Genomic DNA, 72,089 nt, shown 5'->3' on the forward strand with positions numbered 1-72,089 from the left:
CCCATCATCAGAAATACTGAACTCCTCCCCCTGACCGTCCTGAACTCTGGCTATCACCTCCACTAACTCTAGATCATCTCTCTGAGCAGCTTTAATTTTCTCATATAACATGGGTTGTACAACCAAACTGGCCATAAATGCCTGAGGATCATCCTCCACTAACTCTACACCAAGTCTCTCTAAATCCATCTGAATCGGATGCTGAATTATTGCTGCTAACTGTGCTGTGTCTCCTGACTTACGACTCAGTGCATCAGCTACCACATTTACTTTACCTGGGTGGTAAATAATGGTGCAGTCGTAATCCTTGATGAGCTCCAACCACCTCCTCTGCCGCATATTCAATTCTTTCTGTGTAAAAATGTATTTCAGGCTTTTATGATCAGAAAATATCTCGCACCTCTCACCATAAAGGTAATGCCTCCAGATCTTCAATGCATATACCACCGCAGCCAATTCTAGATCGTGAGTAGGGTAGTTCTTCTCATATTCTTTCAGCTATCTAGACACATACGCCACCACCCTACCATGCTGCATCAACACACAACCAAGCCCTTTCAAGAACGCATCACTATAGATAACATAACCATCGCCACCCGATGGAATCGTAAGAACTGGTGCAGTGACGAGCCGCTGCTTTAATTCCTAGAAGCTCTGCTCACACTCTTCATCCCACACAAATCTGGAATTTTTCTTAGTTAACCACGTAAGAGGACCTAACAAGACTGAAAAACCCTCAACAAAATGACAGTAATAACCTGCCAGTCCTAAGAAACTCCTAACTTCCTGCACATTCCTAAGCCTAGCCCAATTTACCACTACGTCAATCTTGCTGGGATCCACTGCAATACAATCCCCTGAGATCACGTGGCCTAAAAATGCCACCTTTTCTAGACAGAATTCACACTTGCTAAACTTAGCATAAAACTTCTCCTCCTTGAGAGTCTGCAGCACTTGCCTCAAATGTACCTCATGATCCTCAATACTCCTCAAGTACACCAGTATATCATCAATGAAGACTACTACAAATTGATCTAGATACTGGTGAAAAACTCTGTTCATCAAGTCCATGAACACGACTGGGGCATTCATCAGCCCAAACGACATAACGAGGAACTCGTAGTGGCCATACCTGGTCCTGAAGGCCGTCTTCGCGACGTTCTCCGCTTTTACTCTCACTTGATGATACCCGGATCTGAGGTCAATCTTGGAATATACCCGTGTACCCTGGAGCTGATCAAACAAATCGTCTATTTGGTTGTCGAGGATATTTATTCTTGATTGTAACTTTGTTAATTTCCCTGTAATCAATGCACATCCTCATGGACCTGTCTTTCTTCTTTACGAACAGTACTGGAGCTCCCCATGGCGATACACTGGGTCGTATAAACCCCTTGTTCAACAAATCCTGCAACTACTCCTTTAATTCTCCCAATTCAACTAGAGCCATACGGTACGGAACCTTAGAGATCGGCGCAGTCCTTAGAGGTAAATCTATAGAAAAATCTACCTCGCGCACAGGAGGCAACCCTGGTAGCTCCTCTGGAAAAACATCTAGAAATTCCCATACCACTAGGGTGCTATCAAACATCTAGAAATTCCCATACCACTAGGGTGCTATCAATCTTCAATTTATTTTCAGATGCTTCTTTCACAAATGCTATAAATCCCTAACCTCCATCCAAGAGTAATCTGCCCACCTGCACGGCGGACACCAGTTGTGTTGGAGCACATACCCGTGAACCAACGAATCTGAATTCCTGCTCTCTAGGAGGTCTAAAAATTACTTCTTTCTAGATCCAATCAATGCTAGCATGATTGGCAGCCAACCAGTCCATAGAAAGTATTATATCGAACCCGCATATATCAAACACAACAAGATTTGCTGGTAATACTTTTCCCTGAATTTCTATCGGATAGCCTCTAAGTATCCTCTGACGTCTGATCATTGACCCTGATGGTGTAGCTACCGACAGTGCTATATCTAATGACTGGGTCTCACTCTTAGATAATTTAACATAAGATACAAAAATAAAAGAATGAGTAGCACCCGAGTCAAAGAGAACAATAATTGGATGTGATAAAACAGTAAATGTACCTATCACTACATCCGTAGCAGCCTCTGCATCACCTGGCATCAAGGCATAAACTCGCGTTGGAGCTACATTCCTCTGCTGGCCACCCCGGGGCGCCTGGTATCCTCCCCGAGCAGCCTGATGTCCTCCCTGATGGGGCCTAGGTGCTGGGATCTGGTCCTGCTGACCTGGGCAATCATGCATCACGTGACCTGGTCTCCCACAACGATAACATACACCCTTGCCTACCCAGCACTCTCCTAAATGATGTTTCTCACATGTCTGAAAAACTGGGTAAGTCTGCGCACCCTGGTTCCCATGAGGTCTTGCCATCTGCCTCTGATCACCCCTATCGCGACCTCCTCTCCATGGGCCCCTACTAGAGCTAGCCTGAAAACCCTGAGGTGCAGGCCTTTTCCTCTGACTCTAAGCTGCCACACCTCTCTGAATGCCACTCTCAATAATCGCAGCTCTGTCTACAACCTCTTTAAATGTCTAAGCCCTGAAGCCAATCACCTGCTCAAACAGATTCTATCTCAGTCCCTCTTCAAACTGCCTTGCCTTCTTCTCTTCATCGGGCGCTAGATGTGGAGCAAAATGCAACAACTCGACAAACCGAGCCGCGTACTGAGATACAGTTATCTGCCCCTGTATAAGATGCAGAAACTCTGCTGCCTTCACACTTCGAACGATAGCAGAGAAATATCACTCGAAGAACATATCCTTTAATCGGTCCCACATCACTGGAACTGGAACTGGCCTCTGCTCCTCTATCAGACGCGCTGCTCTCCACCAGCGCTTCGCCTCCCCTGTCAGTTTAAAAGTGGCAAATGCTACCTTCTACTCATCCGTACATGGAAGCACCGCCAACATCTCCTTGATATCCTAGACCCAATTCTCAGCTACAATCCGGTCATCTCCTCCAACAAAGGATGGGGGCTTCATACGCGTAAACTGCTCAATCGAACAACCATGCTCCCCAGAACTCCTGGCCATCTCAGCCATCACTTGCTGAGTGACACTGCGCAAAACAGCATCAGTATCTCCTCCACCTATGCTGGAAGGTCCTAGCCTGTCCTCCCCAGCATTCGTGCCGCTGCTTCCTAGATCCATCCTTAAAACAAGAAACACAATTAAACACTTTATCTCTTATACATACCTATCCTGTGCCAACTCAAAATTAACTACCTTCCTTAACCTTAACTCAATATCCAGTTCTGTCACCTAGACACACGACCCATTAATAGTTTACTATGGTTTTCCTGAAATCGTCACCCCAGGAAAAGTATAGAAACCACTATGGAAATCCTGTACCCAGACACAGAACAAACCTCAATTCCCTTTTCCTATACTCTGGTATTGCTTCTTCTGCACTCTAAAGTCTACAGAACCTAGCAAACCTAGGCTCTGATACCAAACTGTAACGACCTGCTTATTAAATTTATTTTTTTTTATAATAGCAAATAACATACTCTGATACCATAGTATTAATCTAAGCAACAGGAAGCAGAAATCATACAAACACAACCATAAACCATTATATACAATACCACATAATACCAGAGTACTACATGTTTCCAAAATATGTACATGCATTTGTTTCCCAAAAATACCCTCAGCTAGCTAGGGTTTACAAAAACGTTCCCAAAATGATACTCACTCTCTGACAGGGCACTATAGACGCCCCTCTATTTGCGAGCCTGGTCTGCTCGCCTACCTAGATCACCTGAAAAATATTTCAACACTGGGATGAGCCAACGCTCAGTAAGAAGAAATATGCTATTACTAGTGTGTGGCAAATGAGCTACTATATATATATATATCATGAAATCTGTTTCATATAAACATGAATAACTGAGTACAACAGTACAACACAAATAATAAAGTACACCACCCCTTTTTCCCTATTGCTTGACATATCTGTATTATGGTTATAATTCAAAATACTTCTAATGTATATAAGTAGGACCCCCGTTTTTGTAAATCAATACGTAAGTAATAGTAACTGAAACTGTTCCTTGTGGCTATTTGTGTCATGACATGCCTCTCATGACGAGGTTGTGCGGCCCATAGGCTGGATTTACCCTGGCTAGGCAACTAGGGATAAATCACTGAACTCCATCAGTCGACCTGCCCACCTCAATCCATATCTGGATGGGGAGCCTAACCTCTTCAAGGGCCTAAGTGGTCGACCTTACCACGTATTATCTGAATAGGTGGTTGCACTAAATAAGTAACATAGTATCTGTAGCAACGGTACCGTACTCTGTAGCTGCAAGTCCAACAGGGTCTGATATCATATAATATTTTTCTATACATATTTATCTGATTTACCATGATTCTGAAGTAATCATAATAACAGAAAGGGAAGAATCAAGCAAGAGGAAACAGAAGGAAGATCCGCCAACTTGCTACAATTGTAGAGAGGTTGGACACATCAAGCTTGAATGTCCTAAATTAATGAAACCCTCCAAGAAAAAGAAGAAGGCTCTAAAATTCGGATGGGACACGTACAACACAAGCAATTCAGACACTAAGTCCAGTGATGATCTGGTAGCTAGTCTGTTTCTAATGGCACATGATGACCTTGAGGTACAATCATCTTTCTATGCATCTTCTTATTATTCTAGTGATTCTGAAAACGAAAATAGCATGCTTTCTTATAATGAATTGCAACAAGAATATTTGCACACTCTTAAAATGCTTGGGAAGAAAACTAAGAAAATTTCTGATTTAAAATGTAAAGTAAAAGAACTCTCAAAGCTCATTGAAAAACAGAATGAGTCTCATGCCTTTGTGATAAAAGAAAAGGATTTAGAAATTGAGGAATTGGAAAGAAATTTGAAAGACAATTCTAAAATTATTCATAAATTCATAGAGGGCCAGAGTAACTTTGAAAGAATTCTTGGGGGCACAAAGAAATTCCCTAGATAAAGAAGGACTTGGTTTTAATGGAAAGGAAAATTTGAAATAAAAATATCTTTACATAGGTTATTTTGTAAGAGAATCAAAAGCTTATGTTCCATCAAAAGACTTTTATAAATATACCACATGCTTTAAATGTTAAAGGATGCGTCATATAAAATTTGATTGTCCTTTTAAGAACAAAGATGTCAAAATGAAAAAGATATAGAGAGTTAAAGGAAATTCAAGTACTAACCTCCATGGACCCAAGAAAAAATGGACACCAAAAATAGTTACTTAAATGTGTATTGCAAGTATGCTTGAGATCATCCACCTCAAAAGATAGATGATATATGGACAACAGATGTTTATGTCATATGACTGGAGATAAAGCCAAATTTGCATCCATCACACCAAAGGACAGAGGATTTGTCACTTTTGGGGACAATGCAAAAAGGAAGATCATAGGAGTAGGTAAAGTTGGTAACGATCCATCACTTATTATAGATGCTGTTTTACTAGTTGAGGGTTTAAAACATAACTTATTGAGTATAAGCTAACTATGTGATAAAGGTTATAAAGTAGCTTTTTCAAATATATGACAAGTGCATTGTTGAATACAAAACTGATAACAAAATTTTATTCACTATTGAGCGTCATGAAAATGTATATACCACTAGCTTTGATAACTTAACTTCTCAACGAGTGACATGTTTCTCTGCTGTAAATGAAATTAGTTGGTTTCGACATAGGAGACTAGGACACGCAAACATGAGCTTAATATCTAAACTAGTTAAGGGAGACTTAGTGGGATTGCCTAAAAAAAAATTCATGAAAGATAAAATCTGTGATGCATGTCAATTAGGAAAACAAGCAAGATATAGTTTTAAGAAGAAGAAGAAAGTAATCTCTACTACTAGGCCACTCCAAATGCTACACTTAGATTTATTTGGTCCAAACCCAATTCAGAGTTTAGAGGAAAATCATACACATTTGTTATCGTTTATGATTATTCTAGATTTACATGGATACTATTCTTAGGTCACAAAGATGAAGCGTGTGAACAATTTATTAAACTGTGCAAGAAAATTCAAAATGAAAAGGGATATACTATCACTAAAATCCAAAGTGATAGGAGTAGAGAATTTAAAAATCAAGGCATGGAAGAATACTATGATTCATTAAGAATATCTCATAACTTTTCAGCTCCTAAAACACCATAATAGAATGGTGTAGTAGAAAGAAAGAATAGGTCTATACAAGAAATGGCCAGAACTATACTTAACAAACATAAACTACCTAAGTACTTCTGGGCTGAGGTAGTAAACACCTCCTGCTATGTTCTAAATAGAGTCCTAATTGGACCATCTCTAAATAAGACTCCATATGAATTATAAAATGGGCATAGACCATACATCTCATATTTTCATGTTTTTGGCTGCAAATGCTTTGTACTTAGCGACAATGAACATTTAGGAAAGTTTGATGTGAAATCTGATGAATGCATTTTTCTAGGATATGCCTTAGATAATAAAGCCTACAAGGTATATAATAAACGAACATTAACCGTTGTAGAATCCATTCATGTTGTATTCGATGAATCCAATCCATTTGCTCAAAAGACTGATGAGAATGAAATTGAGATTAATAAGGAATTTCAAAAATTATCTATTAAAGATAATTCAGACAAGAGAAATGAAGTTAAAGACAAATCTTCTGAAGATAAGCAAGTAGAAAAAGAGGTTAATGAAATACCTAGAGAATGGAAGTACATAAAGAATCATCCTATAGATCAAATTATAGGAGAACCATCACGTGGAGTAACTACACGATCCTCACTTAGAAATATGGTTAGTTATTTTACTTTCTTATCACAAAAAGAACCTAAGAATGTGAGTGAAGCAATCGAGGATGAATCATGGGTAATATCTATGCAAGAAGAATTAAACCAGTTTGAGAGAAATAAAGTCTGGACATTAGTTCCTAGACTTGAGGATAAGATAGTTATTGGAACGAAATCGATATATAAGAACAAGAAAGATGAACATGGAATAGTTTTTAGAAATAAGGCAAGACTAGTAGCTCAGGGATATAACTAGGAGGAAGGAATATATTTTGAGGAAACCTTTGAACCTGTAGCTAGAATGGAAGCCATTCGAATGCTGTTAGCTTATGCTGCTTTTAAGAATTTCAAACTATATCAAATGGATGTTAAAAGCGCATTTTTAAATGGCTACATAAGTGAAGAAGTATATGTAGAAAAACCCCCAGGTTTTGAAAACCGTAAGTATCCAAATCATGTTTATATACTAACTAAAGCCTTGTATGGTTTAAAGCAATCTCCTAGAGCTTGGTATGAAAGACTATGTGGGTTTCTACTGGAAAATGGATTTACTAGAGGAAAGATTGACACGACACTCTTCATAAAAGCTAAAAATGAAAATTTGCTTCTAGTTCAAATATACGTAGATGATATCGTATTTGGAGCAAAAAATGAAGAGTTATGCGATGAGTTTGCAAAGTGTATACAAAATGAATTTGAGATGAGCATGATGGGAGAACTTAACTTCTTCCTAGGACTTCAGATTAAACAAACAAAACATGGAATCTTTATTAATCAATTGAAGTATATTAGAAACTTGCTCAAAAGGTTTAATATGGAAGATGGTAAAATTCTAGGAACACCTATGAGCTCTTCTTTAAAATTAGACAAAGATGAATAAGGTATACCAGTAGATGTTAAGCTCTATCGTGGGATGATTGGCATCTTACTATATCTGACTGCCAGCAAGCCTGACATAATATTTAGCGTATGTTTGTGTGCACGATTTCAAGCTGCACCTAAAGATTCCCATTTATTAGCTATCAAAAGAATACTTAGATGCCTGATTGGAACCATTGAACTTGGATTATGGTATCCTAAGTATACCTCCTTTGAGATTATCGGCTATTCGAATGTTGATTTTGCCGATAATAAAGTGGATAGAAAAAGTACGAGCGGTACATGTCACTTCTTAGGACATTCTTTAGTATCTTGGTTTTCAAAGAAGCAAAATTTAGTTACTCTTTCCACAGCCGAGGCAGAATATATAGTGGCTGGTAGTTGTTGTGCTCAAATGCTTTACATGAAACAACAACTTATGAATTTTGGATTACACTACGACATAGTTCCTATAAAATACGACAATACGAGTGCAATAAACATCTCAAAGAATCCTATATCACATTCACGAACTAAACACATTGAAATTAGACATGACCATGTGCAAAAAGGAGATGTGACAATTGAGTTTGTATGCATAGATGAACAATAGGCAGACATATTCACAAAACCACTTCCGGAGGATAGGTTTATCCAGATTAGGTGTGAATTAGGTTTGATGCATAGTATAGAAGTTGCCTAGTAGCATAATTAAGGGGGAACAACTTAAATTAAAATTCACACTTTTCTTTTTTTCTTATTTCCTCTTTATTTTCTGGTTTCGAGTTTCTACACGCAAATCCTGGCCTCTGTTCCTCCACTAGCCTTACTACTCTCCACCATCGTTTAGCCTCTCCTATTAATTTGAAAGTGGCGTACTAGACCCTCTGCTCATCCGTGCAATGTAAAAAAGCCAAAAGCTGCTCAATCTCTTGAACCCAATCCTCAGCCATGACCGGGCCCGTTCCTCCTGCAAATGTCGGCAGACTCATACGAGTGAACTACTCAATAGTGCAGCCTCGATCTACCTGCGGGTGATTCTGTCCTCTAGGGTCCCACTGAATTTCCTTCCTAACTTACTGGGCTAAACCTCGCAGCACCGTCGAGGTATCTACATCCTCCTCACTAGAAGTATCCACATTATTATTACCTCCGGCGTCTACGCCCTTATCCCTGGGATCCATCCTGAAAATAGAGCAAAGAATAGTTTCTTAGAATCCTATTGCTGGGACTCGACAAGTACAACAAATTAGCTAAAATTATAAAATTCCCTACATTCTCGTATTGAAATACTTAGACTTCCCTAATGCACTTTTATCACACAAATAAACACTTTGACCTCCAAACTCCCAATCTTAGGTTTTAATCTTATTGCTCAGAAACAGAACCATTAATGGCATGCCATAATTTTCCTGAAACCGTCACCTCAGGCAAATCACAGAAAACTATCACGAAATTCCAACCTCCAGATTGTAAGACAAAACCTAATACCCTTAACTCATTCCTATACTCTAGTAGCATACTCTACTCTAGTCTGCAGAACCTAGCACCTAGGCTCTGATACCACAACTATAACGCCCCCGAATTTAATCCACAAATAATCATAATAATGACATCATCAATGTTATTTTTGATACCACACACCATATCCTCGGACCCAATGGGGTCCAAGGTAATACCATCCCTTAATTAATTTTAAACAAACAAACAGCAGAAACAGAATATACTTTTACAACCATGCATACCAGAATGCTGCCTCTCAACCTTAATATCAAAATCTACCCAAAAAACATATTACAACTTCGAATAACCAAAACAACTAGATATAAATAAAATATTGTCCCAACACTACTCACTCACAGCTAACTCGTCTAGATCCTGCCCTGAAGCTCCTAGACTCGGTTTCTTGAAGGTCCTGAAAATTTTGTATATTTAATGTGGTGAGACACTTCTCAGTAAAACGGAATAAATTATTGTCAGTGTATGTTTAACATAAGTTCTTATGAATTTAAACACATTCTTCAATTTAATTTATTTATCAGATATGGTATTTGTACAACATAACTTACACGTATACAGTTGAAAATACACATTTCTTTCACAATATAAAACAGTTCGTTGAATAACCTCGTTTATATAAATTCACATATATGCATAGAAGAAACCCCCTTTTGGACATACAACATCATCATGTATAAACTCCCATGATCGGGTTGTGCGGTTTGAAGACTGGACCTAATCTTGGTTGGCCTACCTGGCTAAGTCAAATCTCATGTCTGAAAGTCCGATTTACCTACGCAGCTTGGTCTAGACTCCAGGGGCGGGGGTACACAACCCTTCTGTGGCAAAATCAACTTGTCAATGCCAATACTTTTATCCAGAATAGTGTGGTTGGACTATCTCAATCACTAGCTACGGTACCATGCTCTCATCATCTGGTTCTTGGGGTTCTTAAACCATATAATGCAATTTAAGTAATAAAAACTATTATTTAAACTCATTTTCTCATTCAATATAAAATCTTTCATATAAAAACCTAGCATTCAGCCGTCATATCAAAATTAGGTACTTGGCCGTCAAATCAATCTCGGCATACGGCCATCATATTCAAAGTTTCACAATTTCCCACATTTGCAATATTTTCATCAATCAGTATAAATCACATTTTTTTTCACGATAATACCACAAAAATACTCAAATTCAATTATGCAGTAAAATATAATTAAATCTCATGCCACACAATTTATTCAATAATTATAATTTCACCAATTGCTTGTAGAATTTTCAAAATACATAATTGGTAAATTTAATTATAACGCAGATATAATTAATTCCCCACTTTTAAATTTAATCTCCAATATATTTTAAAAACCCGAATATGATCAAATCCTCGCAATTTAATTTAACTCTAGAATATTCCCAAAAAAATCTGATTTAATCAAATACTACAATTTAATAATCAAATACTATAATTTAATAAGTTAATTTTGAAAATAACGATTATTATAAAATCCCTAGGCTCACAAACACCAATTTAATTAACTCATAATAATTGTTGATTAAGGTGTAATCCCAAGAGGGGGGGTGAATTGGGTATTTTTAAAATTCTTTAAAACATATTTACCAATCAATCCCTATTTCTAAGTTTAACTAATTAATGATAGGAACTTAAGTCTGAATTAAAGTTATTTTATCAATGAATTCCTTTTTACTCAATTAAGTACGTATAAAGTTATTTAACATACACAAGTAAGAAGGAAATTAAATGCGATGCTGAAAATAAATAGTGAAGGGAAGAGAGAAAGCAAACATAGTTTTACGAGGTTCAGCCTACTTTGCCTACGTCCTCGCCTTGAGCAACCACTCAAGGATTCACTAAAACCATGCTCCTTAAAGTGGGACGGAGCTTCCCTTACAATCCGCTGCTTACAAGAGGTACAACTTCCTCCTACTCCGCTGCTTACAAGAGATACAACTCTCTCCTCTCACACCGGTTCACACACTGAACCATGTATACAATAGAATCTAGAAAATACACTCAAAAATAATGCTTCTAACAAAAGCTGGTGAGTACAATTCAAATTCCTAAAATATTGACATATGATATAACTTGAAGCTCATGAATGAATGAAAACGATAAAATCGTTTTATGTATGATATGCCTCAACACACAAATCCCTTTTTAACCAAAACTTTCAAGTAAAGATAAATTCAAACTGTTTTGGAATAAACTAGGGTTCTTGGTTCACTTTGCAAAAATGCACACTTATATAATTGAAGTGAACTAGTTAGCAAAAACTTTGTCTTGAATATACACTCAATCAAAATCACAAAGTTTTATTTCATGTACTCAATTACAAAACTGAGTATATTAATTTGCAGAAAATATCCCTCAATTAAAATTATAGTTCTACGTACCAAGGATATAAAATCAAGCTCTAATGTATTTAAAGATAGATCCTTTTAGAAACCACACACTTGAATCAAACCTTTCATTCAATCGCACACCATAAATCAAATAATGATCTTGTTTAAAATAGTTTTGTTTATGTATGGGTACTTTCAAGATTACCCTTTTAATCAAAACTAGGTTTTTCAATAATAAGCTCTTTGAGAAAATATATGTATATTTATATTCTCTTGAATCAAAATTTAATCTACCAAGTTAGATAAACTTTCTTAAGTAATGATCTCTTAGAAAATTAATTTTTGTACGAATAGACACACTCAAGATCAATACTTTTCAATACTAGTCAAGAACAAGCAATGAATGAGATGTAAAGTTCACAAGATTAATAACTTGAAAGATCAAACCTCAATACTAGAATGAAGTACAGTAGAGTAAACAAGTTCCCTTTGAAAAACTGATTTGATTTGCCCAAGCTTGAAGATTTGAGATTGATGTATATGCAATCGAATAGCACTAAGAGTAAATAATCAACAATCTTGCAACAAGGTGTGTTCTTCTCTTTCTTGTTTGTCTAGCTTCTTTTTTTCTAGGGTTTAGATATTCATAATATATAACATATTACCCTTAGGATTGATCTCAGCCATTGGATCAATAAGATACTTCGCTTGTCTTTTTAATAAAGAACTGATTTTTAGGCTTTCCCGCAAGTTCAGGCAACCGAACTCGACTTCAGGCTCCTAAAGTGGCAACTTCAGGCGCCTGAGGTTTCAAGGTCAGGTGACCGAGGTACCTCTGTCAAGTTTTGTCTTTCTCCTTTAATTCTTCAGGCTACCGAAATTAATCTTCAGGCTACCAAAGAAATTCTTCAGGCGCCTGAGGATAACTTCAGGCTACCGAAGTCCCCTTTTTCACACATATTCATTTCCAGTTTAAAATTCTACTTTGATTATTTACTTGGGTCTTTTATAAAACAAGTTTTCATTATTTTAAAAACATTTCTAAGTCCATGTATGTACTCTAATGATCTACATGAAATGCATGAATCCTAAAATCATTCTAAATTGTATTGAGCCTCAGATAAATCATACGAAAATGTAAGTACATGAGTTCTAAATACCCATTCCCAAAACATTCTTGACCTTTGCTGCTTGCATCTTGATTCTCATACTCTTTAAGTTCCATGATGCTTTCTAAAATGTATAATCTTTACTTTATGGCGTCAATGACTCGTTATCTTTCCGTGCATGCTCAGTGTAAGTCTTGTTCACAAACTCAATGCACAGATCAAATATCAAGTGATTTGTCATTATTAAAAACCGGATTGGACTCATAGAGTCAACAACAACAACAACAACAACAACAACAATAATAATAATAATAATAATAATAATAATAATAATAATAATCCAAAATCTAATTTCCATATGCCAAAATATTCAGAAAAACGTATATATATAATTCCTCGTCTCATATTACAATTTAATCGGTTAAATTATAAAAATTCTTAACATAATTTATTTCCCTTACCTCACTCCAGGAGAAGTGCCTACGACGCTCCTACGATAAATTCACTCTGGTTAAAATATATGTAGCCGAGATAGGAACCCATTGGTATTTTTTATTTTTTAAATGGCGGACGTAGAGAAATTAAGAAGAGAGAGAGAGGGTTGAACGGAAAAAAGAGAAGGAGACGCGAGGAGAGATGAGAGAGGTTGGGCACAACTTTTGTTTCTCAAAAACATCTTGAAGCTTGTAAGTTTATATAAATATTATATTATTATATTATATTATATTATATTAATATATTATTATATTATATTATATTATTAAATTATTATTATTAATTATTAATTTATTATTTATTATTTTTTGAAATCACTACACTTCAAATTGCCCTGTTCATTGCTTAACATGTGACAACTTTCAAGATATGTAACATGCTCAAATTCATCATTCAATTAAATGAAAACAACTTAAATTTTTGAAAATTCATTAGGTTAGTGACCATTACAAAGGGCCAGTTGACTATTGTGGTGGCAACAAACTAAAAAAGGCAACTAGGGCAAGTTGACTATCAAATAAGTAGCCGATCGACCACCATATGCTGCAAACTTTCCAATTATATTTTTAGCCTAATCTTACATATATTCAGCTAGATTTTTTTTATTATATTGAGATAAAAAAAATATTATCGATAGACTTAATAGGAATAGTGTGTCATAAATCGTATAAATTATTGCGATATTCCATGTAATTTTTTCTCATATAACCAAGAAGTCTCTTCCCACATATCTCCATCATTCTTTTAACTAAACTAAAACTAGCATGATCTTGTGCATTATATTACGTACTTACTCAAATTTAGATATTATAACTTTTAATTAATTTTAAAATTATTTAATATGATATGTATAAAATTAAATCAAATTATGTTTATTTATAATAATTTAAAAGTATAAGTGTGCATACAAATTGTTTAAAAGGAATTTGAAATTCTTTTAAAAAAAAATTTAATTGGAAGAAATAAGATTAATAGAATCATTTCGATCTATAATCTTAACTAAAATTAGATATATTAATAAGATATCAATTTCTTAACAAGACTTCCTTCATATTAAATCCAAAATTATAAAGTTTTGATTTGAAAATTTATAGGTGTCAAAAATAGTTTTAACAATTGACATTTATGTGCCAGATATCTTCTCTCTGGACTTGCTATAGTACATGGTATCCTGTCAACATGCTTATGTGTGCACTACAAAAGTCCTCTTAGGCTCGCATATAGTACATACAAATACGGGACTTTTGTGTCGCTCTATTGATTTCTCCTTACTAATAGATCGAGCTTTTGATGTAGTGGTAGATATCATATCCTAATATCGGTATTAGAATAAGGATGTCAATTTGAGTGTGCCGAATGTCCTTGGGGGTGGTTGTTTACAAAAACACAACGAACACAATACAAATCTAAATTTTCCCTTTAAAATACCAAATTGAATTCATGTTCCAGCCAACGATGATGCTATAACCTTTTTAAAAAAAAAAATTAAATGTGATTAAATTTTACAAATATTGCAAATAACATAAAAATATTATTTTTTGAAGGATAATTATAAAAATAAAATAATTGTTTTTAAAAATAAAATTCTTTAAAAGTTACAAATAATTAACTGCCTAAACTTCGTAGGTCTTAACTTCTTTTAAGAAAATAATAAATTTATATATCAACCTTTCCTTTTGTTCAGGCCAAGGGCAGTCTTGGTGTTGGCATCTCACGATGTGTGGGCACGGATCGATTCTTGGTTGCTGCGCTGCACATCCGCGTTTACCTCCAGGAATGTGATGGGCTAGCTGCGTGGGATTAGTCGGGCTAAGCCCGGACTCCCGGCGTTATCCAAAAAACAAAAAAAAAAAAAAAATTTATTGTCAAATCAATAAAATTGCATGACATATTTATAAATATAGTTGAGAGTGTTGGGTTAGAGTGCTCTCTTTTTAGCACGTGCAATACGTACGTGTCAAAATATCAGTTTTATTATAGCCTTAATGTTTATTACACGTCTAAAAAGAGTCAATTAGTTGACTATGATATATTTTTAGGTCATATCATAACTAACAAAAAGGTGGTGAATTATTATACTATTATAATTATGACATGAAAAAGATGTTTTCCATGATTTGAGGTTATTTTTATTGTGTAGTTGTTATATACGGAAATATTTAGCTATAAAATTTTAGGGCTCATTTAGTTTTAAAAAATATTTTTCTTTTTTATTATTTTTTTTAAAGCATAAAAATTTAACTTATTTTTAATTTTTAAGATTCATATTTTAAAAAAGGAAAATAAAGAGTTTGTTTAAAAATATAAATGATCTTTCGTTTCTTATTTTTAATTTTTTAAAATAATAAAATAAAATATATTTTGCTTTTAATTTTTAAAGTTTTATATAAGGTACTTGTTGTTGCCAAAAAATTGAACAATCTTCGCAAATCGTTCCTCGATCATGACCACCTGAAAAAGATCAAGCAAAAATGACTTGGGGTACTCGAGGTGTACTCCGAGAGGTCACTCTAATGCTTAAATAAGAGGGTAATGAGAGACTTTGAACTGCAATAGTAGAAAGAAGTGGATTTGGTTGAAATTCTTACCTCTTCTCCAAGTCCCTTTTTATAGTGGTGGAGAATGACTCTCCAGTATTGATCGACATTATTTTGCTTGTGGGGTTACATAGGTTTTATGGGCATTTATTTATATGTGGATGTTTTAAATATAGTTTTGTAACCATTTTCTCTCATCAATGTGTGTAGATCAAGGTTTGCGTTGATTATGTAGAGAGGTTTAATAGTAGTTTTATAACCGTTCTTCCTTTTGAGTAAGGATATTTTGGTTATATCAGTTGCCCCCCCCCCCTCTCTAGTTTCGAATCTTTGAAACAAGTTTTTCAAGGTTAAAAGGTTTTAGAAACTGCCGAGCCCCTACTTATTTATTTATTTTTTCAACGTGAGCAGCTCTCGGCTCATCTGAGCCGTTTCTGATAATACTGAGTCGTATTTGGCTGATTCGAGCCATTCTCGGTTTGTCCAAGCCATCTTAGAAAATTATGAGCTGTCCTCGGCTCCGTGTCGCTTTCCATATTCCCGAGTCGTGCTCACGATCTGAGCCGCTATCGCCTTGCCGAGCTGTTTTGGCATAGGCCAAGCCATTTCTCAACTAAACTAGAACTACCCTTGGTTCTCTCTAAGCCACTTTTAGCATGTCCCGAGCCACTCTCGATTTGGTCTGGACAGAGTTGGCTCACTCCGAGCTGTCCATTTGGCTAAAAGGGTGATGCTCCTAGCTCATTCGAGCCTTGCTTGGTCTACTCTGAGCTATTAATTAGCTTAATCCAAGCTAAATTTTGGCTATCTTGGCTCATTGTAGGTCGATAATCTTGTTCATTAGGCTCAATCTGAGCCAAATATTTCATATTTTTGGCTCAGTCCAAGCTAATCTCATTACCGTTTTACTTGATCTGAGCTGAATGTTTTACAGCTCCGCTAAATTCGAGCTAGATGCTTCGTATATTTTGGATTAACCTCTGTCAGCCTCATAAGTTATGCTCATCAGTTAGGCCAATTTGGTGAGCAATGCTCACTTGTTTGCCACATAAGATGTGCTCATCGGTTAGGCTAGTCTTCGGACCTCATAAGCTTTACTCATCTGTTGAGACAATTTAGTGAACAGTGCTAATTTGTTTGCCTCATGAGCTGTGCTCATCAGTTAGATTGGTCTTCAGGGCTCATGAGCTCTGATCATATGTTAGGCCAATTTAGTGAGCCATACTCATTTGTTTGTCTTATGAGTTGTACTTAACAGTTGGGTCAGTCTTCGAGCCTTATGGGTTGTGCTTATCAGTTGGGCCAGTTCTTTGGGCCTCATGAGCTGTGCTCATTAGTTGGTCTAATTCTTTGGGCCTCATGAGCTGTGCTCATCAGTTGGGCCAATTTTTCGAACCTTATGAGCTATACTCATTTGTTGGTGCCTTCATTTTCAAGTCAGTTCGACTCTTTCTTGTGGTCATCACCTCCTCTAGGTTGATGTATTTATAGGCACGTGTCATCAGTTCTCCCAAATTAATCGAGGGTTTCTTCCCTAGTGAATTTAGGAAATCCCTTAGCTGGAGAGCCGTTTTCACGACTCTACTACCACCCCGTGATCTAATTTCCGAATCAACATGATGGCGTTGACGAAATGGTGCATGAATTCCTTTAATGTTTCCCTTTCTCCTTGTACAAGGCTCATTAGATGAACAAAAGTTTTTGCTATCTTCTAGCTATTGACGAAGTGTCTAGCGAACTATTGGTCCATTTTGAAAAAAAAAAAAAGATCCAATAGAACCAGGTTTCAAGGTCTAATACCATACCTTAGTATTTCCTTTTAGAGTGCATGCAAATGCTCAACACATGCATCTTGTGTGCCTTGCAATTGCATCAACACTCTAAAGGTGTCTAAGTGATCAAGAGGATCGTACAAACCATCATACACTTCCATGTTTGACATTTTAAACTTGTTAGGTAAAGGAACATCCATTACCTCTTTAGTGAAAGGTGGATCCAAGGATTTGACAAAGGACTCCCCGGAGAAGGGGTTGCTGCGAGTTTCCTTCATCATTTTCTCCAATTGATCATTTTTTTTTGAATTTTTCTTCAAATTCGTGTGACCGTTGTTCATAAATACCCACGCTATTTGCGTCCTCCAACTTCTTTGTTGGATTAGAAGTCCTATCAGCGACTTCTAGTGGAACTGCAACTTTCTCATTTGACTCAGGTTATACTCGATTAGGATGAGGAGCAGGTTCCTTATAATCTATTTTCTGCTGCAGGATCAAAGTGAACATGTCCTTCATCCTTTTCTGAAATGTAAAGGTTCACTTAGTGCCACGTTGGAATTGTCAACCGGTGCATAATGTATGGATTGGGGGTGATTGGTCATTCATTACAGGTTCTGACTTTGAATTGTGTGATGTAGCCATGATCAAGGATCAGAAAAATCTCTTAAGAGAGTTTCCATAGACGACGCCAACTGTTATTGCCTAAAAATCAAACGACATTCGCGAATCTTTCCCCGGTCACGACCACTTGAAAAAGATTAAGCAATAATGGCTTGGAGGACCCGGAGTGTACTCCGAGAGATCACTTCGATGCCTAAGTAAAGGACTAATGAGAGACTTTGAATTGCAACAGCAGAAAGAAGTGGATTTGGTTAAGATCTTTACCTCTTCTCTAAGTCCATTTTTATAGTGGTGCAGGTTGACTTTCCATCAATTCGATATTGATGGACATTATTGTGTTTGGGGGGTTACAACCTACATAGGTTTAAAGTTTTATATAAGGTAATATTTGTAATAAAGGATTTTGGAGCTTGAATTTTGATTGTGTGGATTTAGAAAAAATTCTACACACAATCCACATAAATTAAAGTGTAAGATCCAAACCAAATGCTCTCATATGAAAAGTAAGAGTTATAAATTTAGAAAAATAGTAAATATACATATTTTAACTTTTTATATAAATTTATAAAAATAAAAATAAATTAAAATTTTGTAATTTTTTAACAAATTAAGAATAAAAAACTATTTGCTTAACTCGTGTCTGATTATTTCATGCAAATACTTTAAAAATAAAAAAGTTATTTACTTTTTTGTAATTTTTTAAAAAAGTAAAAAATATTTTTCAAAATTAAACGTACCCAAATATTTCTCAAAAAAAAAAATCTATTTTGATTCACATATAGTTTAGGCAATAAAAAATAATATAATAACTTCAAACCTATTATTTAATATACAAATTTATTGGCAATGGAAAGCCGGTCAATTCCAACAGGCTCCAACGTGATTGACTAGAGACCGAGACAGGGAGATCAAGCCGTCCATCTCTCTCTCTCTCTCTCTCTCTCTCTCTCTCTCCTTTGGGTTTTCATGTAATTATATTATCTTGCTGCGCATTTCTTTCTCATGATAATATAATATACATATATTTTTTGTGATAATCCAAGCTTGTGTTTCTGATTTGGAGAGGCCTTTGCTTTTCGGATAATCATTCGAAGGAGTGCTTCCCGCAACAAATCCTAATGCTTCTGAAAGCAATTATTTCTTGTAAGTGCTACTGATCTGCTCGCACTGTTTTAAGAAATCACTTTTGGGATTGCATGTTGCATAATTAACACCTTTTAGCTCAAATCTCTCTCTCTCTCTCTCTCTCTGTTCTTTTGCAGCAGCTTCAATGGCTGCCTTCTCTGTTTGGTCTGTGCTTGTTTCCCTATATTTCTCGATTGACTTTGGCATCGCTTTCTCGCCCTAATTCCTTTGAATTTGACTTTTAAAAGGAAGAAAAAAATTTAAAGTCTCAAAAAGAATATTTGAAAATCAAAACAATCGTTGAACAGAGCACGAAACTTCACCAATCTCCAATGGGATAGTCTGCTTTTGGCAGGTGTCTGTCGAAATCAAGTATTAAAAAGTTTTAATTCAAACCCACTCTCTTTTGAATCAGGAAAACAGCGAAACTATGGTCTCTTCCGAGAAATAGAAGGCCTTAGAGAGCTTCGACGGCAGAGAGAGAGAGAGAGAGAGAGATGGGATCTTTCAAGGGCCATGTTCTTCCGGGGACTCTGTTCCTTGTAGTTGGGGCATGGCATGTTTGGAGCTCTTTGGTTCGATACGCGTCGAATCCGAAGTCGTTTCGTGTGCAGGTCTGGAACCCGGTGCCGGGTTTCGATGGCAGGCTGAAACACTTGGAGCTATATCTCATAGCTGTAGGGGCTTTCATTGATATGTGCGTAGAGCTTCTGTATTCTACCCATCTCAAGTTCTTTGTTCATGGCGTCCTGAACCCATCTCATATGAACGACTTTGAGCACGCTGGAATGCTTCTTATGTTCTTCGTCTTTGGCGTCATTGCTCTGCTGTCTGAGAAATCTAGGTCAGTCGCCCCTCCTTGGCTTGTTTTGGATTAACTACTGAATATGATGTTATGTGGCAGCTGTTTGGCTCCTGAGAAAACTAGGGAAGGAAAAGAAAATTTTAGAATTTGACTTTTCAGGTTTTGAGATAAGAAATGAGAAATGCAATGGGAAAATGACGGCACATCAAGGTGCGTCGTCCCCAAGATTGATTTGTTTTGGCCTTACCATCCGATAATTTTATGTGACAGCTGTTTGGCTCTTGAGAAAATTTAGGAAAGGAAAAGAAACAAGTCTAGGGTGTTAAACTCTTCAGTTTTGAGATGAAAATGAAATGGGAAAATGACGACATATCATATTCCTGAAATTCGTGCCCACTGTTTTTGAGATGTATAGTCCCAGTCTTCTTCCCCTCTTTCTCTGAATGAATATATAGAAACCAACTAGCTCGGTAGAGAAACTTGAGAAAAATTAGTAAATTCCAACTAGTAGGGAAATAATTTAATAGCTTCCAGAAGAAAGTGTTTCGGCATCATAAAACAAATTAAAATACATAGAATTTTATTAATCAATGGTAAGGAATGATTATTTCCAATTTTATCATGGGAATGGCTATGTAATAACATAAACTTTTTCTTGAGTAGCTTTTTTTCTAAATTATAGTATCTATGTACAATTTTAATGTTATTCCCATTTGATTCCATCACATTCCTATCATATATACATTCCATAGAATAAACATAAACTTTATCTTTTCCTTGGGATAAAGTTACTTTAGGGCTTGTTTTTGAGTTCAATTTCTGGGATTCGTTCATGGAATGTTGTTATCAGATCTTCAGAGGGATTGGAAAGTGGCTTTGATGTAATTGTTTTCTTTTGTTTATTTTTTACATTATTTCTGCGTTAGGAGGATTCCCTATCCTCCTTTCTTTGTAATTATCTCTTCTATGCATTAATGAATTTTCTTTTTCTATAATTTTTGTTTTGTAATTGATGGCTAACTTTACAATGCCTTCTGACAGTTGCCTTATTAAAATTTTCCATGGGAGAAATGTAGCCTTTATTTAAAATACTCCATGCAACATGAGGATTAGTTGCAGCAGAGGCCGAATCTATTCTAGATAATTGGCTTGGTGCTCCTGTAGATAGCATAATCATGCCTCTTTTTTGTTCATAATTATTGGTTGCTATTTAGGTGAGAAGTTCTAAAAAAGAAAAGCAAGAGCCTTTAAATGGATTGTAATGATAGATTTATACTTGGCTGAAACCTGGAAAGTTTTCTGTTTGATGTTCCATAGGCTTTCTTGCAATTTCCTGGTGATTCCATGTGTGTTGAACATGCCATGGCATTTCTTTGCATAAAACACCTTCTCAATCCCTTCTTTTAGAAATGCTGAAGGGAAGACCTTTCCTCCAAAATGCAATCATTCTGTCAATAATTTGTTTATTATATCTTTTAGAGTAACTTATATATGAAAGAAAAAAAAAAGTATTTTATGAGAACTCTTTTTCATTAAAAATGAGAAACCAATTCTAAATATCTTACACCATAACTGTTCATGGGTCCAACCTGTTTTTCCTGAGGTATCATTTCCCCCCTCTGAGGTTTAGTTGTCAATGCCATTTATCTTGCCCATACAGTGACCATGGATGTATATCAGTCCAATAAAAGATTGCCTCTTTTGTGAATATCAAATTGAGTATTAACGTGGAATGTATGAGGCCAAAGTTATGATTTAAATAGGAAGACAATAAAACTTTCTGGAAGCCTGTTTCCTTGTGATATTTTCAAAAGCAACAAGGTGTTTTAACTGGTTACCCAAGATGAACTCAACTGGAAGTAAACAAAATTATGCAGAAAGATGATCAAGATGAGAAATTGTTTTAAAACTGTGCTGTACATTCATAAATCCCATATCTGATGAGATTTAAAATTGAATGTGACTTGTCATGGATGTAGATGTTATGTTGGGATCATTATGTGTAGCCTATTTTTGAGTTTATTTGAGCAACTTGTTCTAAAAACCGGTATAAGCCCATCCCTGTCATGGGTGTGGGTGGTGGTTTCTGTTAGCATGTGTGCATATTTTTCCTGTTAAAAAACTTTTTTTTAGAAAATTATGGCTAAGGGGCATAACAATAACTCATAGTTGTCAATTTCAAATAATTCTCTCCAAAAAACTTTTTGAAACCCTAAATACTAAATGCATCGAAATGAAGTATTAGGTTTGACAAAATAAAGCAGAAACTTTTTACATAGAAAACCTCTTTGTTTTTTTTTTGGTAGGAAAAGAAATATATTGAGGAAGAAAAAAAGAGAGATCACAACCTTGGAGAGGACAAGAAATCCACTGAATAGATAGAAAACCTCATAATAATAGTTAATTTGTGAATTCCATATTTCAAACAAAGCACGATTTAGGGCCTAGGCCTTATATATTGGAAACTAAGAACCCTGGAGCCTAAGCTGTGAATTAAGACATTTCCCATTTGTACTGCTTATTGAACCTTAATTTGTTTGGGCATAATACAGAATGGTACTTGAGCACATGCTGGTACTTCACAGTTCACACTTTTAGTCAGTGCATGTAGTTGCAGTGTATTTACATGTTACTACAAAGCCAGTGCATCTGCTATCAGTATGCACACTTCTTGCATTATGAATGTGATAATCTTTTTTTGCAACATCAATCGCATGCTGCAAGGAGGTTAACTTATGTATTATGTCTAACTGCCATTTTGTTGAGTTCAGATTTCTTCACTTGCCAGAAGGGGCTTTGTGCTTGGTTGCCGCCACAGCGTTCTGTTCTGAGTATCTATTATTCTCCTTCCACTCAACATCCCATAAAGGCCTTGAGGGGTACTATCACCTCCTCCTTGTGCTACTAATAGCCCTCTGCATTTTGTTCACCGTTGCTGGAGCACTCATTCCAACCAGCTTCATAGTTGATTTGTGTAGTGGCATCGCGATAACACTCCAAGGCCTATGGTTCTATCAGACTGCCTTCACTCTCTATGGCCCCATGATGCCAGATGGTTGTCGGCTCAAGGAAAATATGATATCATGTCACTCAAGTGAAAGTCAGGTTCGCGGTGAATTGCTTGCCAACTTCCAGCTATTTTCCCTTGTCCTTGGTGTTCTTGTTGCAGTGGTGGGATCATATGGTTTTGCAGTTTCAAGATTTGGGCACTCTGATCTTCGGAGCTTGTACACAGTTCATGGTTGATTAGATCAAGATCAATATAGGGTATGGCACAGCTCCTTTTTATACCTTTTTGTACCATTCATCTAGTGCCTTATGTGTTTTAACATCTCATGAAATCATTCTGGAAAAATATGCATAGAAACTGAAGATCAAAACATCAGTTTTTTGAATCTAGCAAAAATCATATACACGTGAATCATGTACTAATCAAGGGTCATGTGGTCTAAAGTTGCTGCTCTAGATTCTTCTCTCTAGTTATGGTGAATTTATGTTCTTATGAATCTTTATCATGATCATTATTTCCCTGTTCACAACAAAAGATGCAGTCGTCACAATTTTGTTTCCTATTACATATTATATCCCACGCTTTTATGGCGGGCCACATGATGTCCTGAAAGGAGAAGAGCAGAGGGGGAAGAAAACAGCATGGGTCCTAGAAAAAAATATAGAAGAGGAAGTGATAGGTCCTGCGTAGAAAAAGAAGAGGCCCAGCTAGTGGGTAGTGTGTAGTGTGTACAAATGCGAAGCTTGGGGGCTCTCATTTGTGCAGAAGAAAGAATAGGTTGACAGTCTCCTTTTCCAAAAGTGAGCACATGATGTGAGCTATGGGAATGGACCCATGCTGTTGAGACAATTGAGCTTTACCATTGATTTCTTAAAGGACCATAGGCAATGAACTGGTCTTTCTTGTTATTTTTTTTCACATGAGCCATCAATTGGTTTGGACGGTATAAGCCATTATAATGGATGGATGGAGGATCAGACCGTTTTAATAGCTCTGAAATTTTTGTTTGATCCTTGTTGCCCCATTACTTGTTTGCAGGCTCTTCCTTCCACCGCCACCGTGATCAGAGCTTTAGTTATATCCGTGTGACAATTCCTTCAGTCGTTTTTCTGTTTTGCGTGTAATGCATGCCCCAGAGAGGTATCATCAAGCTGGCGGAAGGATTTTTAAGAACTGCCTTTAAAGTATTTAAGAAGTTCGCAGAGAGAGAGAGAGAGAGAGAGGGAGCGGCATGTTCTGCATAGGGTGATATAATTTGGTGGAATTCATGGATCAACATCAGAAAAAATAAGTGCAGTGTTAAAGACTAAGGATAAACCTCAATAGCTCTTCTTTGAATATTTCAATATTTCATTATGTGTTTCTATCTTTATTACCTGTTCCATTTGACAATTTTTTTTGTTTCTTTTCCTTTTCTGGTGTTTTTGGGTTTGAAACTTGAAAGTGGAAAAAAGGGGTGTTGGGTCTCCATGAAAATGACTTCTCATGCTCTCATGTCTTGCTGCAGAGCACCTTTGCTGTAGCTTTTCATATATTACTTAATTAAAATTCCATTCATTGGTGGGTTGGATACCAATTTATTTGTACCATTGTAATTATAATTATTATTTTGATTCAATAAAAAAATTTGAACCAGCTGTGAGGGCAAAAAGTTATGATCTAACATCCTGTGGTATAATCCTAGATTTGGGTAACTTGGAATTTAGGTCTTGAATTTGAATTTGTGTAGACTAAGAAGAAAATATAATTTTATTATATTACGTTTTAAACAAATCAGCATAGATTTAAATTCAAGATCTGAATGTTAATTTTCCACACACAAGATTAGAGAACTTTCTTATCTAAAATTTGAGCTGCTTGGCCAAATGATGCATTGAAGTAATATGATTTTGAGGGAAAGGGGGCTTAGCAGTTGGGCTGTAAATGAGTTGAGCAATTTAGGACTCAATCTAAATGAGTTAAGCTTGAGTTATATGGTAGTTGGCTCACCAAATTTGCAAATTAGTTTGTTTAACTAGTTCAATTCACTTGTTTTTAAGCCTTAATGAGTTAACCTCTTATTTAAGCTTGTAGTCTTATTCTTATATGGATTCAAATTTTGGTTTATCTGTTTGTTCATCGAAAGGTTCATTTACAACTTTAGTTTAAACTCATTTTAAATTGATGTTATTTTATGGGTGGGGTATGTATTTAAAAGTATTTTTTCTGGAGTTCTTGCCAATCACATTTTTATTTATCTTTAAAAGTATTTTGACGGGACAGTAAAATACAAATCAAAATACTTCACTTACAATCGCAAATGAATCAAGTTATCATTTTATTTGTGCTACTGAGAAATTTCATGACCATTTTTTGGAGTTCATTAATAAATGATGAGATTTCAAATGAGTTTAGGCCCTACTAGTTTAGACTTATTTTAGGTTTACTCAATTAAGGAGTTGAACATGAACAAAATAATTTATGAGATATATTTTAACTCGTTTTTTTGAAGCTCATTTATTAAATTAGTATAAACATGTTAAAGTTTAGTTTACTTCTACTTCATTGCAATCCAATTGGCATCTAGCAAACTGAATCATAAATATTTTACCGATGGAAACATTTAAGGGTTGTGGAGAATAATTAGTTGTAGAGCGCCATCCCCTTTCCGATATAAGATTGAAAGCCATGCTCTCAAATTTAATCCAAAAATTAAGAGTATTTTTAATAGTGATTTTTTTTTTTAAAGTTTTAGTTTTTCAAAAAAAAATTATAAAATTGTCACCATTTTTTTTTTGTATAGGGAAGTTGAAAAATAATTAAAAAAATGTTTTTTCCTGTTAAAAACGAAAAAATGTGATAGTTTTATAATTATTTGATAAATGAAGAATATAAACACTATTTTCCACTGCAGAAATACCCTAAAGCTGCATTAGAGCGAAGAATTGCATGCACCTTGAACTTCAACGCATGATCAAACCTTTCCCTGTAGCCTAACGTCAATGGATTTCAAATTCAATGTAATAGCTGAGTCACTCACAGAATTTTGGTGCCTCTCTAGTTTTGAAACATTTTTCTATTTTTTATGTCATTTTCAAATTTCTAAATAATTGCAAAAATATCGCTTTTTTTTTTTTTTTAGTTTTTCAAAATTTATATAAAATTTTAAAAATAACAAAAAAAAATTTCCAATCATTTTCTTATACAAACTCTAAAAACAAGAAAATGCATAGTAACTTATATTTATTTTTAATAAAAATAAAATAAAACTCTTTCGCAATTGAAAGTCTGACATTTTCAATTGTTCTTGTTCAAATTTAAGGGCATGCTTGAAGTTTTATTTATGCTAAACTATGGCCTGAGCTAGTGAACCAGGTAGCTGTATTGTTGAATAATTTATATTTGATCTATAAGTGTGTTTTTTTCATTTTAATCTTAATTGACCAATTACAAACTAGTTTTAAAAACTCTTTTACTTTCTCATTAATCAAATTCAGATTGCAACCTTGCACACATTCACACCAGCTACACAAAAATCCCAATCATCATATATATATATATATATATATATATATATATATATATATAAAATTTTGTTTGTTGAAGACCAGTCTTTTATTTAATTATAAAAATGCTATTCCACCATCCTGATCATCTGAAGGCCAATTCCCATATCACAGTTAATCATGCTCATTCAAATCTAAATCAGAGATTTTTTTTTTTCATCTGTTTGGCCAAGCATCACATATATAATTTACACTTCCGTACCATTTTGGGAAACATCTACTTAGGCCGATTTGCTGGCTACACAAGGGGGATTATGTTGAGAAAATCAAAACTAAAAGCACATGAACAATATTAATCATATCAAGCATTACAGGAGAAACCGTTCAATCAACGCTAAAATGCAGTATTCAAGTTTATCTCTCTATGCTTCCAGACACGAACTTTCCTTGGATTATGCAGAAGCACTTCAGTAAGGGGCAATGATGGAGTCGATAAGCTCTTGAAGCGGCGCCAACTCCTTTTTGTCAATCAGCACAAATTCCTACACCAAAGTGGAGTACCAACCTAAAATAACCTGCCGAATCTCAAATTTCTTTCATCAAATGAAGATGGAATATCCTAACTATTGTCCAAGCGCATTGTTATGTGCATGAAAAATTCCACCCAGTAGATAGAATCTGTCTTGCTTCCCAGTAAATGTACCAAAACCCTAAATGAAAGAATCGCAAGATGAAATAAAAAGTCACATTTTTCAAATGAGGAAGGGCTGGTGCTATTTCTGCAGCACCGTGTTTGGGGATGAAATCCTGTACCTTGACAATCAACTTTAACTCAATTCCTTCTTCTCACAAAGCTATACAAAAATTACAAGGTAGACAGCAAGAAACTCATATGTGATGGTGGATAAGTAGCAGGCTGGCGGCCACGTATACACATCAGTGTAACAGGTACACCCAAAGAATTTTTGGTAGACTACTGATGGACCACTAACATATATTGACGTCTAACCCTATTTTCATCTTTTTTTCACCTTAAATAGACAACCCAAATTAGCAACAAATTAGATTGATTTATTTGCTGTAGAACCACCTAGATGTAGTTTGTATAGGGGAGTTCAAACGCCTAGTAGGCCCCCTCAAAAAAGAATATCAATGAAAGAAAATGTACAAAATCCAAATACAATTAAAAATTTGAAGGCACGATTATCATAATTTATACACCCTTTGTAAAAATGTTCGAAGAATCAACCTGACACTGACAAAAATAGGAGTCAAAAACAAAAAACATAAAAAAACAAATAGATCCTGAAAAATTTTAAAGTTGATGAAAAGCTTTCAAAAGGGGAAGCAGAAAATCTGGATGACATGGCAAAGGATTATTTTGAAGGTTTAGAAAATTCAACAAAAGATGTGCGCTATCAAAATATTCAACAAAAGATGTCTGCTATCAAAATGCCACGGTGTTTAGTCTAGTGGTCTGAAAAGCTTTTGGGGGTTGCCATTAGTATTTTAGCAATTTGCATTTGGTAATCCTTAACAGTTAGCAAATGCTAAATTGTACCTTTTTACTAAATGCTTGCTAATAATCAAACTTTTGCAAGGAACTCAAGAGAAAGAGAGGATCTTTGAATTGAAAATAAATGAGAGGAACTCTAAGTAAGCCAGAGGGCAAAGGAAAGCGTAAGTTTCCAAAGTGACTTACACAGGTAAATAGAATGAAATGTTTGAAGCAAGTGTTTAGATGGGCCTCCTCCTTAAGACTCACAATCTTCTGGAAGTGAGAGTGATATATGTGGGCATATACACGGAACAGACGTTTAAATATTGTCTTTACAACTTCCTTGAAGTTAGGAGGAAATGGTGCACCTACAAAATTTCAATAGACAAAGAACACATATCAGAGGAGCATGGAAAAACAGACACACAGTGCCCTCACCCCACCAGGGCAAGAAAAGTAATCTAATAATATAAAAACTGCAAAATTTCTTTTTCTAGATGGAGTGTCTGACATTTTAGCAAGGGAATGTCGAGGACAAAGGGAATAAGCGTGTGTGAGAAAAGAGATACTACCAAGCCTTTGAGGAAATATAGATTCATTGTCAAGCTGAGATTCAATCCAATCCATCAAGTATTCAACATATTTTGGAGCAGAAACTTCAATAGGTTTCTTAATTTGCACACCATCTGCCCATCTATACTCATACCTGTAAAGTATCGTCTGCATACAATCAGCAACTTCAAATTCTTACAAATGGTACACTGAATGGAAACAAAGAATATTCAAAGCATCTTGAGGCAGACTATTGCACTATCAGGTAACCAATAACCATTTAATCAGCCTATTAATTTCTTTAAGGCATCAAGCAAAAATAGAAGAGAATTTCCACAAGATTTAAATTTGTTTTGTGTCTGAATTTTAATCTGCTCAAAATATAAAATGGAACATTCCAAAAGCAATTCCCATGTGCATTAAAATTAGGACATGCTTGGAAATAGAAAGGAAAACATGTAAAAATTCAAGGATGAGCACAAGAATGACTAATTGCTTATAATAATGGGGGCCAATGCAAGATGAGAATGTGAAGTGTAAAACCAAAAAGATAACAAAACAAATTGCAGCACTTGAATCAATGAACATAAATCAGAAAAAAAATGCATGATGCTTGAAGAGCCTGTACAAACATATCACATAAAAACAATCCCAAAACAACCTTAACAATACATAATGATAAAAACAAAAGGATTACCAAGTTTATTTCATATAAGTGATTAAAAAAGCAAATTACTACACTGAGATAATTAGCAGAAGCCAATTAAGAAATGAAAGACTGAATCTAAAGCCCTTTGATTAAAAATAATAAAATTTGCGACAGAATTTTCCACAGCATTATTAAGAATACAAGAATATTATTTTTTAACAACTATAAAAATGTATAATAATTAAAATTTTCAACTGCAAAACATATAAGAACTATCCAAAACACATGAAAGAACAGGTTCATTAAGTTTTAGTCTCCTATAAAAGAAGGCAACCTGGTATAAGAACTATCCAAAACACATAAAAGGGGAGGTTCATTAAGTTTTAGTCTACTATAAAAGAAGGCAACCTGGTCACATGATAAAAGCAATTTTAAGAGGGCCGAGGAAATTACTAATGGAATAGCAGATAATTTCTTAGTTGTAGCTTAAACTTGTTCAAACCCTCAGGAGAACGTAAAGTAATTCATGATTTTGAATCATCACGTATCATAGAACTGAACATTCACGAGCAACTATTAAAAATAAAACTAGAGCAATCAATTTAGTGAGTCATACTTGGGGCCTGCAGTCATTGTAGGACAATTTTCAGGTGTACAGAACTCTGTGAGGGTACCATATAGCAGATTCACCTGGTTGAAGAAATCCACAGCTGGAAATTGAAAAAAGCAATAACCTCAATTCAAATGTAAATTTAAAGTAGAGGCTTATTGCAGTAGATCAAAAAATAGGAAAAAAAGAATTAATTAGTCGTGTGTATCAGGAAGGTAAAGAACATGAAACTGAGTTAGTCCCAGCTCATGAAAATTCAATACGCACAGTAAGCCTAAAAATTGGAGAGGAATAAAATGAAAGGGAAGCTCTTAGAAACTTAAAGTTCTACCACGAAAAGAGTAGAAAAAAAGGTGAGAGAGAGAGAGAGAGAGATATACTGTTAACAGCAAGCCACTCATTTGCATCCTCTCCAGGGGGGAGTCTGACTGCTTCCCTCAGATTTCCACTGCCCAGTGTAGCATCAATGTGTTTTCTTAGCTGAGCCCCCTGCATTAAAAAAAGATGAGGAACAAACAACCCAGATGCAGAGCTCACTCAGTTACATGACAATAAGAAATGCACAAATTTTTTTTCCAGTCATACAATTACAGATTTTAAATTTTAAAATAAGCAATGGAGTTCCAGCCAGAAAAATGAAAAATTGTAAGTCAGGTATGAGAGGAAGGCTTATTTCCACATGCAATGCTTTGACATCACAATTGAACCCAAAAGGTTTGACAAAGCAGACACTACCCTATTTCCCATAAGTACGCAGTACCTTCTTTTGATGAAAATAGATGGAGAAGAATTTGTTTAGAAACAAAATTAGTAAATCACAAGTATTATTTTCAGACACTGGTGTTAGGGTGCTATTTGTTTCTAAGAAAATGGAGAACTATAATACTGTGTAGATGAAGTTTTCTCAATGTTGCAACTGTGCATCAAAACTTGTGTCAAAACAAAACTGCCATTTTGCATCCCATGGTGAATATAATCCGAAAAAATATTGACGTTTTATGTCAGCAGTTCTAAGAATTGAAAAATAAACAAGACAAACAAAACCATTTCATTACAAGGAGAGCGCATAGCCAATAGGCCATTTAGGAACCATTGAACGAGTTAAAACAAAAAGACATTAAGATTGATCCCTCCTTGAGAATTGATGCTGATGAAATTGCTCAAAGGTTTCATAAATTTTCAGTATATTGAACATGAACCTTGAAATAAATTTATATACTAGACTTGATAACAGCTAGAACTCACAGAGCACACAGCACAAACAAAAGGGCGGCATTAGCACGAAGCAAAGGCATAGAGACTAGTGCGCAGAGCAATAGTAAGTCACTCGAGAAGAAGAAAGACGTTTTCGCTCAACTCAGATAATGATAAAGCTCAAGTCCATCTCTTGCCAAGCTAGCTTTGATGCTACTGCTTTGATACTTCAAGAACAGTACTTGATTTAGGAACTTCACTTCTACTTGATTTATTCAATAGTAGACGAGGATGGCATCAAATTATGTTGGAGCCAAATCTGCTTCAGGACCCAACCCCCTCTCATGCCCCAGTGGAGTCGCCTCTATCATTATCTCCTTCTCATTAAGAACTTCTGAGAAAGATAATGATGGAGGAGGGGACTTCTGTTTCACAAGAAAACCTTCCAATTATAACCCAATTAAAGCTGGGGTGGAAGTTGAACTCATTCACGTCTTACGGAAGTTAGAACCGACTGCTCTACAAGGAGCAAAGTTCAAATGCTTATTGAATCACCTTGATCTAGAAAAGGCTTCGGATGAGCTTCTGATTGCAATAAAGCAAAACAAATCTTGAATATTGAGGGCAAAAAGATATATTTGAACTTTCTAAAACTAGAGAAAGAAAAAGTGAGCACTCAGATAATATCAAATGTATAAAAAAAAGAGAATGATAGTGTTTTAGTTAAATAAGAAGACATTAAAGAAAGATGGAGGACTTATTTAAATAAGCTATTTAATGAAAACCAAGTAGAAAGCTTAAACTTATAATTGACAACTAAGGAATAGGCTAAATATTTGATATTTATCTGAGGCAATGAAGTTAAGTATGCACTAAAGAAGATGAAAAAAGGAAAAGCTATAAGATAGACACCATCCCCTTGAAGTTTGGAAATGCCTATGTGTTAATGGAATAATATGCCTAACTAACTTATTTAACACAATTGTATGAACTAAGAAAATGAAAAATGAATCAGGGAAAAGACTTACACCTATATACAAAAATAAAGAAGACACTCAAAACTATAACAACTATCATGGAACTAAACTTATGGATCGTATAATGAAACTTTAGGAAACTTGAATCGAACAAAGACTAAAGGTAAACTTGAGAATTTCTGAAAATCAATTTAATTTTATGCCAAAAAATCAACTACAAAAGCTATATATCTACCAATAAAATTGATGGATAAGTTAAGGAAAAGAAGAGGGCCTTGTACATGGTTTTTCTTGACTTAAAGAAAGCCCATGATAGGATACCTAGGAAAATTTTATTGTAAGTTCTACAAAAAAAATTATATATATATATATATATGTAGTTGGTATATAGATGTCATTAAGGGTATTTACTATTCAGTAATGGAAAGTGCTAGGACTACATGCGGAGAGTCTAGTGATGGATTAACCTCAAAGGTCTGCTTTAATTCCTTGTTGCATTCGTAATGGATGATCTTATTAGGAATATCCAAAATAAGATCCCATAGTATGAATTGTTTGCAGATAACATGGTCTGTGCTGTTTTGTCGATGACATTGTTTTGATTGATGAAACTATGGTAAAAAAAGCACTACTAGATTTTGATACTTTGAAATGGATCTATTAGCAAATTGAAAGATAAATTGAAAAAATGGTAATACATATGGTTCAAGCAAGGTAGGTAAAATGGAGAAGTTCTTTGGGCATGTTGAGTGATTGTAGAATACACTTAAAATTAAAAAGGAAGTTATGACAGCTACAACACCAGCTATGCTATATTGATCACATAACTGTATAACTAAGAAACAACATATTCAAAAAGTAAAAGTTATCAAAATGAGAATTCTAAGGTCGTGAGTGGTGTAACTCTAAAACATATATAAAGAAATGAACATATTCGTGGTAAGTTACACATAGCATCTGTACAAGATTAAGATAAAGGGAAGGGCGACAAACATGGCAGGGGCACACATGTAACAGACACCAAATAATGCACTAGTGAGGAGTGAGCTAGTTAATGTTAGTGTTAGTAGGAGGAGGAGGGCTCAACCTACAATAACTTGGACTGAGGTAGTAAGGATTTATAACCCTCCAATTGTGAATGATATTACCCTTCACGTGAACTGATGGAAGAGGATTCATGTAGTCAACTGCACCTAGTGGGAAGCTTGGTTGTTTGTTTGTTTTTTTTTTTTTTTTTTTTTTTTTGAGATAACAAAAAATCTACCAAGAAAAGATTGGTTGAAGTTAAATGAATATATACTGAAGGCTGCGATCTGATTCATTGGTGCTTATTTCATGCATTATGTCGAAATGTGTTCACACCAATCAAGTTCCACCTTCTCATAAGTTACAATCTAACCAGATCTGAATAAGCTTAACAAGCAGTCGACTCATTAGTTACAGTACAAGCAGCTAGCAAAGAAATATTATAAACACCCAGTCAATACAGTAACACCCCCACATGTAATTCATCAAGCCCAAGTGAACCATAAACAGTTTTTTTCCCCTTTTGTTGAAAGAGTTACAAAGAGAACAATGTACCCTCCAATGGAAGTTGCAAAAAAATTGAAAACACAAGATAGAAAAGAAACATAAATGAAATAAGAAGAAGACCAAGCTAAAAAGGCAACTGACCAGTGCAAAATACAAGAAACTGATTAGAAAACTAGCAGGATAAGATCTCCAAAATAGACCCATTTAAAGGAATACATTTCCAGGAAGGGTTGTTCCAATGTTTGAATAATCTATGAAGAAGTTTTCTTTTGCTCAATATAGACTACTTAAGCCAATATTAAAAAAAAAAAAACTAACACTACTCTTAACACACCTTTCAAGTTAGGGGTGCATAAACATCACCAAACCCCAGCTTGGTACAAGCAGTAAAGAAAGCAGGTCTAAACACGGCCATAGTGAAAAAAATCTCCTAGATGGTTATCAGACTTAGCACAGTAGACACGATCTTCTTTGTTACAACATCTCTCGCAAAATAGCATTTAACTTCAACATGTTTTGCACTCTTATATCATGAAAGCACACGAGTCCTTGCAATTAGATCGCAGCCTGATTATGGCAAAACATATCCATAAGCTTTGTCACCAGAAATCCCATCTGTGACGTAGGAAACTCAGCCATATTAATTCAATAATAGTAAGTACCATAGACCTTGCAAGTGCAGTTTCATTTTTGTAATTCTTTGGATAAAATTCAGTACTTACAGTGCAAATTTTAGAAATTTCAGCAGAAATTTCAGAATTTTTAATTTAAAAGAAAAAGAAAATGCAATTTTAACCCTTTTTCTCAAACCCATGAACTTGAGCTCCTTTTCCTCCTTTTCATTCTTTCAGCAAAATATATAGTCTTCTTGCACCTAGTCTTGGGCTTTTCAAATTCAATTGGCCCATTTATGTGTGCTGCTAACAAAGGCACTACTTATTTTTTTTAGGAAACCCACATGTTAGAGCACATGATGACACATACTTCACATTGTGCCAAAATGTCCTGAATGAATCGTACAATTAAAATGATATCAAAATATCTTATTTGATATTTTTTTTTTAAATAATAAAAGAAGATATATTAAGAGAGAAAGAAGATACAAGCATTAGCAGATAAGGAGTCCTCAAAAAAAAAAAAAAAGGCAAGTAAAAAGACCACTTCAAACCAAAACTGCCCACAATCCAAACCTAGTACTATATCACCCTCCACCCAAGACTCTACCTAAGCTTACACAAAACACAACCCAAGAAAACCTTTTTCAGCCTTTCCCACCGTAATTGAAGGAATTTGCAAATTTTTCGCCAATTCCCGTTGCTCCCTCCTACCTTTGATTATGCCTTCATCCAAGTGAACTTCCTTTCCTTCTAAGCCTGCTAGCGGCAAACCTTTTTTGTCCAGCATATGTTGAATATGAGACAAAAAATCAGAATTTATCTCATTCTTCTCAATCTCATCTTCTACTTTCTACCTCTTCTAATTCATCATTCCTTCATCCAAGAACTCCCACTAGATCATCCATTCAAGATGAAGTATGAGCCCCCCATAAATTCACTCATCTGAACCATAACCAAGTTGTTCATGAACCTAATCTAAGAAAAACCCTATTCACAATCAAAATCACTATCCATATCACCCTCCTCATCTGATACGTCTCCCCACTTCTTCATCTCCAACAAAATTCTTCATTTCCCCACTAACTTGTCTATTAAAGACTGTTTTCATTCCATTTGAGTCTTCAATGTAAAAATAACCATCAACGTGTTTTTTGAGGAGGTTAACTGGCGTCCCATCTGCCCCAAGACTCTTCCCAATTGTGTCATCCCTAATATCCTTGCTCTTCTGCCTCCTACGAGTATAAACCTTTAATGCTGCTGCTTTATTGGCAGACTGAGACTCCTTTAACCCATCCATCTTTGCCTTGTTGTTACTAGAGCTTGCTTCGTCTCAATTCCCATTCCAAACAATCAAACCATAACCTTACATAAGAGCCTCCTTACACCCATCCTTCATAGCAACACCACTGGTAAACTCATATATTTTGAAAAACTCCCTTCCCCTATCCGTCTGTCCACCGCTTACCTTCTCGGGTTGCTCATCCACAGACTCACAGAGTCTCCCTCATTGTAGAATAGGTACTACAATGATATTTCACCTTCATTTTCTCACTGCCCAAAACCAATTTTGCAGTGCCCATCTGTTTAGTCACCCATCTTCACAGCCATCTCCTTCAGAACTTTGGGACTGGTTATGAGGTGGATCTAACTGAAGCCATGGGCTGCTCAATGGAATTCTCTAGTGGGCTTTGGGCCTGATACTAACAAATGGACTTTGCAAAGCAGAGGTTTGTCTTGGGCCTGCTCCGTAGGAGTTGAAGTGGGCTGCCCTTTAAATACATCTGGGTCAAGCCCAATATCATCATCCAACAGATGACCCAAGTTCAAAGTAATATGTATAATCCCTTGCCCACCCAATTCAAAGCCCACTTTTTTATTCTTGGGCTCCTGAACTCCAGCCCTCTCCACATTGCAAATCCTAGCTGAAGCACTGTCAACTGGACCATCTGCCGCCACCATGCTTGCTGGAGATCATGCTGTACCTACACGCTTGCCACCCACCCTGCTGGACCTTTGGCAAGGATTCTCCAACCAAGGCATCCTTCCAACTCCTATGACTGTTTGGTAGTGCAGGCTCCTTCCTGAACTCTCCTTTGGGATCAGGGAACTTCTTACCTCCCACCAACTCCAAGGCTTCAACAAAGCTGCATAAATTTTCCCCTTTCAACCCCCTTGGAATGAATATAGAGGATCTCTTGTTGTTCATCTGTACTCTCACGTCCAGGAATTTTGCTTTGCAATTTGATCTACTCACCACCCAAAAAAGCAATCTACCAATTTTTTTGTGGCAAGAGAAATGCTCCAAGTTGTAAATTAAGGGAGATAAATCACATACCCATGTTGCAGCCGAAAGGGTGATCCTAATCCACCGATTTCTGACTTGGGATCTCTCCTCCATATGAATGAACCCACATACTACAAAATCTCCATATGTACATTTGCTTTAATTTATCTTGGTTCTAAATTATGCACAATCATCTATTTTAACATTTCTTAAAGTTTCATCTGGATACTAGGCGTTGTGCGTGTCGACCTGGGGCTATCGAATCAAATTAGCCAAAGGCATAATTTCCATAACTTACTACCATTTTCTGTTTTTTCATTAAATCGAAATTAAAATTACAACTTAAATTTCCATAAATTGAGACCCTAGAAATTTTCATTAAAATAAAAAATTAATTCCTTATATGGAAATTAGTATACCAAATTTATCTGTATCCGCCACATTCATCCTAACATTACCAATGCAGTAGGTTTTACTTTTAATCTACAAATTTAGGTATTGCAGCTGTAATATGGAAGCATGAAACTAAAATTATTTACACTATGCCTTTGTTTGACTCCTTTTAAAGGTTATTAATTATATTTGCTCAGAGTTAAAACTGAATCATACAAAAAAGAAAAGTTAGTTTAGTAGTCTACAATGACAACATTTCATTCCATCTGTTTTTTTTTTCCCGCTAACATCATTCCATCTGCTTACACTATGATTTTGTTCAACTCCTTTTAACTTCTCATATTATGTGCTGATCCTTAAATCAGAACAGTTCCATGACAAGGTTAACTTTTAATGATTTTCTTAATACGAACTGTCATTTTATCTGTATGAAATCATGAAACAATTTGCGATGCAGAGTCTTACTACAAGCAAGGATCAGACAGTTACATTTTAGCACTTGTAATAACGACTATATTATTGTAAAAAAGATAAAAAAATATTACCATTAAGATTAAGTCAAATAAAAATCTAATAAAAAAAAGTTAGATAACAAAAATATCACTAAAGCAAAAAAAAGAAATGATTACAGAGCAAGGATGATAAGAAAGAAAGAAGTTAGAAAAAGAAAATTGACCTTACTCCCAGAAGGTGCACTCTTTTTTGGGCGAAATGTCCTTTGGTTCCTGTTTGCACGTAAACAAATTATAAACAAGAAATTATCAATGGAAGAGTTCCATGAAACAAAAATGTCAATGAATTACAGCAAAGCATATGTGCGTGCATGTGCAAGGCATGAATTCAGAAGTGTACGTACCATATTTATATATTAATATATTCACACCATCCTTCACATGTAGCTAATTCTCATTAAAAAAAATATATATTTAACAAGATGCTTTGAATGAATGTGCGTATATGAAGCCCCCAAGTGTTTGTTCAAGTGGACATGGCTGGGCTGCAAGTCTCATGTTAATAGGACGTCTTGGGTTCGATTTCATCGGACAACTAATTCTTTACTAACCTAGGCATGCTTGGGAGCTAAGCCTCTGGCTCTCGTTCAGAACTGCCAAGGGGCACTGAACGGCTCATCTGAGGTCTCTAGTTCCGGGATACTGAAAAAAAAAAGTGCATATATGCATAAATACATGTTGAGGCACAGTAGGTCACAGGAATCCACTACTCCTTGGAAAATACTCAAATCAGCTGGAAAAAGGAATAAGGTTTTACGCGGGTTAGCCTGAGTGATTTTGAGACATGTTGTGCATTGCTTTGCTTACCTTCAATTCAAAAATGATTTTATGTAGGAATTCTGCAATAGCAAATTAAGAAATTCTAGTATTTTGAAGCATAGTGCTTTGCTCTCCTAGTGACAAAAAAAAAAACTCATATCTTGTTTACAAAAAGAATTGATACTGAGGATGACTTAAGATCAATTGATTTTATCATAATGAACTAAAAGGTCAAGGAACAAATTTGAAGGCAACATTTGACTAAATACGTATAGCCATTACAAGTTATTTTCGAAATAAAGAATATTTTATACAGAATATTGTTTTGTTAAGTTAACATCATATAGGCCACTACCAAGCAGCAATGTAGGATCATAACACTTGAGAGATGATCACCACTTTAAAAGGCGGAGACTAATACCTTTTGTCGCAACAAATTGAGTTTCAAAAGCCCATTTTTCAATCACATTTTTAGGCACACCATCCAAAGAGCCATCAGACTCATAAAAATCCCCTTTTTACTAATACACATGGCCTTTACCATGATTTCTTTTATTAAGCAAAAGAATTGAAGTAATGGAAATTTCCACATTTGTTTGATGAGAAATGAGAAACGAAAAAAAGAAAAATAAGGATACCCTAAGATTCCGTTCCTTCTCATCCCCCCCCCCCTCCCCCCTTTTCACAGAAAAGATGAATTTATGTCTTTATTGGATTTGTTGTGATTGACTCGGCTCAAACTCACAGCTTACGCCTTGACAAGGCAGTGCTTTGACCAATTGACATCTTTCATTCATGGAAATCTTTTGATGTAATCTCTTAACCATCCCATCAAGCAAGTAGAAGAGTCATCAAACTGTGAAGCATTACCCTACCATAATGTGATGTGCTTCCAATGCCAATAAGAACCCATACGCCTTGACAAGGCAGTGCTTTGACCAATTGACATCTTTCATTCATGGAAATCTTTTGATGTAATCTCTTAACCATCCCATCAAGCAAGTAGAAGAGTCATCAAACTGTGAAGCATTACCCTGCCATAATGTGATGTGCTTCCAATGCCAATAAGAACCCATCCAATGGTATTACCATTCGAAAAACCAACAAATGGAAAATGCAAACCCATTAGGAAATCTTTGTCATTCTATGAGTTTCCTCCTATTTGTTTTAGGCATCACCACTCCTTTTGGCAACATCCATTAATTCATAACTTAATTTGAAAGCCATATTTCTACCTCGACGATTTTGGGGGCACCAACTATGAGAAATCAACCAATTCACATGTGATGTGTGAACAATGACAATTGTCTATAGTGCAAAAACCATGATAAAACCCATTAGGAAATCTTTGTCAATCTATGAGTTTCCTCCTATTTGTTTTAGGCATCACCACTCCTTTTGGCAACATCCATTAATTCATAACTTAATTTGAAAGCCATATTTCTACCTCGACGATTTTGGGAGCACCAACTATGAGAAATCAACCAATTCACATGTGATGTGTGAACAATGACAATTGTCTATAGTGCAAAAACCATGATAAATTTATTAGTGCTCAAGTCATTGAGAAATATAAATCAGTCGTTAAGGCGAAAACCATTATAAATCTAGTAGTGCTCAAGTTATTGAGAAATACTTAAATAGCAACAATAATTAGTGCAAAGTGATGATTTCTAAAGGGGCCATATCATACGAAGTGAAAGGAAGGAGGGTCAAACATCATTAAAAATGACAATAGTATTTATCTTCAACCTTTTGACTTTTGATAATACTGTTTGTTTTAACAACAAATAAGAGGGACAGCTATGATATGTGTCTTCACCAATTGTTGGAATGATGATGATTGTCTTTTAAAACGGTGGTAGAAAATTGCAATGCTACCTCAAGGAATGGAGGACGAATGTCAATAGTGATATTACGGAAATGATCACCACAAGGGCACCATTGACAACATAGTGAAAAGGATGCTAATGGTGGATCCACCTCGTAATATCACTAGCTAGAACGGCACCACTTAATGTAGTAGAAATAATGCTTATGAATTCCAACATGCACACCAATTTTCATCTGTTCCATTCTTTAACTGATGCAGGTTTTTAAAAAATTTGCTGTCCCTAAGTGTCACAAGCCAAGAATAGTAGTGTAGGTTTTATTCTTTGAGTAGGTAACTCCTTAGTCAAAAAGGGGAGTATGACTCCCTGATTTGTTTGATATTTCTTAGTGCCAAAGCTAAAGCAGCACAAAAGATCTTTAAAGGTTGGTGAGTGTTCATCAATCATTGTATAACTCACTACCTTTTTTGAAAATATGTCTAGCCTACCTGCCTTCCTTGATACACACACATTGCCTAGGAGGCAGAATAGTGATTGTGTTGCTTTCTAGTTGCATAACTTGGGTTTACATATACGCTTGTTTACTACTTCCGCTTACTTTGCATTCTATGGTTCATGATTGTGAATTTGTTCATGTGGTGAGACTGCGGTGTACTTTTGTTTGACCTGTTAAGCTAATGTGTTCGGTCCATGACACCGAATATAATCTTGAGCAATTAATATCATGAAAAACCAACTTTCTTATTTTTAGTATCACATTTGACCTTCAACGAGTTGTCAAAAACAACATGCCAAGGATTATCTTGCTTTCTTGAATCTTGACTCTTGGGCTTGGTAAAGAATATCAATAACAAAGCAAAGCACTGATCCTTAATTTCCCCCAAAACAGACTTCAAATGAACTCTACTACTATATTAGCCTCCAGCATCTTGGACAAGCCCTACTGAAATGATCTTCGATAATCAATATCCTCTAGGCTTCAATAAGTTGGGCACTTGGGCTGTTTAGACCCTAATTAAATTATTTAATTATCCATCTATTTTATTTTTATGGTTGCAGTGGGCATTTTGTCTTTAACATGTATCATGCACCCATGTTTTTTGCATGCACATAATTACAAGATAAAGAACTGCTGTAACCACATGATATAGAAACATATTTAATTCAGCAGAAATAATTTTAAATTGTAAATAAACTCATAATAAGATTAATTTATAGCCTTTAAATGCCTGAACAAGTTAGGTGCAGAAACGGGTTCATTGCTTTAAGCCTCTAACCACCACTCACAAACAGCACTTAGTAGTTAATGTAAGTAATAATTTAACAAATATGAACATATAACTAAACTAAAGCAGTAATGCATTGTAAAAGTCCAAGTTCCAAAAAAATTTTGTCACCCTTACAGTCTACAAGCTTGACTGGAGCTATCTAGGCCAGAGCAGCAAATCACCAAGGAGATTCACACGACATCCCAAACTTTTAAAGTTTTCAATTTTTAATCATTTGAAAATTTTGACTTATGGTTTGTCAAGTGAGACTCAATCAAAGCTAAAATATTTACAAGCATATTAAAAAATTATCAATAATTTTTTATGTGTATAATTAGCGCCCCACTCTGCCCTGAACTGTGTTTTTTTCCACCACCGTACAGAAGTGCTTATATGTTCATGGGCTGATGCGCATCAATGTGCAACTGTGGTTATGGGTTTCTGATGCTATTTACAGACTATAACTGAAACCATAAATGACAATAACCAATTCATCACCAACTTTTGCTTTCCATGAACACCCAGCAGACAATTTACTATACATAAGAGTTGACAAGCCAGTTCAATCAACATACATGAGACAGGAAAAAATAAACTGACAAAAGAAATTAGCCGCATAAGTGTACAAAGAATATAAATTATATAATTAGTAATTACAAGCCCAATACTACCAAACAAAGCACAAGATTAGAATAACTTGAGGTAAGAACGCATTCAAAATACTCTATATACACAAGAGTTGACAAGCCAGTTCAATCAACATAGATGAGATTATATATGAGGCTGAAAAATTAGCCAGCCACATATATGTATATATACACAAAGAAAACAAACTATGAAATTACATGCTCAACACTACCAAAAAAAAGCACAAGATTATAGTCAGTTGAGAAAAGAACACATCCAAAATTACTGAGCTATGAATCAAAACAGCTATCCAAAACAATAGATCTGATGTTAACGATCAAGCGCCATCTGAGCGCATAAATGTACACAGACACAAATGCATATATAAATGCAAAATATAAGAATACAGAGAAAATCATTGGCAGGAAATTGAAAATGTGTAATTGAAGGAGATATCGATCAACGTTTTCGAATCAAAACTAACATATATTTGCTTACCTGCCCAGACCGAAGAGACTCATGGCGGGCGAGCGAGAGCGAGAGAGGCGCCTGAATCACGCAGGTACGGTCGAGAGAGCGAGAGAGCGCTTTCTTGCTGCTTTTCTTTTCGCTTTTCGGGAGGGAGGGCTATTTCCACGTACTGTTTAGAACCTTTTGATTACTGTACTGATGTCGAATCAAGGCCGTCGATTATTTTGAATTGATCTTGGCCGTCAAGGTGGCATGCTGTGAGCTGTAGTGCGCTGTCTCCCTAACGTTACAACCATAAATTCCAAAATTCCGCCAAATATATAATGCAGGAAATTTTAACCGGAAAATAAATAAATAAATGTGCAGGTAAACCCACAAATAATAATAATAATAATAATATTTTAATAACTGAACTCTTTAATATTTTATTTTCCTTTCTCTAATATTTTTTTTTAGATTTTTTTTTTTTTTTTGTGGCCACTCAAACCCTTGCCTCCTTATAAAATTTGAGCTGACTCAACCTCATCAACCATAGCCAACACCTAATAATTCGAAAATGATCTACTTAATTTAAACTTAATTTATTGAGTAATATTATACTTTTCATTTCAAACATTTACTTATCCACTGAAGTAGTAGATAGAGTCTACTTGAGTCAACTTACTTACGAGCTATTTGAACTTGACTCGTCCCTTAATTCAACTCAATTCAATTCTAGTTGAACTTGAACTACTCGAATATGTAACGATTCGAATTCGAGTTCAGTAATAGTAATCGAGTTGTGATTTAGGTTTAATCAAATTTTATAATTTTATAATTTTTATATATTATATATTATATATTTTGTAAAATATTTAATATTATATGTACATTATATATATATATATATATATTTAAATATGTATTTAACATTAAGTTACAATCAAGTCGAGCTTAATCATGTTAAGTTTAAGTTTTATGAACTTGTAGTTGAGTTAAGTTCAAATTTAACAATTATGAAATTGATTAAATTTGAGTTGAGTTTCAAGTTTAACATTTTCGAATCAAATCGAGTTTAAATATTTTACTGTGTTAACCCAACTCCCCTCGAATACACTCCTACTAGTAGATAAATAGAATGATGACATTTAGAAAATAAGTGTAGTGTTTTTGTTAGATAAAATGAATCACAAAATTATATTGAGTTTCATTTAAAATTTCTCAAACACAATTTTTAAAGGTCTGTGACTCATATATCAACAACAATATTTCCAGCGACACCAAATTTATAATGTGTTAAAATTCATATGTAGGTTAACATGCATAGGTAGACCCACCGAGGAAAAATAAGAAGAAAAAAAATGCTTGCGCATTATGTATGTTAGCTCTCTAAATTTTATTTTTATTTGAAAATAAATAGATGGGTATTTTAAGTAGATTAGCAAAGTTGGTATGTGCACTTAGAGAGTTTTTGAAGTATTTAAAAATCAAATCAAGTTTAGAGATTTATTTAAGTATTTAATATATATATATATATAAAAGTATGAATAGTGTAAATTATTTTATGAACAAAAATATCCTTATCTTTTAGAAGTATGACTAAAGAAAGTCTCACTTGCCCCTTCTATTGTCTATACCATTTGACATTTCCTTGAGGAGTCAGTCAAGAGGGAGGGAACTGTTGACTTAACAACCTTCCAACTCAATTCTCTATTCTTCAAATCAATGTCCCACTCAAACTAACTGCCGTCTTGATCACCCGCTTCACTCCATTACTTGACAACCCCTACTTCATTCAACTGTCGATCCGAAAAATAAGGATGAACCACCGAACCTTATTTCATCTAATAAAGAACTGACCTTTAAGTCAAAGAGAAGAACTAGACACAGAAAGAAAAAAAAAAGAGGGAAATCAAACAAGTAGCTCTTTTGTGATTGAATAATGTAGAAGTATGAAAAATGTAAGTTAATTTGTGGAAAAAGTATCCTAATCTTTCTAAAAACTCCCGAAAGAAGAAAAATTTCTAAGTTAGTTTGTGGAAAAAGCATCCTTATTAAGTAGGTTGTTGCATGATTTATATGAATATTTTATTGAAAACAACCAACTATCAGGTATAGGTTTTATGGGAAAATATCCGATTTATAGACAGCATGTTGCCGAAATTTTATTAAAATTTTCCTAAGTAAAACCTTGTACAAAGATGATTATAATAAAATTAATGATAACATATTTTGAAAGGATGAGTGAAAACTAAATGAAAATTAAACTTCATCCTAGTATAATCATCAGATATTTAGCGAAGTTAAGCACCATCCCTATAGGAAGAACATAAAGGACTCACATGCATCACTTTGCCTTTAGAATATTGAGACTCTTCTGAAAACCCTAAACATTATATCATGCGCTTTAATGTGTTATGATTTGATATGGAATGTTCTTGGGTCATCAACTCTTAAGTATGCCTTAATATATATTTTCAGATGTATCTATGGTCTATAGGGACAACTATACTGATCAGGTGATAAATATAACTGATACATATTCAATATTGTTAGAATTGATGTATTCCCAAGGGGGGGGTGAATTGGAATTTTAAAATTTTTTCCTAGGTTAAATAAGATATCAGTAATACACAACCTAAGGTATTTCTAAGCATATACCAATTGCGCAAATAAAAGTAATATGCGGAAATTAAATCATGCGCAACATTCACAATATATCGAATATAACATACATGTGTAGGAATATAAATTGTTGGAAATTAAAAGTAGACATACGATATGTTATCAGGGTTCGACCAATACTGCTACATCCTCGCCTTAGCTCGCAAGCCCGATGATTCCACTAATGCTCACTTATCGAGTGGAACGACACCGTTTATAATGCCAGGTAAAATTACCAGGGTTGACCTCAACCTTTACAACCGATCCTTACAAGCTAGATCAACACCCCGTCGGGTCATGGCTGGAATACAACAGATAATCAATACAATTTTGTGTACAATTTCAATGCCTCTAACACAAGAAGATTTGTACCAATATAACCAAGCACTTAAAAATGATAGGATTTATAAGCTCAGTGAAGATTATATGACTACTCTCAAGATAATGCAAATATAGCAATCATAGTGTGAGAGTGTACGTGTAGAGATCTTTGATTCAAAATAACAATATCAATTACAATGTTCAATATCAAAGATCTGAAACACACAATCAAAAATCTCGAAAATAATTTTCAAAAATCAAGCACACGAGATATTTGAAAACAAGTTTGTCAAAAATATTTTTTTCAAAACACAAGACAAGCTCTTGAGTCTTGCAACAAGAATGCAATGACTCACTAACTTACGAAAGTTTCCCCAAAAATGAATTTATGGATTAAATCTCCGAGGAAAATTTTTTGCTTACTCTCAATAAAATCAGCAATCAATCAAGTATATGAGAGTGAAGCGTGTAGTACCAGTATAGGAGATCTCAAGATACTCTCACCAAAGGTATTCTTGCAAAGGAATGAAAATGGGTGGAGCATGTAAGCTTGAATGTGAAAAATAGGCTCAAGGAATTTCAAAGAATATTTTCGTTAATCAAAGTCTTAATCCCTTTCTAATTTTTGCAAATGAAGGTATATATATAGCCTCTAACAAAAATATAACTGTTTGGACACAATGAGAATTATTAAAAATGTTTAATCAATTTTTTACCTCAATTACCCTTAATTACCCGCAATAAAAATGTGGCAACCCGAGAGTTTCGGCCACTCGGTCCTTAGGGCTAGTTGCCCGAACAGACACAGTCAGAAAAGTTCACTTTCTGACTTTGGGTGCCCAAGGGAAGGTTCGGGTGAATGGACCAAGGCGATTCTCCAAATGCTCGAGGTTCGGTCGCCCGGTTATTGGTTCGGTCTGCCGAACTTCATACTTCGGTTGCCCGGTCTATTTTTTAACTCAGAGTTCAGGCGCCTGGGGAAGGTAAAAAGTGACACCTTTTATATTCGATCGATCGTAGACATTTAGTTCATTTTCAGTTCGGTCGCCTGAGCCATAGTCAACATGACCTAGTCTGGTTCGGTCGATCGAGGCATTTACAACGCCAAGGTTCGGTAGCCCAAAGCCTTTTCAAGCTTCAATTTTGGTCCTGATTTTGATAAGTAGTCATCCTTATTCATATACTTACAACACTTGAGTTATAGGGGATTTGTCATGAGGTGCTTGGGGACCAAGAGTCAGTCTACGGCCTAGGCTTTTAAATTAAGCCCAAAAATCCGGCATTGGTCAACTTATGTTTGGTTCCCTACAGTCAGTCTATGGCCTTTTGAGCATTTAAACCCTATCATGCATGTAGATGCATTATTACAGACCATATTAAATATTACAGACCCAAAAGAATAAATGCAAATACAATAAAGAGAGAGATCTTCATTTTTTTGCTACTTCATATGCCATATATGAATATGCCGGGAGTATGTGCTCTTTAAGGTCTTTCTGGCATCCACTTCACTTTCATGTGTGTGTTCTAAAAGATTAACATGTTCAAGTACTTAGGCACACACATTAGTAACATACGGTTTGTCATTATCAAAATCAGGGATCGGACTCAAAAAGTCAACAAGTATAGTTAGCTTAAGGAGTGCAAAAAAAAATTGCTTATACTGCTTGGCATGCTTAATGAAATTAATATTTGGTTAGTATAAGTAATTGTGTTCATCTAAGCTCGTACTCCAATTGATAGAGGGAGCATCTAAAATGAAAATTCTATCTTGCTATGCTCACAATTTTTTTAAAAAGCTTAGATATTTATTGAAATTCATTGTCGCATGTGTTTAAGTGTATTGTTTTTATTGAATATCTTAAGTTAATATATGTTGTTTTTCCACAATCATCTGTGTTACTATAAGATCCTTGTTTTAAATTCTTTGATATCTTTAGGATCGTTGTGGTTGTGTTTTTCTAGTCATGCTTAGTTTTGCACTTAAATGAAATACCAAAAAAATAGTGCTTGCATTACCTTTAAAGTTTCTTTTTCAACAAACACACGGCTAATACTTCATGATAATGTCAAAAGGGGATATATATATATATATATATATATATATATATATATATATTGTAAAGACTTGGAAAAATTAAATTAATCAAAGGAAAGAAAGGAAAGAGAGAGGAAAAGAATAAGAAAAAGGAAGGAAATTTTAAAGGGAGGACTACAGGGATTCGTCGACGAATCCAGAACCTTCGTTGATGAATGTCCCTATAGAACTCGTCGGTGATGTACACGCGTCTCGTCGACGAAAAGATACCGAGAGTCAGGAGAATTTTAGAGAATTTTAGGTTCGTCGACGAACCAGATTCCTCATTGACGAAATACCTTTATGGGTTTGTCGACGAATCACTTGAACTCGTTGACGAACGCCGGCCTATAAATAGAAAATTTGTTATTTCAGCGAGATATTCTCTCTCTCTCTCTCTCTCTCTCTCTCTCTCTCTCTCTCTCTCTCTCTCCGATTCTGGCTTCGTTATAGCCCAGATTGACGATCGAGAATCGCCATGAGTTCGTGGGGAGATTCTCTTTAACTTAGTGAGAACATATTTTCAATTTGGAGTTCCGGGGTACCATCTAAAAATCAGGGCAAGTGAAGTATTTTAATGTTTAACACGCTATTTGGAGTATTTGAAACCTAGGAAGTGTTAAGTGAAAGTTGTTCTGGGAAATAAGTTGTTTAACTTTGGAAAAATGCGATTTTTAGGATTTTGAGTTTTGGATGTCGCGGGCGTAGGATTTGGGTGTTTACGAGGCTCTTAACAAGCCAGGTAAGAGGAATAAACTATAACAGGTATTTTGAGAATTATTGGTTGATTTAATATGTGAAAATGTGAGTATGGTATTTTACTTGGAATTATTATGTTATGAATAACATATAAAATTTGTGTCGCATATGAGTTGTTCTGGAAATGTGTTTGAAATTTAGTGTGTTTTGCACTGAGAATAATAAGCCTATGATATATATATATATTGAAAGGCTTTTTGCAAAAAATGAAAACAACGGAAACCAGTTATATTTTATATACTAAACTGGGATAATATGAGAATGGTTTTATTGAGAAACATTGAAAAGTGATATGTACTGAAGTGTATCTTCTGAGAAATGATGAAATATGAAATATGGAAATGTTTTATTGAGAAATGTTGAATAACGTGAAATGAGATATATATATATATATATATATGTGTGTGTGTGTGTGTGTGTGTGTGTGTTATTATGAGATGTAATGTGTGTTGAAATGATGAAAATATCATTGATATGATGAGATGAATTGTGAATACTGAAAATGAAAATATTGCAATGTGAATTCTGCAATGTAAATCTTGAAATGTGAATATTGAGATGAGAATACTGAATTGTGAAAACTGAAATGAGAATACTAAAATGTGAACATTGTAATGTGAATAATGCAATGTGAATGATGAATGTTGATTGTGAATAATGCAGTAAGAGTAATGAATTGTGAATACAAAAATGTGAAAGGTGAATGATGAAATGCGAATAATGTTTTCAGGGCAGTATAACCTCGACCATGGGGTGAAGCATGACGTGGAGAATATTTTCAGGGCAATATAACCTCGACCATGGGGTGAAGTATGGCGTGGAGAATATTTTCAGGGCAGAATAACCTTAACCATGGGGTGAAACATGGTGTGGTGAATATCTTCAGAGTAGCATAACCTCGACCATAGGGTGAAGCATGGTGTAGAAAGAATGTTCTCAAGGCAGTGTGCTAGATGATGAAATGAAATTGAAAGTGAAAAGAAAAAGCGTGAGTTTAATAACATAGATAAATAAGGGGAAGTAAAACTCTCCGCCTAAGGGCCTACTGAATAAGGTGAATGCCCTGATAAGTATCAGTTGGGGCTATACCCAAGTTGATCGGGCAGGATTACAAATGATATCAAAGTAGAGGGGAGTTACATGCATGGACGTGTAATCTCCCCTATCATCAAGAACTTTCGCTGGTAAATATGGGTTACATGTGAATGAGATGAAAAATGGGAATAAAGCTTATAAAAGCTTGTGTTTTATATCTATATGATTATGGGAATGATTGATGTATTTTCTTAGATAGTGTTATCACTGAAATGTATATGTATATTATGATATAATGAAACTCATACTGCCACACACTGTAAATAATTTATTTTGTCTTACTGAGATATGTCTCACCCAATTATCTAAATATTTTAGGAAACCGTGATAGGCCTGGAGATAGAGCTCCGAGATAGAGGGGAGTTGATACCCTGATTAGATAGGGTGAGTGTTTTAAGCCAGGGATGGAGGATTCCCCTAGAGTTTTGATTGATTTTAGGAATGTGTTGGATATGTGTGTGTGCGTGCAATATATATGGATGTATAGTACTGTGGTTATATGTATTCTTGATGATTTGTATATATTGACTTCCGTTGATAGGGTTGTTATATAAGTTTGACTGATTACCCGGTATCCCACTTCGGGTTAGGTTGGGTTATGTTTAAATGGTATTAGGGTTTCTGACGTGGTCGATGCATGATTTGAATATTTATTATTTATTAAAAAATAGTATGAAAATCAGGGCACCACAATTTGGTATTAGAGCCTAGGTTGCTAGGTTCTGCAAACTTTAGTAAATAGCGAAATACAATGCCAGAGTATAGGAATGGGTTTTGAGGAAAATAAGAAATGAGAAGATTGAGATATGAGTTAGTAGTTGTTAGAGGATGATATTGGGAATTTATGGTTCTATCTTACGACCTGGAGGTAGGAGTTCTGTGGTTATTCTGTGATTTTCCTAGGGTGACAATTTCAGGAAAATCATGGATACTATCGCCGGTTCTTATTTCTGAGTGGTAAGATTGAATCTTAAATTGGGTTGAGGATATTGTAAAAGGATGATTATAGAAGAATATTTTATGAGTTTAGTTTTTTGAGTGTATTAGTGACGTTGAGATGATAAAATTCTAAGACTGTTTTATACAATTTTCAAGATGGACCTAGGGAGTAGCAGTGCACAGGCTAGAGGTGACGATGCAGGGCCTTGCAGTATGGGTGGCGGAGACCCTAATGCAGTGTTATGTAACATCACCTAGCAGGTGATGGCAGGGATGGCTAGGAGTTTAGGGAAGCAGAGCTACACGATCAGTATTATATATGATCAAGGAAATATTGGCTAGGACTTTCCTACAGTTAAAGAAAAGGTAGTATTTGAAAAAATACTGAAATTTTGTTTAAGGAAATATTGTTTTCAGGGTGTTGAGTTAGGAACCCTGTGGGTGTAGGACTAGTGATTTTAGGGGCTTTCCAGTAGTTAGGTAAGAGAGTAAACTAAAGTAGTAATTTTCTATGAAAATTATTATTATTATTTAATAGTAGATTTATTTTCAGAAAGCATGTATTATATATGAGTATATTTGAGAAAATGTATATTTGGGAAAATACTACTGTTACACAGGAATATATATTTTTAGTATGTAATATCAGGAAATGTGATTTCAGAACAGAACTCATGATTTTATTCAATTTGTGTGGCATGAATATTATTTTACGTATATTGTATTATGTTAAGTCAGTTTTATAGAAAAAGCATGTTTACAATTATTTTCAAGAATAACATGATAATACAGGAAATTATGATTTCAGAATATATGATAAACAGTACATATTCTCACTTCAGTATTTATGACATGTTCGGCATAAGGCTGTGATTGATAGCCGGCGCAAAGCCGCAGTTATATATGTTATCCAGCGCAAGGCCGTGATTATTTATGTTATTACAGAATTCAAAAAATGCTATCAATCTATTTATGTTAAATAGTATATTATTATGTACTATATGTTATCAAAACCCGGATGATAGTTCAGATTAGTTTCAGGAGCACGGTACTGTAGTCATACACTTTAGTTTAGTTCAGACTTGTGCTAACTACCCCTACCAGTAGAGGGGGTGGGAGATGGATAGTCGATGTGACTTTTAGTGTAGAGTTGTAGATGTCCACCTGACAGTTCGGACCAGGGTGTGGCAAGCCTATTGTACTTATAGACATTTTTGACTCGGCAGTGGTCGGCCAACCATTGTCAGGTCCCGCCTTTGGGCTGCACAACCCGTCATGGGGGGTAATACATGACATCAGCTAGCTATATATCCTGGGTAAATTTCAGAATTACTAGTTATATTAGATTTTTTTTATGAACAGTGAAACATAATATGATTTAGTATAATTATGAAATGGTATATTTATTCAGTTATGATATTATTAGTGTTTTCAGGCATGTAACATGTACTGTGTATTTATTATAGCACGCAAATATTCATGTTGCCACACAGCTGTATTTAGTTTATTTCCCTTACTAACAGGTGTCTCACCCTAGCTTAAACCATTTCAGGGAACCCAGAAAGACAAGTGGATCGAGCCCCACGTTGTTGAGGCGGTTGTATTACCCTGCTAGGAGGGTGAGTCTTTTGAACTAGGGTCAGTAGATTTATGATGTAAGATCCTAGATTTATCTTTTGGCGTTTTTTGAGGATTGTATATATATATATATATAGTATATGGTGGAATGTAAGTAACTCTGATATATTGTATTCTATGGTTAGGTGACTGAAATTTATAGTTACTGCTGCTAAGGTTTCCGCTGTGTATGACAGGTGTGTCCCCGTTACCCACGGGTTTGGGTTGACTTTGTTATGTTATAATTAATGGTATCATGGTATTTAATATGATTGATTATATAGTAAATTAAGCAGGTCGTTATAGTTTGGTATTAGAGCCTAGGTTGCTAGGTTCTGTAGACTCTAGAATGCAGCAATAATAATACTAGAGTATAGGATAAGGGAATTTAAGGTTTGATTTGTAGTCTAGATGCAGGACTTCCGTGATGGTTTATGTGTCTTTCTTGGGGTGACGATTTCAAGAAAGTCATGGTAAACTATTGTCGGGTTAGGTATTTAGGTTGCAGGATTGAACCTTGAATTAAGATTAGGGATGATAATTTAGTTAAGAATATAATATACTAGTTAGGTGATATGTTATGGTAATAGGGTCTTAAGTTAAGTTTACTGTCTTTTCAGGATGGACCCTGGAGGTAGTAGTGCTCATGCTAATGGTAATGAGGGTGCTGGGCTCTCGGGCGTTGCGGGTGGCGATTCAGACGCAGTACTACGCAGCGTGGCATAAAAAGTCATGGCTGAAATTGCTAGGAACTCCAGAGAACAGGGTGGTCCGTCTACAAGCTATGGTAGTTCGATTGAGAAGTTTATTAAGATGAATCCTCCAACTTTCTCAAAAGGTGTAGTCGTTGAAAACTAGGTGCGGGAGATTGAAAATGTGTTTGTGGTGCTACAGTGTATTGAGGAGCAGAGTTGCTGTTTGCTAGATATAAACTGACTGGAGAGGCTAAGAGATGGTGGACGGTAGTGAAACTCCTAGAGTAGCAGAGGATAGTGCCTATAGAGATGACATGGGAGTGATTTAAGGAGATATTTTTCTATAGATACTTCCCAGCCTCATCCAAGGAAGCCAAGATAGAGGAGTTCCTGAATTTGAAACAAAGACAGCAGACAGTGCAGTAGGACGTGGCAAGGTTCATTAAGTTATCTCGCTTCACCCCGTACATTATTCCAGACGAGACGAAGAAGGTAAGACAGTTTGAAAGGGGTCTAAGGAGAGAATTATATAAGCAAGTGTCGATACTGAAATTGCAATATTTTACCGAGCTGGTAGATAGGGCAACTATGGCAGAAGCTAGAGAGCGATTGGAGGCTTAGGAGTAGAGACGGAGGAAGAGATCCACTTCTTCTGGTTCTCAACAGGGGTTTAGTCGAGGTTCGTGGAAGAGAGGTGGTTACTATAGGGATCGGAGGCAGGGGTCAGGGAATCGTGGGTTTCAGGGTATGCAATCTTTCTCAGCTTGTCCGATTTGTGGGAAGAGACACCTGGGTGAGTGTCGTGCTGGGCGAGGTATCTGTTACTGGTGTGGGGAGTCACGACATATGATAAGAGATTGTCAAGCTCATATTGGAGTTGCTCCTGCTCCTAGATTTGCTCGGGGAGGCTTTCAAGCACCTCGTGGAGGTCAGCAAAGGAATATGACTCTAGCCAGAGTTTTTTCTTTGACGCCGGGTGATGCTGAGACATTCGGCGACGTGGTGACAAGTATAGTTAGCATGCTTTCATTTAAAGTTATTATAATATTTGATTCAGGAGTCACACACTTGTTCGTGTTTATGGGGCGTATTAAATTGTGTGGGGAAAAAACATAGTTATTAGACACTAAACTGCTAGTAACTACACCGACCGGGTCAGTAGTGAGGTGTAGTAGGGTGCTCTGAGGCTGTTTAGTTGATATCTAGGGGCAAATTTTGTCTACTGATTTGATAGTGTTGGACATGCATAGGTTTGATGTAATATTTGGCATGGATTGGTTAGAAGCTAACTTTGCCGGTATAGATTACCGTTCAAGAGAAGTGATATTCAAACCTCTGGGAAGACCAAAATTCAGGTTTATAAGGTCACGAGTGCAATCCCTACCTCGGCTAGTTTCAGCTGTTCATGCGAGGAGACTGCTCCTGAGTGGCTGTCAGGGATTCATGACCTCTATGAAGGAAATGTCAAGGAATGAATTGAAACTCACTAGTACGCCAGTAGTAAAGGAGTTTACAAATGTTTTCCTAGATGAGCTACCAGACTTGCCACCTGATCATGAGGTAAATTTTTCTATTGATCTCCTTCATGGTACAAGGCCGATCTCTAAAGCATCTTATCAAATGGCACCAACAGAGTTGGCAAAATTAAAGAATCAGTTGCAAGATTTGCTTGATAAGGGATTTATATGACCTAGTGTATCTCTGTGGGGAGCTCCAGTGTTATTTGTGAAGAAGAAAGACATGACCATGATGATGTGTATAGATTATAGGGAAATTAATAAGGTGACAATCAAGAATAAGTATCCTCTACCCTGTATAGATGATTTACTTGACTAGCTCCAAGGTACATGGGTTTATTCTAAGATTGACCTCAGATCAGGCTACCATCAAGTGAAGGTTATAGTGGAAGATGTATCGAAGACAGTCTTTAGAACTAAGTATGGGCATTATGAGTTTCTTGTTATGCCTTTTGGTCTGACGAATGCTCCTGCAATATATATGGATTTGATGAATAAAATCTTCCACCAATATTTAAACGAGTTTGTTGTTATTTTTATTTATGTTGTACTGGTCTATTCGAGGAGCTATGAGGAGCACGAGTCGCATTTAAGGCAAGTCTTACAGATGCTCCAAGAAAAGAAGTTGTATGCCAAGTTCGGAAAATGTGAATTCTGGCTCGAGAAGGTTGTATTTTTGGGGCATGTCATCACAAGGGATGGAATTTCTGTGGATCCTAGTAAAATTGATGCGGTAGTGAATTGGGCTAGACCGAGGAACGTCCAGGAGATTAGGAGTTTCTTGGGGTTGGCTGGTTATTACTGTCGTTTTGTTGAGGGATTCTCAACATTATCAGAGCCTTTGACACGACTGACTAGGAAGAACGTCAGATTTGAATAGGATGATAGCTGTAAGCAGAATTTCTCGGAATTGAAGCAAAGGCTTGTCACGGCACTAGTTTTGATCATTCCGTCAGGGGGTGAGGGTTATGTTATCTATAGTGATGCGTCCTTGAAGGGATTTGGCTGTGTATTGATACAGCATGGTAGGGTGGTAGCGTATGCTTCTAGGCAGTTGAAAGAATATGAAAAAACTACCCTACTCATGATCTTGAATTGGCTACAGTAGTACATGCATTGAAGATTTGGAGGCATTACTTGTATGGCGAGCGATGCGAAATCTTCTTCGATCACAAGAGTTTAAAATACTTTTTCACTCAGAAGGAATTGAACATAAGGCAGAGAAGGTGGTTGAAGCTTATTAAAAATTTTGACTGCACTATCAGTCACCACCCAGGAAAAGCAAACGTGGTAGCTAATGCGCTGAGCAAGAAATTTGTGGAGCCAGCGCTGGCAGCTATAGAGATTTAGTATTCGATTATGATGGATCTAGAGAGACTCGGCAGAGAATTGGTAGAGAGTGATTCTCAGGCTTATATAGCCAGTTTAGTGGTGCAGCCTACTCTGTAGGAAAGGATTAAAGCTGCTCAGAAAGAGAATCCATAATTAGTAGGGGTAATGGTCAGAGTATAAAGTGGTCAGGGAGAGGAATTTTGTATTACAAATGATGGAGCTTTGCAGTTCCGTTCTAGATTATGTATTCCTACTAATGCTGATATCAGAAGGACCATTCTAGAAAAGGCTCACAGATCTTTATACACGGTTCATCTTGGTAGCACGAAAACGTATAGGAATCTACGAGTCTTATTGGTGGAGTGGTTTGAAGAAGGAGATTGCCGAGTATGTAACATATTGTTTGATGTGCCAACAGGTAAAGGCTGAGCACCAAAAGTTGGCAGGCTAATTACAACCACTTTTTATCCCATAGTGGAAATGGGATCACATATCTATGGATTTTGTTTCAGGGCTGTCGTCGACATTGCATAGCCAGAATGCAATCTAGGTAATTGTAGATCATTTGACTAAGACCGCTCATTTCCTTCCTATCAAGATAAACTACTCCCTTAACATATTAGCAGAGATTTATATTCAGGAGATAGTCCGTTCTCAAGGTGTGCCTATGTCTATAGTGTCAGATCGAGACCTGTGTTTCACGTCACGATTTTGGAGGAGCTTGCAAGAGGCTCTAGGGTCTCAGTTATCTTTTAGCACGACATCCCATCCTTAGTGAGATGGGCATACTGAGAGGACGATTCAGATATTAGAAGATATGCTTCGAGCATGCGTACTGGATTTTGGTGGTAGCTAGACCCAATTTATGCTGCTGGCGGAGTTTGCATACAACAACAGTTATCAGACTAGCATTGATAGGGCACCATTTGAGGCGCTCTATGGTACAAAGTGTTGTTCTCCTCTATATTGGGATGAGATGGGTGAGCGGCGAGTTGTGGGACTAGAGTTAGTGCAGCAGGCATATGATAAGGTTCGGCTCATCAGAGATAAAATCAGTGTAGCTCAGAGTCGACAGAAGAGTTACGCCGATACCCGCCGCAGGAAACTAGAGTTTGATATCAGTGATCATGTGTTTTTGAAAATAGCTCCGTTGAAAGGGATTATGAGATTTGGAAGGAAAGGTAAACTTAGCCTTAGGTTCATTGGCCCGTCTGAGATTCTAGAGAAAGTGAGGCTGGTTGCCTACAGGTTAGTTTTACCACCTGTGTTGTTCAAGATACACGACGTATTCCATATTTCCATGCTGAGGAAATACGTCCCAGACCCTTCTTATGTAATCAGTTATGGTGAATTAGAATTCAGTGATTCACTAGCTTATGAGGAGGTACCAATATAGATTCTGGACAGGAAAGAGTAGGAATTGCGTGATAAGAAAATTCCTTTAATAAAAGTCCTGTGGAGAAATCACGCAATAGAAGAAGCTTCATGGGAGCTCGAGGAACATTTAAGGCAGAAATATCCGCTTTTATTTAGTGGAGTTTAGTTGTAATCAGAAAAGTGTAAGTTGTTATGAAATGTTTCTTTTGCAGGTTAGTTAATGTATGTAATAGTTTAGTTAGTGAGTAGTATTTTAGTTTTGGGAGAATTTTATTTTATATATGTAATCTCTCAGAACTTTGAATGTAACCACGGTATTCCTCCACCACAAGTGAGCGGACGTAATAAAATAAGTAGACTGTTTGTCTTTAGGGGATGGTGAATCATATGGATAGTAAATTTTGAAGACAAAATTTTTATAAGGAGGGGAGAATGTAGAGACCCGGTGAATTATAATAATTAAATAATATAAGGAGGAGAGAGAAAGGTAATTGAATTTGGAATTCAACAGGGGTCTCGTTGATGAACGCAGCACGTTCATCGATGAACACGTTTGATGGGATCGTCGACAAGGACACGCGTCTTGTAGACGAGAAGTTACTGAAAGGCTATTTTCAATTCTGAATTTCGTCAACGAGAAATAAGCATTCGTCGACGAACTATCTTCGTGGCCTCGTCGACAAGGTGATGTGTCTCGTCGACAAGCGCGGGTGTATAAATAGCCTAAAATCGGTTTTTGCAGCAGAAATCATGCGAACAATTTCTCTCCCTCACTCCTCTTCGGTTTTCCTCCCTTCTCTCTAAGATTTTGGGTCCATTCTTCGTCGGATCGATGATCCGAAGCCTCCATGCTACTCCTGGGGAAATTCTCTTCAAGTCTGCTGGAGTAGATCGTTGGTGGGGTTAACTTGGACTCCATTCCAAGTTCAGGGTAAGACTTTTTATTTAGTATTTGACTTTCCTACAGTTGTAGAAAAGATAATATTTGAAGAAATACTAAAGTTTTGTTCAGGAAAATATTGTTTTCAGGGTGTTGAGCTGGGAACCCTGTGGGTGTAGGACTAGTGGTTTTAAGAGCTTTCCAGTAGTCAGGTAAGAGAGTAAACTAAAGTAGTAATTTTTCATGAAAATTATCATTATTTAATAGCAGATTTTTTTTCAGAAAGCATGTATTATATATGAGTATATTTGAGAAAATGCATATTTGGGAAAATTTTACTGTTACACAGGAATATATATTTTTAGTATGTAATATCAGGAAATGTGATTTTAGAACAGAACTCATGATTTTATTCAGTTTGTGTGGCATGAATATTATTTTACATATATTATACTATGTTAAGTCAATTTTACAGAAAAAAACTTGTTTACAGTTATTTTCAGGAATAACATGATCATACTAATGGAAATTATGATTTTAGAAAATATGATAAACATTACATATTCTTAGTTTAGTATTTACGATATGTTCGGCGCAAGGCTGTGATTGATAGCCGGCGCAAGGCCGCAGTTATATATTTTATTCAGTGCAAGGCCGCAGTTATATATGTTATCCGGCGTAAAGCCTTGATTATTTATGTTATTACAGAATTCAGAAAATGCTATCAATCTATTTATGTTAAACAATATATTATCATGTGCTATATGTTATCAGAACCCGAATGATAGTTCAAATCAGTTTCAAGAGCACGGTAGCATAGTTATATAGTTCAGTTCAGTTCAGACTTGTGCTAACTGCCCTTGCCAGTAGAGGGGGTGGGAGATGGATAGTTGAAGTGACTTTTAGTGTAGAGTTGTAGATGTCCACCTGGCAGTTCAGACCAGGGTGTGGCGGGCCCATTGTTCTTACAGACATTTTTGATTCGGTAGTAGTCGGCCAGCCATTGTTGGGTTCCGCCTTCAGGCTGCACAACCCGTCATAGGGGCTAATACATGACATCAGCTAACTATACATCCTGGGTAAATTTAAGAATTACTAGTTATATCAGATGTTTTTATGAACAGTAAAACACAGTATGATTTAGTATAATTATGAAATGGTATATTGATTTAGTTATGATATTATCAGTGTTTTTAGATATGTAACATGTACTGTATATTTATTATAGCACGCAAATATTCATGTTGTCACACAACTGTATTTAATTTATTTCTCTTACTGAGAGGTGTCTTACCACAGCTTAAACCATTTCAAAGAACCCAAAAGGTGGATCGAGCCCCGCGCCATTGAGGCGGTTGTACTACCCTACTAGGAGGGTGAGTCTTTTGAATTAGGATCAGTAGGTTTCTGATGTAAGATCCTAGATTTATCTTTTGGTGTTTTTGAGGATTATATATATATACAGTATATGGTGGAATGTAAGTAACTCTGGCATATTGTATTCTATGGTTGGGTGATTGAAATTTATATTTACTGCTGCTTAGATTTCTGCTGTGTATAACAGGAGTGTCCCCATTACCCACGGGTTCGGGTTGACTTTGTTATGTTATAATTAACGGTATTAGGGGATTTAATATGATTGATTATGTAGTAAATTAAGCAGGTCGTTACAGTTTTGCTGGGTTCCCTGGGTTCAAAACCCAACATATTTGTAAACGTAGTTTCATCATGTCCGTAATGAGAAACCAACCTGAGTGGACATCCATATATCACCGTCATGTAATCACCCCACATGACCGGATTGTGCGGCCCAAAGGCGGGACTTAGCCATGGTTGGCCCACCAGGCTAAGTCAAAACAATTCTCATCTATAGTATGATTGGCCCAAGCAGCCTGGTACAGACCCAAGGGCGGTCAACATCTCTCTGCAGGCCCAATCGACTTCCAATACCAACACTCTCCCCGAGAAGCGTGGTTGCACCAACTCATTTCCTAGCAACGGTACCGTGCTTTCAATTACAACACTGGTCCATTAGGGTTCTCATTTTCACAATTTCCATAGTAATCTCAATATCAAAAATATCTTGTCTGTATAAATCACATTTCTCAATATCAAAATATCATGTATGTATTTTCAATAATTCACATTAGCCAGTATAAATCACATTCTATCATAAAATATTCCCACATGTTAAATATAAAATCATATTCTATCATTTTACAATATCTACCAGTATAAATCACATTTCATCATAAAATATTCACACATGTTAAATATACGATAACAAAACCTCTGATATCCCATGGATGAAAAGACTTAAAAAGATTAGATGTTACTACTCATATCAACAAAGTGCACCTTTTTTTTCGGGAACTTTCCCATAAGAACTCCATGGTTAAGCGTGCTTACCTTAGAACAATTATTGGGATGGGTGACCTCTTGGGAAGTTTTCTCATGAAGTGTGTGAGTGAAGACAAACACACTGAAAAGAACAAGTGTTGATCTGTGGGGCCAGTCATTAGTCCGATAAGGTCCGCCCCCCTGTTGTCTGGTCCAGGTGGAGGAGGAGAGATGCAATGCTCCCTGGCAGACCTAGGTTGGGGCGTTACAAATGGCATCAAAGAGCCAACACCTAGCCGGAAGTATGATAAGATTCACATCGCCTGGGTTTGAAAGTGTGGGTTCGCAACGAGGACATTGCGTTCTATAAGTGGGGGAGAATGTGATACCCCATGGATGAAAAGGCTTAAAAAGATTAGATGTTACTACCCATATCAACAATGTGCACCTTTCTTTTCGGGAGTTTTCCCATAAGAACTCCACGGTTAAGTGTGCTTGCCTTGGAGCAATATTGAGATGGGTGACTTCCTGGGAAGTTTTCTCAAGAAGTGTGTGGGTGAGGACAAAACACACTGAAAAGGACACGTGTTGATCTGTGGGGCCAGTCATTAGTCCAATAAGGCCCGCTCCCCTGTTGTCTGGTCCAGGTGGAGGAGGAGGAGAGATGCAGTGCTTCCTGACAGATCCAAGTTGGGGCGTTACAAAACCAATACTCATGCCACACAAATTTTAAATAATATTTCATAAATTAGTAATTGCTCAAATAAATAAATGATATTCCAAAACTAATATTTTCAAATACCATATACATTAGAAAATCCTTTACAATATTATCATTTTCTTATGCCTTAAATTAATCAACTAATTCCCAAAATGCCTAACATAATTTATTTCTCTTACCCGTTTCCTGGAGATATGCCTCCAGTGATGAACGATGTCTGCAGCATTCGCACAATGCCTTGTATCCATATACTCTAATTTAATCAGCTCAATCCCAAGATAAATACCATTTTAACATTCCTAGGCTTACACACTCCCATTAATCAATTAAATCCTAAAAACAATAGATATAATTCATTCCTTTACCTTAACCTTGGAGTGATGTTTAGGACCCCTAAACAACTAATCTGCTCCAATTAAATTGATGAGGATCGCTGCTAGGCCTTAGAAATTGCGCCTGATCGTCAATCAGGCGAATGGTTTGAGAGAAATTGAGGACAGAAGCAGAGCTTCGCAGCCTTAGGAGAGAGAGAGAGAGAGAGAGAGAGAGAGAGAGAGAGAGATTAAATTTCTACACAAAAATGAGTTGCTACCCTATTTATAGGGTTCTGTCCCAAAGCAAAATCGTCGACGATTTCCTAAAACCGTTGACGATTTGGTTTTTAACCAAACCAATTTTTATTATTTTACCCTTACCTGGTTGCAATAATTCAAAATCGTCAACGATTTTTTGAGCTCATCCAAAACCGTCAACGATTTGATTTGTGTCAAATTAAATTCTCCTTTTTCTAACTTATTTTTATTATTATTATTTTCCGGGTCTCTACAAAAAATATATTAGAAAGTACCCCTCAGGAACTTATCCAATAGTTGAAATGAAACTAATTATTTACTTTTATATATGTTTCATATAATTTTCCATTTTATTTCACTTCATACCCATTCTATTTCAGTGAAGCAAACATGACATTAAAACCTCCCCATGTGCTCTGGCGTTGTGCCCAACTTCTACAAGTAGCTGAAAAGATATTAGATGGTACTCCTAAGCAACTAATCCACTATCTGATATGCAAGAATGAAATGAAATTAATTATTATATTTTTCATATAATTTTTCATTTTATTTCACTTCAAACCCATTCTATTTCAGTGACTCAGAATTTTTCATCTTATTTCACTTCAAACCCATTCTATTTCAGTGAAGCAAACAAGTCATTAAAACACCTCTATGCCCAGCTTCTACAAGTGGCTGGAAAGAGATTGCGGCCACATCAAAGAGTGCTGAGATATCAGCAGCCAATGCTCTGCATCCCACGGTCATAACTTTCCTTTCATCATACAAGTGCGTAAAAATTGAAAACAGAGAATCCGTCGCTCATTTTATCCTACAAAATTCAACAATTCCTTATTTACAGAAAATATTGATAATTTCCATAATTTCACATGAACATTCTGTCGAAAAACGGCCTCTGAAGGGAGCTGGTAAGAACAAAATCTAAGAGGAAGCCTTCCCTTTCTCACTCCAAATCCATTTTGGTGCTCTTCGTGTATTCACCGCATTTTTCAGTTGAATTTCAAAAAAAAATAAAAAATAAGAAGAAACAATTGAGGGTGGCTCTGCATATGCTTGTGTGTTTTAAATAATTTCAGCTGCAATGAAAAGTGAGGAAATTTTAACCTGTCCCAAATTCCCTTACATTGGCAAAAGATTGCAAATATCTGCTGGTGTTTTTAGGACATAATCTATATGCTTCCATGGAACATACTCCTCCTTGTTCAGAGGCTGGCTTTTGAGTGACAAAATTTACTGGGATTTCATCTTAGGAAGGGACAGTGAAGCTTGTGGATAGTCTGTGCCAGCACGTTCATGTAGAGCATGAACAATACACTAGCTCGCTGAAAAAAAACATCGAACATGTCTTTAGAAATAAGCCACAATTGGCAGCAAGAATGATCAATTAGGAGCAAAAATATGAGAGAGAGACAGAGAGAGAGAGAGAGAGGAGAGGAGAGGAGGAGGATGAGGAGACATTTGACTTAACAGCAGACAATGGGTTAATGGAAATTTTTTATTGTTGCAAATTGCAAATGGATTTCTATAGAAGATGAGAGCAATATTAAAGACTACTGATACTTACAATATGACACTCAGCTCAGAGTCCTCAAGATGTTAATCTTCCGAACCTGTAATGTAAACAATGAGAAAACTGTGATCTTGATGCATTTTTTTATCAATTAAAGGAAAATCGAAGGCAATGAAATAAATGAAAATGGAATTCATATAGGGAACATGCTTCTAAAGCCACAGGATCCTGCACTTCAACCGCAGGAACATCGTGTGAGTCATATACCTTAGTGCATCCCTACACCAACCACTCTGCTATGGCCCCTTCCCCAAAAATATCCATATAAAACTTTGGGAAACTACCACTCAAGAATATGACAAAAAAATCAAGATAACCAATAAAAGTTTACAAAGCTCAAACAATAATCCTTGGTAAATTTTACCTATACTGCAGCCAGTTAATGACTCAAAACTTAAAATATGCACACATGCACACAAAAACACACACAATCACTTTAGGAACCATAATTCTGCTTTACATTCTACATGCTATCATGTGAACACTCGTACATGATCACTTTAGGCACCATAATTCTACTATCCATCCTTTACACACTTTTTCTTTATCGGCAAGATTTGAGTTTATTTTTTATTCAATAAAATTTAAAATAAAGTGTCTTTTAATGTTAAAAAAATCTAAAATATCCTAAACATTTATTCCAAAATATTGCTAGTCAATCTTGATTATTGGCATGCTGAAGTTTGGAATATGGCAAGTATGCATAAATTAAATGCGTTGGTTGTGCTATGCAATGTTGTGAGACTCGCGTAGCTAGTATGCATGGCAGCTCCCTTGGGTGGAAGTGCAAAATGGGTAGGTGCTGCAGCGGCTACAATTGCCTAGCAGAAGCAAGAGCTTGTGTCAGTATCGGGAGGTTACGCAACTAGTGGTGTATTTCGACATGGTGTGTTATATAATACCATGGATTAGGAAAGAGTGGCTGATTTTTCACCTTGCTGTTTCAGTAGATGCCTGTGCTGAAATTCTACTTTTCTTTTTTCCTCTAGGGGAAGCTTCTTGTCTCAAAACCCTAATCCTATGACGGGTATTTCCATCACAAGGATGGTTAGCCAAGATGGAATTTTTTTTTTCTTTTTCTGACTGATGAAGAAATACAATGGGGAGGGTAAGGCAACCTCTTAAAGAGAAGGCAGAAGAATAGCCTCACTGAATTGGCATTAATTGTTGATTTGATTCCAGCGCAACTGCATGATGGGCATGTAAAGTCAACATGTTAGCATTGGTGGTGGATGATCCATTTCTGCAAAAGGGCCGATGAAGTGTTAATGCATCTTTTCTGACTTTTCAAATTATAAGTCTTGGATTTACAATCTGTTATTTTGCTTTCCATGTGCTCAAAAGAGAAGAGGTGATTAATTTTTGTCATAATTTTCTACTGTGATTTGCTCACCTCGAATATATATATATATATATATATATATCTTGGTTTTTTGCAACCAAAGAAGGCAAGACATGACATTTTCTGTAAAAGCTGGTTCTGTATGCATATGAATAAATTATAAAAAATTATAGGAAAGTGGAGAAAGAGTTTTCATATGTTTCATTGTGTAGAATATGGTTAAAAAATGCAGCATGGGAAAGTAATGTATAACATAGCAAGTCTCCTAGGAGACATTTGTTAAAGCTTAGGACTTCCATGTTTGAGATCTCAAGTTCAAATCCAAGGGGTGGGAGGGGGTATGGGATGGGAGATGGGTCACCTCTCTTTGTGTAGCCCAGACTTAGTGTCGGCCTCCAATCAAACAAAAAAAAAAAAACATATTACGGTAACTTACGAACTGAGGTTAGTAAATTGATGAAGCCCCAATGAAGATAAGCCTAAGGAATGTGAAACCCCTCCATGGTTCTTTTTAGTGGGAAGAATTGATAAAAATTTACTGAGTAAAATATATACCAAAGTTGAACCATTGGGTTTGGAATTATACAAAATGACTGATCTTTCATGGAATTAATTCATACAATGTGTTTTCCCATCAAATAGATTTTCTTTGCTTTTATTAAATAAAAAATCTAGTAGTAGACAAAAAGAGAAGAAATCACATGGAGGATGGCAACATATGAACAAAATAAACAAATAAATAAAGGCAAAAGAAACAAAACTGCCAAAAATAAAGCATCACAAAAATAATAAAGCAAAGGTCTAATACCCCTGCACATAACTCTAAAAAACTCCTCTAGAAAGCCATCAAAGCAAGGCAAAGAAAGATCATCCAACTCAAGCAAGACGAGCAAGAGTTTTAAAAAGCCTTCCCCTCCTTTGGCCTCCTAAAATACCTGAACTGAAAAAGAAAAACTCTCCAAAGGAGGTTAAGCCCACTTCTTCCAAAATACACTAAAACAATCCATTGTAAATACCCCAAGAATAAGAAGAATGCAAAAATAACTGCAAGAAAGTTTTCCCCCACTCGAAAAACATAGTCCGCAGTATATTTGGCCCTTCCCTCTGAAGAAGAAGCCTGAGGTGTTAAACAAAAGAATCAAAGCTTTTGTCTTCCTCAATCATATTCCTAACAAAATGGAAATTCCACAAAGCCATGGAAGCATTATAGAGAATAGACAGTTGAAAGATGTCAAGAAAAAAAAACCTCTAGAATGTAAAAAGCATCCACAACCCATTGATCCTCCCCAAAACGAATTGTGTCCATTTTCAAGTCTATATCTCACACAAGAAACAAGAGATGAGACATTGTGAGAACAAATTTCTAGGGCCTCACATGACTAACATTTCCTCTCACTCTGGCATCCCACCTACTTTACTGATGCCTATACTTGCCATAAATTACATAATGCATAAAGAGAATTAGATTCTAAAGGGAATCACCTTAATTATTTTTTTTCCACAGGAGAGACATTTTTGGACACCAAACCACCTACACCCAAAGTCCCAAACCCTAACTCTCTTCTAGGCCTGGAAACCACCTCCTAGAACAAGGTGATCCCTTCTTTCCCCCCACCACTCTACCCCAGCCAAGACCATGAAAAAATTGCTCATTAATTTCTCTAACCAAAGAGCCACTGTCACAAGAATCCTAAACAATGGTAAATAATGCAATATTCTAGAAAAGAGATACATTGGAATCAAGTTAATCCAACCCCTTAGTGTGAAGAAGATCCCCTTTAACTGATCTAACCTCTTAGACACAATCTCAAGAACTAGGTCTCAAAAAGAGGTAGCACTATGATTGCCAACTAAAGGAACACAATTAAGGTGCCAACCCAAAACACAACATTTTTTTGCCCCCTAAAGGAACTCAATTAAGAAATTTCCATTAAATCATATCTTGAAATTTCAACTAAATTTGTCAAAATTTTGGAACAAAATTTCCTTGGAGTTGAAATTTGAGACCCAAAACCCTCTAAATTGAGGTTTGTATCAATAAAAAAAATGAAAATGATTACAAGAAAGATAGGAATGATAGCTTAAGAGTTTTGAAATTTTATGCCAAATTGAACTTTACAGCATTTTTGTTTTACTTTTTTTATTGTCTAAATTAGTTGCATTTGCACAATAGCCCATATTTACTATTAAGGGATCTCTGGCCACTTTCCCTGTTCTTAAGCAAAATTTAAATCAAGTTGATATCCTAGGTGATCTTATTTCTAAGGGGGCAGGTGGAAGAATGATGATGTGATAGGAGCTCCTTTTGAGGCTTCAAGAACCTCTATGTATAAATTCCATTCTCATTTGGTCTATTCCTACGATTGATACTTCATGCGAAAGGAAGGAGTTTATCAAGGGAAATGTTGTAGTGATTAGTCCAAGGGGGAAAGGCAGGGATTATAGGGACCTGCAGAAACTCCTTGAGGACCTAGGTTTAAAATTAGTGAGTCCTGCAAGGCAAGAGGTGAGGCTGGGGATTAGTCCTAGAACCTATGAAAGGAAAAAAAGGTTCATAATTTTATTAAAATTTTAGCTTCTTTTATGCATTATGAGGAGCTAAGGGTGTAGGAAAGGGAGGTAACGGAGTTAAATATGAAGATCATTAGTTGGAATATGAGGGGCTTAGGAAACTTTAGGAGGAGGAATCTAATTAGGGAAGTTTTGATGATACTTTCTCCCAATATTGTGCTTATTCAGGAAACTAAGCTTGATAGTGTTGATTTGGTGGAGTGATAGGGTGGGGTTGGGTTGGATTTTTTGGAGTATCTAGGGCTGTAGATGCAAGGAATAGGAGTTTTTGGGGGTATTCTTACTTTGTGGGACACCTATTTGATTTCTGATGTTGATAATCTTGTTGAGTTTTTTCTTTGTAGAGGCTTTCTAGACCTACTTTCAAGACTTCTTTTTGGGATGAGCTATATGTTGTTTTTGGGTTTTCTTCCATTAAGTTGATCATAGGTGGTAATTTCAACATTGTAGGTTCCCCTAAGGGAGTGGAGGTGGGAGGCTACTATGAGCATGCAACATTTTTTATAGGTTTAGTGGGGGTTGCGACTTGCGAGTTGAGAGATCTCCCTTTGGGTAACGCTCTTTATTATTGGCCTGTGGGTGGTGCGAGGGTGAGCTGTTGCTAGTCAGCTTGATAGGTTTTTGTTTTGCAGTGAGTGGGAGGATGAGTTTTTGAATCTTCCAAACATTTTTCATCTAGACCTCTATCTAATCACTTCCCTATTGGTTTCTTGGGGCCCTATTCCTCTTCATTTTGAAAATATGTGGTTGGATCATGATTTTTTTGTAGTAATTGAATAAGAATTCTTGGAATTGGGAGAGGGGGTGGGAAGAGTTCAAGTTTATGAGGAAGCTTAAGCATCTTAAAGAGACCTTGAAAAAGGTAAAATAGGGTGGTGTTTGGTGATATTAGGATTAGGAAGGCTAGCATTTCAGGTGTGTTGGATCACCTATATAAAAAAGAAGATATTAATCTTTCAAGAGCAAGAAGGTTAATTAAGACTTATTGAAGAATGAATAGAAAGATTTGATTTTTAAGTGAGAAATTTAAGGTAGAAAAATGATGATTGTAATTCAATTTTTTTGTAAGTTGGCTAATGGGGAGTGGAGGAACTTGATCAAGGAATTTGATTTAGGTAGAGGTCAAGTTATTTTGGATCCTTGTTTGATTGCTTATCAGATCACTGATTTTCACACAACCTTTACATTGAGGATGATGCTTGTAGACATATGATTGAGGGGTTAGATTGGAATCCCATTTGTGAAGATCAGATGTGAAACTATTTGAGGGAGTGAGGGGTACAGCCTTTGGGATGGATAGGGATAAGGCTCCTAATCTAGATGGGTTTAAAATAGCTTTCTTTCAAGACTTTTGGGATGTGATTGGGTATTTTCTGAAGGTGTTTAATGAATTCTATTGGACTGGGATTTTGAGTAAGAGCATTAACTCCACCTCCATTGCTTTGGAGTCGAAGAAGTGTAGGTCTATCAAGATTGCAGGTTTTAAACCTACTAGTTAGTGTCAAGTGTGTTTAAGATTATTGCTAAAGTGCTAGATAACAGGCTGAGTATTGTGCTCAATAAGACTATTTTTTCTAAGGCTCAAAGTGCTTTTGTGGGGCATAGGCAGATTGTGGATACTATTTTGAATGTTAATGAGGTAGTGAAGGACGCCCAAAGGAAAAAAGAAAAGGGGATTATTTTTAAATCAGATTTTGAAAAATTTTATGATAGAGCCAATTGAAATTTCCTAGCACAAGAAGATATTTGTGAGAAAGCAACTTGGGGAGAGGTGGCAACTGTGGGTAAGGGGTTGCATGTCCAATATTTTCTTCTCTGTTATAGTGAATGGTGAACCAAAATATTGGTTATAGTACCTAAAGGAGCATTAGACAATGGGATCCACTCTCGCTTTTTTTGCTTGTGTTAGTGGTCGATGTTTGAGCAAGATGGTCAATAAGGCAGTGGATAAGGGATTGGTGAAGGTTTGGGTGTGTGGAAAGAGATGGGTGGTTATTTCTCACCTTCAATTTTCCAATGATACTATGTTCATTTTAGGTGATCACAATTCTTCTTGTTGAATATTTTGAGCCCCTTTTATATTTTTTAGCAGGATTCTTTGCTTAAAATTAGTTTAGAGTATTGCTACTATTAATTTGAGAGCTCAGAGAGTTAGGGAGTAAGCCTCGCTTGTGGTTGTGGTATTTTGGATTGGCCCTTGTCTTTTTCCAGGGGTCCCCCCTTTGGTTGTAAATCCTAGGTAAGGGAACTTTTAGGATCCAGAAAAGGAGAGGGTATCCAGCATTCTTATGGTTGGAAAGGTGTGTTATTTTCTCTCAGGGGTCACATTACACTTATTCAGGCTTGCCTTGCTAGTATCCCTTTGTGCTATTTGTCTATTTTTCGGATTCATGTGGGAATTGCTAGTAATCTCAAGAAAATTATGAGAGACTTCCTTTGACTTGGGTCGGCGGGAAGAGGAATCATTTGGTTAGTTGGGATGTCATGTGTAGATATAAAATGGAGGATGTTTTGGGTTTTGGAAATTTGGTGTCTAAAATCTTTGTTTTCTTAGCTGATGGCTTTGTTGTTCACTTAAAAGAATTCATCCCTTTGGCAAAGAGACATTAAATGTAAGTATGGATTGCATGTGAATGGATGTGATCTTAACTTGGGATCTTAACTTGGGATCTAGATGTTCTTTGGAAAGCCTCTGAAGGTATATCTCTCATATTTATTCCCCCTTCATTCCCTATACTAAGTTTTGGGTGAGGGTTCTCATACTCATTTTTGGGAAGATATCTGGGCAAGGAATGTTGCTTTGTCCACTTCTTTTCCTCATCTTAATCGCTTGAGTTTGGGGCATCATGTTTCTATTACTTCGTTTTTATTTATTTATTTTTTGGTTATTTTGGATGATCTTGTGCCTTCTTGGGATTTTCACTTTAGCAAATCTCTTAATGATAAAGAAGCGAATGAGCTTTCTTCTTTGTTGCCAATGTTGAATAATTGTCGACTCTCCTTTGAAGTGGATAGTCATTCTTGGTTTTGGATTCTTGGGGGTTTACTTTTGCAAATTTTTTTTTCAATTTTTTGGTCTGCTTTAATTTTTCTTCTTTGTTCATAAAACAACCTGGATGGCCAAAGTTCCCCCAATATTTAAGGCTTTCATTTGGTTGGTTCTGCTTAATAGAGTCAACATCAATGGCTTGTTGCAGAGTAGGAGACCTATGAAGGCACTTTCTCCAAATGTATGTGTTTTATGCTTTAAGAGATTATAAAGTAAAAACTGTTTCTCAATTGTTTTTACACTGATTTTACTTGGGAAGTGTGGAACAAGCTGTTTGGTTTATTGGGAGAAAGTTGGGTCTACCTAGATATGGTGAAGAACTTATTGGCAATTTCCTTTTCTGGTTTTGGTAGGAAAAAGGATTTTGTAGCATTATGGAGACGCACTTCTTTCACAGTGCTATGGATTTAAGGTTGGGAACATAATACGCATAGTTTTTCTAGGAAGAAACTGAATATTTGTTGTTATGGGAAAAGATTTATTACTCATCTTTGTTATGCTGTGTTGGTTCTAGGTGCTTTAAAGGAGCAAGCTTCTTTAACATCAAACAAGATTGGCTTTTGTGCTTGGTTTTGGTGTTTTTTCCTTTCTTTTTTCTACTTTGCATTATTTCGTTTTGATTAGGTGGGGTTTCTTATTCTCCTTTTTGTATATTCTTGCTTCTTTAATGAAATCTTCTTCTTTTTCTATAAAAAAAATAATTTTATATACGTTAAAGTATAGATTAAAGATGTCTAATAAGGCTATTCGTTTACAATTTTTGCACATGATACACTATATGCTTGTCATTGAGGTGCTTTGTTTACAATATTTTAGGCCCAAATATTGAATTATTATGTCTATTTACAGTTTCTAAACTTTCATAAAAGTTCTTCATTTTATTAGCTAACTTCCATCATGTTTTAAAATTGAAACCAAAATATTCTTTAAGTCTTGAAATTTTAGATGAAAGTATAACTCTAGATCTTGCATATCCCATCACCCTTGGCTACTAATTGAGCATTCAAGCAGTCAACAATTCAATATGGATGACGATCATAACATTAAAACAGTGGTGCCTGCCATCCCAAAAGCTAAAAAGCCATCTCTTGTGCATTGGTCATGAAATCTATTTTCAATCTATAACATGTTTCTAACTGTTGAAATGTGGAAAAGAAAACTGAATATTCCACACACCTATGAAAAAGATTACAGCCCCTTTAAATAGATGATAATTCTCATCTAATTATTAGGGAAATTTACAACCTACTGAAAATAGAATATCCTATTTAAAATGGAAAGCAAATAGGAAATACTAACTACAGAATCAAGTAACATGCTACCCAAATCCCCTAAGATCGTGGAACCAAAAATTGCTAACAAATCAACTAATTTGTTAGCTGTAAATCTCCTAAAGATCAGCCTCTAATAAAGGCTGATAGATATAATAATTCTGCACTCCCCCTCAAGTTGGGCTGTAAATATTGATTAGGCCCAACTTGGAACTCAGATCATCAAAATTCTTTTTTGGCAAAGCCTTGGTAAGGATATCGGCTGTTTGGAGACATGTATGCACATACAACATCTTGATTATTCCTTCCTCTATTTTTTATTTTATGAAATGTTGATCAATCTCCACTTGTTTTGTTCTATCGAGATGCACTGGGTTCGCTGACTAATTGTCACAGAACAACTTCATGGGTTCTTCACTTGAAATCTTTAATTCCTTTAGAAGCCTTCTTAGCCATATTCCTTCACAGATGTCGTATGCCATTGTCCTGAATTCAACTTCTGCATTGCTTCTTGACACAACTAATTGCTTCTTACTTCGCCATGTAACTAGGTTTCCCCACACGTATGTGCAGTACCTAGAATTTGACCTTCGATCATGTATTGATCCTACCCAATCTGCATCACGGAATACTTCAATATCTCTTCTTTGATTCTTCTCAAAAAATAATCCTTTACCTGGTGTTAGCTAGATATCGTAGGATTCTACAAACTGCCTCCATATGTTCTTCAATGGGATTGCTCATGAATTGACTCACCATACTGACAAAGAAGCCAATATCAAGTCAGGTGTGAGACAAATATATAAGTTTTCCAACTAGTCTTTGATATCTGCCTTTATCCACTGGTGCACTATCTTCCTTGGCTCCTAGTTTGGTTGTTGAATCCATAGGAGTATCTGATGGCTTCAATCCGAGCATCCCAGTCTCTTTGACAAGATCTAGAACATATTTCCTTTGGGAGACAAAGATTCCCTTCCTTGACCGTGCCACTTCCATGCCTAGGAAGTATTTGAGATTCCCAAGGCCTTTGATTTCGAATTCTTTAGCTAGAAGACTTTTGAGACTGCTTATTTCCTCCTCATAATCTCCTGTTAGAATGATGTCGTCCACATATATAAT

At 35.9% G+C, this 72,089-nt stretch overlaps 3 protein-coding genes across 4 annotated transcripts in view; 1 reads left to right on the top strand and 2 right to left on the bottom strand.

The window, feature by feature from the left end:
• The first annotated feature begins 18,914 nt into the window (after positions 1–18,914).
• LOC131155002 (uncharacterized) lies at positions 18,915–24,597 on the top strand. Its single transcript, XM_058107876.1, has 4 exons — positions 18,915–19,224; positions 19,622–20,050; positions 22,783–23,278; positions 24,060–24,597. Exons 2-3 carry the CDS (start codon positions 19,704–19,706, stop codon positions 23,255–23,257), a joined length of 822 nt encoding a protein of 273 aa, XP_057963859.1. The 5' UTR covers positions 18,915–19,224; positions 19,622–19,703; the 3' UTR covers positions 23,258–23,278; positions 24,060–24,597.
• A 2,096-nt stretch (positions 24,598–26,693) lies between these two features.
• On the bottom strand, positions 26,694–42,478 carry LOC131155003 (MOB kinase activator-like 1A). 2 transcript variants are annotated; one of them, XM_058107878.1, is made up of 7 exons: positions 42,310–42,460; positions 37,490–37,538; positions 30,196–30,304; positions 29,822–29,915; positions 28,577–28,710; positions 28,209–28,372; positions 26,694–27,048 (listed from the first exon to the last, which is right to left on the bottom strand). In XM_058107878.1, the coding sequence occupies exons 1-7, from the start codon at positions 42,330–42,332 to the stop codon at positions 26,974–26,976; spliced, it is 648 nt and encodes a 215-aa protein (XP_057963861.1). In that variant the 5' UTR covers positions 42,333–42,460; the 3' UTR covers positions 26,694–26,973. The 2 variants fall into 2 exon arrangements, with proteins under 2 accessions (XP_057963861.1, XP_057963860.1); XM_058107877.1 differs by having other exon boundaries at positions 26,694–28,372; positions 42,310–42,478.
• Positions 42,479–61,946: 19,468 nt separating this feature from the next.
• Positions 61,947–72,089, bottom strand: part of LOC131155004 (cadmium-induced protein AS8) — a 51,335-nt gene continuing 41,192 nt past the window's right edge. Inside the window, exons 4-5 of the mRNA XM_058107882.1 lie at positions 62,732–62,777; positions 61,947–62,489 (exon numbers count right to left, since the gene is read on the bottom strand). Of these exons, the coding sequence (XP_057963865.1) occupies positions 62,764–62,777 (14 nt within the window). The 3' untranslated portion in view covers positions 61,947–62,489; positions 62,732–62,763. The remainder of the gene's footprint in view (positions 62,490–62,731; positions 62,778–72,089) is intronic.

Source organism: Malania oleifera, chromosome 5 (assembly GCF_029873635.1).
Source record: "Malania oleifera isolate guangnan ecotype guangnan chromosome 5, ASM2987363v1, whole genome shotgun sequence".
In the NCBI taxonomy this organism is placed as follows: Eukaryota; Viridiplantae; Streptophyta; class Magnoliopsida; order Santalales; family Ximeniaceae; genus Malania; species Malania oleifera.

Coding starts and splice junctions, on each gene's coding strand:
- LOC131155002 (XM_058107876.1), top strand. CDS start 19,704: ATGGGATCTTTCAAGGGCCATGTTCTTCCGGGGACTCTGTTCCTTGTA. Junction 20,051..22,782: donor CTGCTGTCTGAGAAATCTAG/GTCAGTCGCCCC, acceptor TGTTGAGTTCAG/ATTTCTTCACTTGCCAGAAG.
- LOC131155003 (XM_058107877.1), bottom strand. CDS start 42,332: ATGAGTCTCTTCGGTCTGGGCAG. Junction 37,539..42,309: donor AGTCTCTTCGGTCTGGGCAG/GTAAGCAAATAT, acceptor ACGTGCAAACAG/GAACCAAAGGACATTTCGCC. Junction 28,373..28,576: donor TATATTTCCTCAAAGGCTTG/GTAGTATCTCTT, acceptor GAAATTTTGTAG/GTGCACCATTTCCTCCTAAC.